This window comes from Perissodus microlepis, chromosome 22 (assembly GCF_051167445.1).
Source record: "Perissodus microlepis isolate ML-2025 ecotype Zambia chromosome 22, ASM5116744v1, whole genome shotgun sequence".
NCBI lineage: Eukaryota > Metazoa > Chordata > Actinopteri > Cichliformes > Cichlidae > Perissodus > Perissodus microlepis.
This window is the reverse complement of record NC_140481.1, coordinates 19001682-19073770: the sequence shown is the minus strand read 5'-3', so window position 1 is coordinate 19073770 and position 72089 is coordinate 19001682. Positions and strand designations below refer to the sequence as shown.

The 72089-nt window shown below is 41.0% G+C and overlaps 1 protein-coding gene and 1 long non-coding RNA gene across 3 annotated transcripts; one reads left to right on the top strand and one right to left on the bottom strand.

Annotated features, from left to right (window-relative positions):
• Positions 1-22023: 22023 nt before the first annotated feature.
• LOC146362950 (uncharacterized) lies at positions 22024-33439 on the bottom strand. The gene is made up of 2 exons (XR_014799195.1): positions 32973-33439; positions 22024-31422 (listed from the first exon to the last, which is right to left on the bottom strand). It is a non-coding gene; the product is annotated as an uncharacterized LOC146362950 (long non-coding RNA).
• Positions 33440-33885: 446 nt separating this feature from the next.
• On the top strand, positions 33886-64916 carry LOC146362949 (teashirt homolog 1-like). Of its 2 annotated transcripts, none has more exons than XM_084918873.1 (3): positions 33886-34113; positions 34612-35219; positions 60336-64916. In XM_084918873.1, exons 2-3 carry the CDS (start codon positions 35180-35182, stop codon positions 63683-63685), a joined length of 3390 nt encoding a protein of 1129 aa, XP_084774999.1. In that variant the 5' UTR covers positions 33886-34113; positions 34612-35179; the 3' UTR covers positions 63686-64916. The 2 variants fall into 2 exon arrangements, with proteins under 2 accessions (XP_084774999.1, XP_084774998.1); XM_084918872.1 differs by having other exon boundaries at positions 33886-34442.
• The last annotated feature ends 7173 nt before the right edge of the window (positions 64917-72089 follow it).

Below are 72089 nucleotides of genomic sequence, written 5' to 3'. Positions count from 1 at the left end.
TTCACAGAGTTGCGCGTCCACATTGAAACAGCCGAAACGCTTACGTTCCAGTCCTGTGAATGTGTGAAACGCAAGAAGATTTGATCTGCCTCATTTCTGTTTGCCGCTTATTTACTTTCCGGCTCTTTGAAACGTTGCGGCAAAATGTTGAGGAAAAGGACCGAGTTTTATAAATGGACTAACAATGAGTTGTTGTTGCGAGTAACACAAAAGTACAAAGTTGCAAAAGCGAGTGAGAATTAAAGAATTTGAAGAAAAGCTATCTGGAGCATGTACTGATATTAATCTTTAATATGGCTGTCAAAATTCAAAGCTAACTAAACAACTGCTGTATAATGACCTCGCTATCTTAGTTTAATTGGTCACATGACTGCATCATATGACTAACATGCATCATCGTTTTAGAAAGTCTCCGTTTTCGCTGTCCACACTGCGACGCGAATGCACCATTTTGAAATGTATGCGTTTTCAAGAGCGTTTCCAAAACGCTGCGTTTTCCTTCAGCGAAAACGCCGTCTCAGTGTGGATGGGAGGCCAACACGGAGAGAAAACGATGCATTTTCAAATAAAAACGCATTAGTGTGCACGTAGTCTGAGTCTAAACTTTAACTGTATCCTGCTGCTGTAATGAATCAGTAAATGCCCAAATGTTAGACGTCTGTGTGAAGTACCATACATTGACCTGTGAACAAACAATTTCTTCCTTTTTTTGTTTATTAAGCTACCAACTCCAAGGACACACTTTATTTAAGCATGTGTTAAGTTAAACTGTAGCTAGATTTAATGCTGCAATCTGATATTCTTAAAGGAAACAGTGGAAACGCACACAACATGGTATAATTAAATGCAGAGGACGTCACCATTAAATATAATGTTGATAATAGTCATGATAAATGCATGTAGGCCATTTGTGCATATAAGTTTGATAAATTAATTCCCTGGCAAGAGCCAAAGCCTGTGCCACACCACGACACCGACACCTCTTGCAACGTCCCCCTTCCCAAGCTGCTCGATTGTTGTTATAACTTTGGGTATAAGGTAAAAAGAAATCTACACCAATGCCTTACTTCATAACACAGAATAGTGAAAAAATGAAAAAGAAAACTTAATGGAATTAAAAAAGAAGAGGTGACAGAAGACACTGGGCCCAAACTGCAGTCTGCTGTCTAGCCTTTGAGCAGCAATGGTGACGTGCATGTACATCCCATCCCAGAAACCCAGCTGGATGTTTCTGGGATCTCTGACGTCAAGTTTAGTCAAATCTTGGGCAATGCGGTTAAAAGAAATATCCACACCAAAAGAAGAAAAAGGTGCCTTACTTCACAACAGAATACTTTTTTTTAAAGAGAGATAAAAGAGAAAGTGAGGGCAGGTGTGCACAAGTCTACACAAAGGGGATGCAAGAAAATACTAAAAGTTGAGAAAACAGAGGAAGCTCTAAGCAATCGAAGAGGACACAAACAATAGATTCCTGCAAAAGAACATAAGGAACCCCGCTTTGAAGTAACATCTGAAATCTATCCCATAAACCCATCCACTCCAAACAATGATATTCAGCTCTTGTTGACACAGAAAGCTGCAGTAAACTGAGAGCAGTTAAAGTTTTAGACAATTAAATTACATAATATAATTTTACAATCACACTGCTGGTCGTCTCATGGCTTGAGTGACTCTGCAGGAAGAAAACTAAATTAATGAATGAAATTAAATATTCGAACTAGTACAGAATACTTAATAGAGAAAGCAATGTGTAAATGGATAATTGAGATGTTCACCATTAACATGTGACAAAGCCTTAAACAGACAAGTGCATCTACAAGCATGAAAAATAAAGTAGCTAAAGATGTCATTTAAAATTGGTTATCTGCTGAATTGTCTTTTATCTGTAGACACAACACTGGTTCATCCGATGAGTTTATGCTTGAATAATGTCTGTGGTTTAACAAAAATAAGTAAATTCTTTGTAAATGGTCAGGTATAAGAATAGGACTAAAAAAAATCCAAAGAAAAACATTTTTTAAGACCTTCAGAAAACTTGGAGAACTTTTGCTCAAGCGTTCTCTGGACCGATTGCTGCCATTGCTACACCTCAGCAACTAGATGTACCTAGGGGATAAATTTGAAAATCCTTACTTCCTTCTTAAGTTATTAAAGTCACAAGATGTTTATAGACAGGGGTGCACATAAGTGGTCCGCAGGTGCGCATTCGCTGTCAAAATAAAAGACGCGCACCAGATAAGAAGTTGCAACGCGCGTTTGCGTACATATAAAAGGCACTGTTTTTGTCCGCTAGAGTGGGATTTTCACGGCATATTCTGCACCACATCTCTGTGCGTTCATCATTTGTTTGAAGCCAGCTCACCTCCTGCAACCACTTTTCCGAGAATACGCGCTTCTTTTGCGGTTCGGACTCCTCTGACAATTCTTTGGAGGTGGAGGAACACCAAAGTAATTGCTTAAAGGAGCTTGCTTCTTCGACATCTTTAAGAGTTCTAAACAAATGTCTGTCCTCCTGAAAATCTTATGTACGCAAACGCGCGTTGCAACTTCTTATCTGATGCGCGTCTTTTATTTTGACAGCGAATGCGCACCTGCGGACCACTTATGTGCACCCCTTTTCATAGAGCTTCACATCAAGAGTTCTCCAGTTATCATGTTCATAAAATCAGGTGTCCACACCACTCACCCAGCCAGGCTTCCAACTCCTTGGAAGCACAATATAAAGAAATCTGGGGTGACTAGATTAGATTAGTACTGGACTTCTTGTTTTTGTTTACTTGCACTCAGAAATGAAGTGATTAGAATATAGGGGTTAAAGACTTTGTAAAGCAGCTGTTTGTGGCCATAACTCAAGACAAAATTTACACAGGTCTGATGGCATTTTAAGTCTAGACCCGGCTGTGTTTGGGCCATCATTTTATTTGGTCTATTTTAGCGACTTTCACACAGCTGCAAGCTTCATTTGGCCCATTCCAAACAGGCACATTTTGATCAGGCACTGCAGCAGTTTGTTCCCCTCTAATGAGGGAGTCTGAACATCAAACAGGCAATATGTGAAGGTTTCATCTGATCACAACCTGATGATCCATCACTCAAAACAGGATTCATCCCAAGAATCGTGCAAAGAGTAGTGAGAGTGCTGCACAAGAAAACCAGAGCAGATCAGGAGCAAAAAACCCTCAAATCACCCTCAGTGGGAACTAAACAGTACACTTGGCACATAAACCATGGAAACTGTTTTCTGTGCTTATTGTTATTATTAGCACAGGTTATAGGCATAATAAATTAAATGCTAAATCTAGTTATTTTTAACACATTCATGGCAAGAAGTGGAAAAGTCAGAAGATGCCAAATATGAATACCAGCAACAGATAACAACATGCTAGGAGAGTATATACAGTATCTGTGATTTAAAAAATTAAGTCTAAGTTCAGGTGTTACATAAAAAATATGATCCTTGTAATTCTCCAGCATCTGACCACATGTTCGCAGTGTCACTGTCAGATTAATTCTAAAGTGTAAAGTAAAACCATGTGTAGATGATGTCAAGTGCTCCTCAGTCTTGGTTCAATATACTGCACACTGTCAGTTCACCATAAATGAGGCCATTTGATGAGCTAAGTTTGGACACAAGGGCGTAATGGCTGCATTAAAGAGGAGACTTGGGAGAATGGATGGCCAGACATCAGTCACTTTAATCACCTTTTTCATTATTCAGTGGATGGGTGCCACCTGGTCATACATGAAGGGTGTCAATGGAATCTGGAGTCTGAAGAAGGGTGAGACATACCTAACAGGGAGCCGTGGAGAGTCGGGTACACTGAAACCTTTTTATTTTCAGCAGAAGCAGGAATATGTTTGTTTTGCTGGGCGACTATGTGTGCCTTTTTTAAAAAAAAAAAAAAAAAAAAAAAAAAAAAAAGATAATAAATACAAGAAAAGCATTGCATCTGTGTCAGTATAACATCATTATAATCAAAATCCAAAGAGCCTGAAGTAGAAATCTGTACCTTCAGTTTCTTTGCTTTGTGTTTTGTTGACCGGGGTCAACCGTGCAAATTTAAGCCCTAGTTTCTGCAGAAGAGATCTAAATACCCTGGATTTTGTTAAAAATGACCAGCTATGATGTTAAGAGATCATCTGCTTTGTTTTTTTGAAAGGCAGCGCAAGTAAAACTCACTTACGCCCCAGTTTAAACATTTGAATTCTGGCTAAATGTCAGTATGCAAGAAAGGTAAGTCATGCCTACAGGATGATCCACACCCTCACATTTCAATGCAGTCCTACCGTCCACTTTTCACAGACACACACCGCAGAGGAGATAAGAGAGAGAATAAGCTGTCAGCAGGCCGAGTTCACCAGTCCCCTCTATATTCTTCACATTACTACAGAGGGAACAATGTGTCTGCGGTGGCAGGTGGCCATAGTTCATAATGTGCTGATGCTGACCAAGTGTCAGTTTGATCCATGGGATCGGTGAGTGGGACGGGGCTGTGGCTCCTGAATCCTTAAGCAAGCAACTGTGTGGTACTCCTATGGGGACGGTCGGAGACATGATACAGATGAGACCGGCAACTATCTGCCTAATGGCAGACAGATACAAGGCGGAGAGAGAGGGAAGGAGGGATGAAGAAGGAGGAAGACAGCATGCAGGACAGATGAAAGGTTGAGTATCACATTTGAAAAAGGCACAAAGGCAGATACTGCACTTGTCGTTCTGTGTTATTTGTCTTCATAGGCTAGTAACCCTTAAACTAATGTACTGTATCCGTCCCACGAACAGCAAATGTCTGCAGACCATTCTGTTTAAGAACAGCCGTAGCAGTTGATGTATGTTCGAGTGCACGGTTGAGGCTGATGCTTTACCTCAATTACCTGCAAGTAATTTTTTGCAAAATCCGGCACACCAACATAAGCTAGCAATGGATGGCTAATTTTTCTTAGAACACTTTACATCATGTCAACTTTGAGGATGTTACTACACACAGGTTGCTAGTTTCCAAAAAGGAAAATAAATGAATGTTTTTAGTGATTCTGAATGGTCTAGTGGTTTAAAATGTTGACCATGCACCCCACGCCTGTCATATAGCACACAACCACAGATCGTTGCTAAGTCCGCTACTTAGTAGCTACCTGTGCTATCAGACTAATAATACTTAAATTTCTTTCACAAAAACTGAAGCACAAACCTCTTGGGTTGTCTGTACCACACAACAAATCACATTATTTGTCAGATAATTCAATTAAAAGACTCCAAAAGGAACCAGCAAGCACAGTCGAGAGATTCATTTTAGTTGCTTGAATTTCAGGAGGCGGGGCCTAGCAGACAGCTATCAGCTACAACTCCTTGGTTCAGCATATCAGGCCTGAACATTACCCAAATATATGAGTCATAATACATCTACACATATACCAGTTCTGAGAGGGAGGGGTGTGGACTTATCCCTAGAGAGACAAAGAAACATTTTGTTGCTGTTAAATTCAAAATGTGAATATGTGTGAAGTGGTTTGCTTTTAATGTGAGTTTCAAGTTGAAACTCTAGCATGGAGCATTTTTGCTGGCTTAATTTTTTGCCCCAGAGGTTGCTGCTAGGTTAAAGCATTGAGTCCAATCTTAAACCATTAAAAGTGATGCAAACAGCTCACACTAGTGCTGAGCAGTGAAAATGAGATCGCTGTTCCCTGGCGGCAAAATATTAATGCCACAAGATTAACACAGTTCATATCAATGAGATAAATGATTGCTTTGTTTGTTTGTTTTTTGTATGCAATTCTTAATGGTCATGTTCAAAGAGCTATAATTTGGATAATAACAATTTATCAACTGGCAATTTGAAGGCAACAAATGACAGTATTGCCACCAGAATATGTGGTTCCCCCGTGACTCACTGACAGAAATGTACTCAGTTTCAACTCATTGCTTAGCTGTCCATCCTGCACCTTTAGTGTTTTCTGAAGACTTAGCATAGACAACAGAAATTGGCTAAAATATATTTAATATCTATAAATAAGTAAACTAACTATAAAGTCATCAGTCAGTCATCAGCTTTATTTGCCACATGCAGGTTGCCCTGCAGTGGAATGGACCCGCTACTGCTAACTGCTTGTTTCCCATACCAGCCATAGCCAAGATCCGAATGAATGGTTGAGTCAGGAAGGGAATCCTGTGTAAAATCTTTGCCAAATATAATATTATCAACAAAGAGATTTCCATACCAGACCAATCGGGGCCCAGGTTCTGGGCCTCGATTGATCCGGTTTGAGTGGAAACTGAAGCAGCAGAAAAAGAAGCTATAACAACATGAATTAAATTCATTTATTTTAATTAAGGTCTGTTGACTGGGCAGTTTGACTGATTAGTGTCTGCAAAAATGACATACATCATAATACATTTTTTTAATACGTTTGTATTCTTTTGAATCTACGTGCACAAATCAAATGATATACATGAACACTGTGTCACAGTCTTGTAGAGACCGCAGCAGGTTAGGTAGGGAGATGTACTTTTTAGCGCTGACACAAATAAACTGAACTTGGAAGGGGGGAGAGGACGTAGTTAGGACACAGTTGTTTACACAAGCACACACACCTTAAGGCAACGTCTGCTGTGAGCAATGAGCTGAGTGAGCATGATCAAAGCAACAAAGTACAGCAGAAGAGACACACACATCCACATATCTTGAGCAAAAAAAAAAGTGTAACTCACACACACATTGACAGAGCTACTTTATCAGTCCCAGGATCTGACTCAACAGCATTTACATATTCAACAAACTGTCACATCCACAAATGCACACAGGAGCCCTGGGCATTTATTTGAAATAGATTAATATATTAAGTGATGCATGAAGTATGTGCAGAGTGACAATAAATTCATCGTTGAGATGATTCATTGTCATCTAAACAACGCACGTGATAAGCTGTGTTTGACTGTGGATCTTATAAAATATGCATGTAAAGCTTGCTTGTGTGATTTATTTATTTATTTTTCATTCCAATCTCAATTGCTGGTCAATGAACCGGTAATGAACATCAGTGTCTTTAGTTAGTCAGCGCCGGGAAGGTCAGACGATGACGTTGATGGCGATAGATAACGGGAAAGGAGGAGGAAAATCCCACAAACATTTAATTTTTAAAGAATGTCTCTGTACTGTTGCTGTTTACCCTCCGCAACATCCCTGACCCAGCTCATCGCCTCTCATTGTCGCCACCCTCCACACCCCTCCCGCGCTCTTCTTTCATTTCCAAATGCGCTCTCCCTCGCTCTCCCTCTTTTGGTCCCGCCATGCGATTTATTGCGCAGGGCAGGCAGACAGCAGAGAAACCTCCCTGTATGGAACGATCTGTCATCTCAACATTATCAGCCAAACACACCGCCTTCCATATTGTGCTACAAGGGCTTGGGCAAATTGCTATTTTTATGGGACATGATAAAGGAAATGCTACCTTATGTTCACATTTTTTACTGCCCCGATGTTAGAGCAGGACATGCAATGATTCACTATATTGGAAAGTAGTTTGTGTACTTTGTAAGGTGTGTGTGTGTCGCTGCGTTGGTGGATTGGTGGGTGGGTAGAAAGAGAGAAAATGAGCATTAATATGGCTGTAAAATTGTCAGCCATTAGGCAGTTCTATAGTTTGATTGTCGTGTCAGTCATAACAGCAAAGAGGCGCACGAGTCTTGCACGGCTGGTTTTAATTAAAGGAAAAATCAAGAGTGATAGATTAATCTCATTTACAAATGGCAGCACTACTGTATTCGGATTGTTTAATCTCAGTTTCAAATAGATCACACGTTTGTATGTGTTTCTTTTTTTTGTCTCATCTATTTTGGTAAAGTCCTGGTTGTCGTATATCAGCAAGTCCAAAAGTCAGGATAGGCAAGATAAAGAGAGGGGAAAAAGCAAATCTGAAGGCAACAAGCAAACCTATTACCATGTTCTGTGGGCAAGATGAGTGCATGTTGACTTCATCTGTCTGCTCTTTTTCTCCTCTCTCTTCTCCTTCCCTGTCTTTTCCTCTCCTTCAATCCTTCTCTCCCCGAGCCCTCGGCATGCCTGACAGCCAGCGCTGCACCAAACTGACAGGCCCTCAAACCGTGGCCAAGAAAGCGAGCGTTAATTAAGTCATTGCCGGACTGTAATTTCCTTGAAGTAAAAAAATTTCTTCACACGCGAAAAGGTTACCAAGACCTTTTCTGTGTCAAAATTACCATGCGTCATGAATATTAATGTGCTTAATGAAGACAACCTTTGGTTCATCAAGAATGTTCCAGTAGCAGGTGCCAAGCTGATAAACTCACTTGGTGAAGGCTGCCCCCCCCACATCTTTTTCACTTTTTTTTCCATTGCTTTCTTCTTTTTGCAGTTTTATGTCAGATCCTTAGAGAGTCAGTTATTTAAATCAACATCTTCCTATCAGAATTTTCTGGCTCACATGAAAACACATACACATTAACACACATATCTTTCTTTTTATTCACTTTCAGGTGTCCTTGGGCTCGTCTCTCTGGCCTGCTGACTTTGGTTGTCAGATTTCCAATACAAAGATCGGTCTCAAAATGTTTATTTCTCAGTCTCAGTTGATTTCACACATCCTCTTCTTTAGTCAAATGTCTGAGAGTTCAAATAAATTTGATGTTTTCTTTAGCTGCTCAAGTTCAGTCGGGCCTTGTAGCAAGATAATTATACTCCGTCCTTGACATGTTTCAGACTGGCTTTTGCTTTCATCACTAAAGAATGTTAAAATAGTTTAAAACACAAATGAAAATTATTATGAACCCAAATTTCAGTGTAATAAAGGTTCTGTTTTTAGTTTTGCGGATTTTTTAAGATTGAGTCAGACAAGCTCATGGACGCTTCTTGTCATTAGTATTTTGCTGATGTTCAGTTGTGATCTTACTAAATATTAGATACAAAAAGTAGTTAATACTCAAAACTGATGGGACTATAACACACTTGCTTTGGTAAAAAAAGAAATAGATGTATACACTGAGCTAAGCCAAAACGCTAAAAAAACATTAAAAACCTATTATTATTTATTAATCCTTTATTTATCCAGGTAAAAAATCTCATTGAGATTAAAAATCTCATTTCCAAGAGAGACCTGGCATCATGGCAACAACATTACTAAGCAACTTAGCATTAACTTAGCATATGCTAATGGACCAAGTTACAGACTCGCCAAACAAATATTTTTTTGCGTTTTTAAAGAGTTATATAAAACTGTTAAACGTGTTACCTGCTGAAATGTGCGGTACTTTGTATCATGAGTAACACTGCAAACATGCTGACGTCACATTAGCTTAGATTCTGGCTAACCTTAGCAGTGCTAGCAACAGCAGCCGTTGTAGAACGTGATTTCATCTAGCTTTGGTATAAAAATTCAGTTTATTCTGACACTATATACAAAAATGTTACCATACACTTTAATAGGACCAGGAGGTTTTTGGGGGGTTTTTTGCAACCACAGCTATTGCCATCTGGCGGCCTTTACAGAAAGACTGCAGGTTTAAGGCTCTTCTGCTTTGACTTTATTCTTTCTGACCTACTAAAAGATGTCAATGTTTTATTTGTCTGTGGTCCAGACCTTAACCCCTCTGAGCATCTTTAGGATGTGCTGGAGAAGCAGTCCAAAATGAACACTGGGAGACTTTGGCGAAACTTAAAGTTTGTGACGCTGCATAAGCTTATCAAAATGATGCCACAGCAAATGCATGGCATCACCACAGCTAAATTGACTCTAATGAAATGTTACCTGTGTGTGATGTTTTTCCCCATCCAGATATATACACATATGAAAAAAGAAACAGTTTATGTGTTATTTTACTCATGTGTGCTACTAATGAAACTTTAAGGCTATTTGCCAACCAAATTTAAAGTTTAAAAAGAAAAAAAGTAACTTCTAAAAGGTAAAACAAGCTATTGCAAGCAGCTTTCGAGAGTAGTTTGTGGGCTGTGATCAAATAGTCTACACTCAGTGTAAAACTACATTTTTGCTATACTTACCATTACCGCCTCATGTTCTGATTTAAAATGGTTATTTGACTCAAATACAGTGATTTGCATGGGTTGTTGATTTTTATTCAAGATACATTCAAGATACATCTTAACACATAACCAGACACATGCACTAGCTCATGGACAGTGACTTATCACTGGCTTTCAGCATCTGTCATTGCCCACTTTATCACTGAGTTGTGCCTAGTCGCTGTATCAACACACATTTATTCTCTGTGATTTTAAAAATACCAGTGATTTATAAATAGTAATGGCCATGTTGCATCTTACTAAGCAAGAGGAAGTCACCAAGTGTCATCAACAGAGCGTTTGATCTCTCAGCTCTGTGGATGAGCTGCCCCTGCACTCCTCCTCCTCCTTAGCCACGCCGCTGCCTATTATTTCAGTTGTGTAATTGAGATGCAGAAACATTGACAGAACTCATTTACTGCGATGGAGAACTGTGTAATGTGGAAAGGAACACAGATTATTACATCAACCCGCACACACACAACAGCAGACAGATACACATGGTTGTAAAAGTGAATGTAATTTGGCACCACGTTTGAAGAGCTTCTTAAATTGTTCTGCGAGGATGTGAACTTGTAGTCGTACGTGTAGCCGTGGAGGCAGAAGTGACCAAAGGTGCCAACGTGCTGGGCCACTCCTTCCATGCACAGTTTGAACTTGTACACAGGTGTTTATTATGAGACTCCCACATCAGTATGTGTGTTAGCGAGCGGCTATTGAAACGGGATTACATGTTTATCCATCTGGAAATATCATCAGCATCTTTTGAATCTTCTTTTTGTCTCTCTTGAACATCCTCTCTCCCCTCTTTCTCTATCAGGATGACAAAGACGGTGGTTCATCCTCTTGAGACAAAGGACCTCAGTCACACACATGTGGACACACACAGACACACACATACACCAGAGCACCGAGGTCTGCTGTCATACACCTCTCATTAATTCCTACCTGTCAGCCAGCTCCCCCTACCGTATCGGCCCCCCGAAAGGTGACAGCTTTCCAATGACTGACAAAGGCTCTTTAGGTGATACAGAAGATCCCTAGCAACCGCTGGCTTCTGTAAAGTGCCCCTCAAATGTCACTTTTGCTGCTTGGAGACGTGCACACTCACACACCCACACACAGTATTTTTAAAAAAGAGGCCTGCTCTCAAGTCTTCAACCATCTTTGACATCCCGAGGCTATGGATGTCACAGAGGCCTCAGCTCTTAAAGCTTTTAACATCCGAGAGAGATGGCGTTGTTTGACAGCGCTATTGGTGGATGCCATTGTTGCGTGTCGTTTTCTCCCCAAGTGCATGGGATTTGCTTGTTTTTTCTGTTGTAAGAGGCAGATAAGGAAGAGCAAGAAACAGAACCAAACTTTCCCTCTGTGTCCATTCAGCTGTCATGAGTTGAGTGGCAACAGCGAGCAATATTGGTGTCGGCTCACACTAGCTGGTAAGGGGTCAAGTACAGAGAAATGCTGGCTTCTCGTATTGACGTCATTCAGCTGTCGAGGCTGATTCCATAGAGCAGCAGTGCCTGTTTCCAGCATTGTCTGTATTGCAGAGCTGATGATAGTAGGCTGAGGCATTTAAAATATACGACTATTGTAAAACTTCACACCTGAGACACTCGGAGGTGGGTGAGAATAACTAGCTTTCTCAATGCCCAGCGAGTGAAAACGTGTCATTGTGACAAACAGGGATTACTTATTTGTCCAACATAATATTCAAAACAGTTTTTGCCTGTTATAGTGATTGTAGTTGAATGGAGATTAATGTACAATACACATGAATGGCTTGTTATGGCTTTCAGAGCGGACAGTGTGTGCAGACTTTCTCTGTGGTCGAGCTTTCTGAAATAAATGTTCTTCTGTAAGACGCTCGAGTAAACCTGGACCCATAAGATTTCCATTATGATTACAGTCTTGTCCATACAGTCATATCTGATATTTGATACCTTAGCAAGTTTTAGGTGATCAGTAGCCGGTGTTCTTGCAGTTCTTCCATGGAAGCATCAAATGCTGCCATTTTCTCTGTCATCACAGAGCTGCACACAGGGTGTCCTTTGGAAAAGGTGTCTTCATGAACTAGCTGCTGCAATATTTAGTGATGAGAGGCACCAGTTCTCTGTGAAAGAGCAACTAAGTCTGTGAAGAACATGGAATTCTGAAAGGAAATGGCATTAATGGTAAGAAACCGTTCTTCTTTTTCCAGTTTGTCCCAACCATTCAGTCCTAAGTCCATTTTGGATGGTGCTTTTGATGTTGAGAAACAGAATTGTATAAGTAACATAAAAGCTCTTTTTGTGAATAAAATATTTCCTTTACTATAAAATAAAGGGAATTTGCCACAGTCACATTTTCCCCCTGATTTTTCCAGGTTAGTAGCTTTGTTAAAACTAATGGCTAAAATAACATAGTAAAAATAGCATTTTTGCATTGAGCGAACAATTGCAAATAGTTGCCCTGAGGTTGATCATGCAACACTCTCTTTGTGAGTACACAGGTTGCCTGGTGGGAGGCAACCCGTCTCCAAACAAACAGATTCAACGAATCATCCCATATGGAAAAGATATATATAAATCTTAGAAAGTTTGTATCTGTCTTGTGTGAAACTTGTATGAAAAGCATACAAGAGTGAAAACAGATATAAGATCCTTGAAAAGTTATATAAATGAAACTTGTATGTTTTGAATACTTTACTAAAACAATATATGAAAGTAATGAGAAAGTGGCCACTTCCATGAGTAAATCATATAAGCCTTATATGATTCACTATATGAAGTAGGCCACATCTTATGCAAGTCTTTGATAAGTTTTTACTATTTCTTTTCCATATGGGACGATCCAATTAAGACTGACTGCAGTCATGTTGTCTTTCTCCATTGCCAACATTTTGCAATCACTTTGAGTCAGCATGCGCCAATAAGCTGAACTTGTCTAGGACACCTCTTTCCAAAAGGGGACTGAACTCAACTGGTTGTATTGTGGTTATTTTCCTATATAAATGTAAGGTTGCTGAGCTCTTATTGCAGTTTACTGTCCTGTAGCAACTGTGTCATTATTTTTGGAAGAATTTTGTAGACCTGGTCTCCATCTTTAAAGCAGTGAATTCAATGCACAGGGTCACAATAATTTTGGTTATTCCGATGTCTCCAACCACTTCTCTAGTGTGACTTTAGCACAACACACCCTCCTTTAAAATTTACCCGAAGAGTCACCTTTCAAAAGTATGTTTCATGCTAAGCCTTTGAGAATCTCCTTAATCTCCTTTTTTTTTTATAATCAGTTACTTAGTAAGCAGAATCAATCTGTTTCTAAAATCTACTCAGGAAAGGGATTTGGAAATGACCGTTGCAACAAAGCAATGGAAAGAATCTTTGGAAGCTTCTCACGTTTTCCAACAGTAAAGTCTCTAAAAGGTGAAGATCCAGTGTGTGATACATACAAACTGACTCCAGCCTCATTCTTTCCGACATTGCCCTGATTTGCCAGTTTTACTGGGATTCAGTATAACCGTCAACTAACTTCTTACAACACCTACCTCATGATAAGGATCACCGTGTATGTATGCATGTATATCTATAGGTATGTTGTCTCCTCCAGGCAGTCAGTCTGCATGAAACTGTGCATGAACGTCATCATCCATCCAGCAATTATTAGCATCTTTTTAAAAAGAATTTAAATCCTAGTTCTTTTGATTTTTTTAAACGTTTTTTACGGTTTCCATTTCCATTGTATCACACTTAATGTATGTCACCCATACATCACTTAACAGTCACTGCAACAGAATTTTGTTTGACTCCTCACTAAATACAGAAAGAATAATTTGGAAAAATAAACAAAATTATAACATCACTGGAATTAAGCTGAAAATAACACATTTTTAGCGCAGGGATTGAGTCTCCTAAATTGGCAGATCTCACCATGTTGGACTCGAGTGGTCGAGGGAGTTGATGAGACATCTTAAATTTAAGAAATGAAGATTCACTGTTTGTGGGTCCTCTGATAAATTTGAGAAATCCTGACTATATAAAAATCAAACTTTAATGACAACTATCCCGTTTATATGTAAAAGCAAGCTTTTTTGTGACAACACTTTAAGCCTGCCTCTTTGCAAAATCAAAAGTTGCTGTGTTTGTGCAACCTGACTGTATAGAAGGCAGCCTGCAACAGTTCTCCTGTGGACTGATGGTTACTTAAAGATGGTTTTTTGGAGCTTGTGCAGGTGGTTTGTTCCCAGGACCAATGACAGAGTGTATGAATTTGCTTTGATTTGCTACTATGACAGGTGTCTCGGGCATATAGAAGTGCCTGCAGAGGCTCATGGGTATAGCAGTATGTAGAACAGTTTGTCACAACAGCTGGCAATAAAAAGTATGAGAAATTTAAAAAAAAAGAAAAAAGAAATAAGGGTGCAATAATTAAAAGCAATGACCTGGACATGAACCTACAGTGCTGTTACATGATCAAGTGGACCAGGAGTTTAGAGAAAGTATTTTGGAACCAGTGGTTAAGAGTCAAAGAGTGAAAGGCCTGAAAAATACCTGCGTCTCATTTTAGCAATATGGTTCCTTAAAGCAAACAACCCAAAACATGTGAACTTTACTTTTAAATTGCACTTTTGAATTATACTGATCAATTTAAAAATGGCAAGATTAAAAAAGTCGAACACAAGCAGTCACAAAACAGCTGGATCTAAAAGAATTTACTAATGATGTAGATAAGACAAGCATCAGTGTGGCATTCATTGATGAAGTTTAAAACGGGAAATATATGCGAGAGAGTGATTGAGGGAGCGAGCGTGAGCTTATCAAATTAACCAATCTGCCACACTGTGACTCAAATGAAAATCACAACAGGATGCCGGTGCTTAGAGCACCAAAGCCTCGGTCTGTACGCTGTTCAGCGAAACTAAACTGGACGCTTTTGTGTGATTCTGTGTGGAAACCATGATGGTTACGAACTGTGAGAATGGTATTGTTTGGAATATGCAAGTAACAAGTATACTGGACCAAAGCGTTGACTTATTATTGTGATTTTTTTCAGGTTGAAGTTCTTGAATAAATTACTTTGCTCTCATAAAAGTCTTTGCTGGTCTAAAGCAATTTCTCATCTGCTGCGAACCTCAAATTGAACCGATATAAAACTGATTACTTAGGCTTTCCTAGTTCAGTGAAATTTAGCCAATAAAAGGTCGTATTTATGGCCTTTGTTGCACTGTGCGTTTGGCCACATCATCAAAGGCTTTTTCTGAGTGTATATATTATAGTCGCGCCAAACTAATCTAGAACGATAGTCATATTCAGCATTTCATATGTTAACTGATATTTAGAGCTTGTTAAACACCTCGCATGGCTCTTAAAGCCTGACATTGTCATTCCTCAAGTGGAAATCTTAGCGAGGAATAAATGAGTAAAAGCAGGTGCTGCTAATGAGAAAAAGTGCACCACAAAGCAATTATCACGAGAAATGAAGCAAAATGATTTCAGCGGATGTCACGAAGGTGGAAATTTACCCCATCAGTAAACCAGATGATTGCATTAGTACAACCGCACAACCACAAAGTGACAAGCGCTCAGAGCCAACAGTCACCTTCTGCACCGACTGAGGTGGATTCATCATGTGGTTGTACGGTTTACAACTGAGTACATTTGTAAGGATGGTGAGTGTAACTTCATGATGTTTATGTATGCGTTAAAAATCTCTCATGGTGAAAGCTCTTGATATGAAAAGAAATGACAACTTTAGCACCATTTGTTTTTCACAGCGTCTTTAAATACTTTATCGTAAACTTATTCATCTTATATCTGTTCTTTTATCTTTTTCTGTGGTAATTCTCTGCATAGGAGTCAGCAAAACTGAACTTTGAACCTCGTTACACGACGACCACGTTGATTCTCCCAGTTTTACAGTATCCCCCGCCTGTGGCAGCATCACCCTTTAAGCATAAGGGGAAAAAAATGTTGAAATATATGGCTCAAGCTTTCCTGCAGAAATTAATTATGTAACCTATTGTAGCATACCTCCAAAGTTCACGGTGCATGAAAAACTTAATATGCATGGCCTTCACCTTTACAGGCTCATAAAACTGTAGAGTTGTGCTTAATTTTTTTTTTTTTACTTATTTTACAGTGTGACAGAAATAATTTATTAAGACCGGCATATGATAATAACACTCTGCTTGGGAGAGATGTTAAAAAGTTGGGTTTGATGTCCACTCGCACAGCCACAGAAAGGTCAATAATATTTTTTAATACGCCTCTAATGATATTCATGTTCTTAGTCATCACCTTTAAATTAGATTTTGTGAGGAGCAATGGAATTAATTCCACCGTCTAAAAAAAATCTGAAGTTATGTGCGTCTGTGTAAAATATGTTGCCATTATCAAGATATAACTGTCTGAGTAGACATATATATATATATATATAGATATAGATATATATAGATGGATAGATAGATAAAGGCTTATGGGTTAAAAAATACTGCATGCACTTTTGTGTTAGAGAGAGTTTGATTTCGCTCAGCCCTGCAGTTTTTTTTCTTAGTTGGAGTGAAATGTAGCAAAAACAGTATAACACAATCTGTAAAGGCAAAACTCTTTATTTATCAAGTGGCTCTCTGGCACATCAAGTATTGTATTTAATACTCTGTAGTACTTTACTGTCACTCTGGATGTGTATGCTGTTGCTGTTTGACCTACATCTCAGCTGTGATGTTTGTGTGAAAATGAAAAAAGGTAAAAATGCCACTTTTAAATGCTCCCTCACGCATGTATCACAGACTGGACTCATCAAGTCAGGGTTGTGCGTGTTCTCCGACCAGGGCAGGTCTGGCGGCCCTGCCTACTACTTGATTAGGCCACTCTGACAACCCAGCAGCCTGGTAAGGTCAAGCCCTACAGAGTGTCAGAGAGGTGGGATGATGATGCATCTCTCTGATGTCTCCGTTTTTACCCTCTTGACTTTGTTGTTTTTCTCTTTACTCTTTTTGCCCATCTGTTGGGGACGCGTCTCCCATCAGAGCTGGACATCTAGAATGTTAACCGTCTGCGTGCCTGCAACAGAGCATTGCTTTGTATCGTCTGCAAGTAACAAACCGAAAAGAGACTTGGTGGATTCTCCGCCTGCTTCACCCTACTACACCTGTTGGTTTGTCTGACACACAATAGTTCTTGTAGCATTTTTTTTTTCATATGTTTCAGAGGCTAGTTGTGCAAAAACAAAGTAGTCACTTAACTGTTGCTATGTGGTTAATGTCTTACTAGATGTCTCACGTGTTTCGTGTGAAAATAGAGATATGATTTTTCATATTTCTTGGACAGACTTTTCTTTGCATATTGTCAAAAAATGTTTTAGCAAAATGTTAAAATAACCTAATTGCATTTTTTCTAACATGTAACATCCTTTGTATTAGTTTTCTACCGGAGAAAACTTGGTCTACACATGGTAATGAAAGGCTGTTTGGGATGCTAGCCCAGTGGTTGGGCTTGCACAGGTATTTTGTCTCTTTTCATTCACGTTATTTATTCACTGAATTAGAAACAGACTGCGTTTTTAGAATTTAAACAATAGAATTATATGAATATATACATGTAGGTCTATAATTTAATGGTCAAGGATACAGTTCAAATCTCACTCACCTCCACACAGCAGACCAAATACTGTGTCACGTAGGCGTTAGTGTTGGATTGCTGCTTACCCCCAAATGACAGATGTGTAATCCACAATCGGAAAGGGATTTTTTTGATTTTCAAAGGGTAGAGAATTATAGTTTTGATTGCTATATTTAATTTTTTATTGAATAGACTGGATACTGAATAGACTGAATATAGCAGCGCAAAGATTTTTGTCTTTTAATGCCAGGTTTGGAGCTAGGTGTGTGGTTATATTTTATCCATTATGCCAGACCTTCCCAAAGTGTGGGGCCCGCCCACTTTGGGGGGGGGGGGCACAGAGCCATTGCAGGGGGAGGGGAGGAGGGGGGGCGCGGTATGAAAAGGGGGAAAAAAAAAAAAAAACAACGCTTGGACACTGCTAGCATAATGGACAGGTTTTTGACGGGGCGCCCACACAAACGCAAAGCATGAGATGAAGCATCGCTGAATATGTTTCCAAACCAACTTCATTCTAAGCCAAAGACTAAAAAATATGGTGAAGCATATCTTCCCTTTGGCTTCACCTGCACAAGTGCCAAGGTAGGTCTCCCCTGCAGAATTGGCTTTCCCTTTGTCGGGAGCAGCGCTGGGCTCTCCAAATCACTGACAAACAGTATCCCACATTCTTGATTTTTAGTTCACAAACACGTCTTGTAATGACTAACTACTCCTGACATTTTGGAGATGTTAGCTCTTTATACAGTAAAGTTACAGTGGGATACAAATAATATCAGTCTGATCCTGCCACGATTTGTTCCCTCGGTTCAAATCCCGGACAAACAGTATCCCACAGTTTTTTATGTTTTTGAACCCATTTTGCACAGAGAGGCATTTTTTGAAAAATGTATTGATAGCAATGTTGAATATTATTACACAGGAAAAAAAACAACTACACGTAAAATAATCACACCGTGACTTCTCTGCCTTTCTAAATAGTAACTGAGTGCGTGTAAAACTTGAAGATAGAGACAAAATACTGTCACTGTTAATCTGAATATCTGCCATTCTGCAATTCATCTCATGTAAACAATAATGTGGCGCACAGCGTGACGTACCTTTGACGTTGCGTACGTTTACGTGCGGACGAAACAGCTGCGTTTTCAAAAACACCCGTGTAGGTGCGGACATAGCGTAAAAGAGTTAGTAGTTTATTTTCTTACTACCTGTAATTTATTGCAGATTACTTCTATTTAGTTATTTACTTAATTGTTTACTAAATGTTTGAGGTGTGAAATAAACCGCAGTGGAGCAAAATATGGGTGTGTGTGGTTGGAGGATGTGTTTGTGCGTGCGTGGGGGGGGCGAACATTTTTCTTGTAAAACAAAGGGGGGCATAGCAAAAAAAGTTTGGGAACCACTGCATTATGCCATGCACAGGCTTAGTAGTTTACATGCCCACAGGATGCTCACACCGTGTATTTATGAACTTACATGAACTGCATTTTATCCCCAAAACAAAGAGGTGTTCTTTTCTCCCGGGTGACTGCAAGCGGTTTGTAGGTGACAACAGCTGCTGTGATCCAGATGTTTCGCCCTAAGCCATTCATCCTACACGCTGCTTCTTCTGTAGGAGCATCTCTTCCTGTTAGAATGTAAGCGGGCGTTTCACCTGCTAATTTTGCTGATGGCGCTAGTTGAGCAAGTGGTCGGGGGATTGGCTATTGTCAGTGTGACCGCAGCAATAGTTTCCATCACGTCTGAAAGCAAATGGGTGTAAATCACTAAATAAGAATTCAAACTGCATCTTAACATATCCACGCCTCAAATATTCAGTGGGTAAGGATACAAAAGGATGCCGCTGTGCCAGATTTCTCTTGTTTCCCCTCTTGGTTTTGGTTTGCGCCTTTGCGTCAGCGTCTCCATATGAACAGTGAGAGAGGGTAGAAGTTTGTGCTGTGTGTGTGTGTCGCAGCAGGTGTATATGTGGGGAGCCGTGCATGGGTGTGTGTGACTGTGCTCAGGTGGCAGATACCCTCGGTAAATCATTTCAAATCCATTTATTCAGAAGCCTGTGTGCAGACGACACCTGCACAACGCTGCCAAAGATGTGCCACAATGTCAGCCACTCCGTTTGCAGCTCTGACCCCACCGGCTGGCGTGTGCATGAATGTGCACGTGTTTGTGTATATGCATGCTATGTGCTGTGTCTAGTAGTATTCAGTGTTTGTCTATTTATGTTAGGGTAGGTGACTCTGTCAAATGTGTCTTATTCTAAAAGAGAGAGAGAGAAAGGAAAAGCAGCAGGGGAAGACTTTCTGAGTGGCTGTGTTATTGCTGTGTTGCTTTCAATGACTGCCGCCTTATATCTAGCATCAATCCCGAGGATAAGTAGTTAATTTAATTACTTTAATGAACAAACTGATGCTAAAAAGGAGGAAGCTTTGGTTCCTAAATAGCAAATTAATTTTTAAAAACCGCCAGAGATCAAATTAATGTTATTTTTAGCTCGGATTTAAACATTTTTTTTTTTTTGATATGACAGCTGTCTTAATCTGTGTTCAAAATGAGTTCGTTTGCGTGTGTCGTTTGCACGGTGACAGTCAGTTGTGACAGTTGTAAAGTGTTCTTGAAAAAGCGCCCGACGTGGACACTCAAGGCAGCCAGACGAAAGATTTGCAGGCTGTGATGTCTGTGTGTCAAATTACTTATCTCGCTAAGCATATGCTGGCACTTCAGAATCATATACTTCAAACCGGGATCCTTCAAAAGCATCAAAACGGACTGTCTTATTCAACACATCAGTCATGTAGCCAACAGCAACATGAGCGAGATGTCATTTGCACTCAACAAAAAAAAGAAAAAGAAAGCTTCCGGAGACATTTTAAAGACGCTCTCGATGACTGTTTCAATTTGGAAAGAGCGGTAATGATATCGTCTCAGCTGCCTTTTGTGCTTTTTTTTTTTTTTTCTGAAGATACAAGTCCACGACAAAGACTACTTAGATGTGCACTTCAGCTAAAGCTTTGCCAATTATTAATCTGAGTCCGGAAGACAATTAGTAAATCACTGCAGCACCCATTATCCAGCTGTTGCCCTAGATTTCAGGATTTTGTTGGGGTTTTTTTTGAAGAGTGAGGCAATCTCAGGGTCAATTTAGCCTGCCGCTAATGACAAAACACAAAATAATGATCCACGCTTTCAAACTTTGCACGCGCTTTGTGCCAATAACAAAGTTGTCTTTTGTTTTGAAAGTCTGAAATAAAATTATACAAACAATAATGACCCTCCTGCTAGATTGTAAAAAGAAAAACAACAAAAATGTCTTTGCCAAATGCTACTGTAGCGATCCCCCTCCTTACACCTCAGCTCTCACAGCGCACCGGTCCTTGAGCTCGGTGCAAATATCTCACTTGGTTTGTACTGTTCCAAGTGTTGCAGAGGGCTAAACTATTTCATACTGCGTTAATTGGCCAGTGTCATTCCTGACGTTTGAATAAACAGAGAAAAAGAGGGAAAGCTGAGACAAATGGTGGCTAATTAAAGTGGTGTGTGTGTGTGTGTGTGTGTGTGAGAGAGAGAGAGAGAGTATTACAGAGTGAGAAACCAGCTGACAAAAAAAAAGGAGTGACGAAACACCCCGTCTGACAAAAGCAACTACTTTTTTTTGTGATGGAAACTTAAGATGAATAGAGTAAAAAAAAGAAATCATTCTGCTTTCTTTGAAATCCTCTGCCTCTCTAATTGGGTTTTATTTAACGCTGACTGAGGGAGAAAGGGATTTGCCACATATTAAGAACAGGTGATTTTTAAGCCTTTGGCTGGAAGTATTTTTGAGAATTGTCATTAAAGAAAACAAAAAAACGTGTATAGTAGAGCCATCTCTCTTCTCCTGACCCTCACCGCTGCAAGCAATCTGATAAAACTACCAGGAAAACTAATCTTAAAGAAGAGAGAAGAAAAATAAAGAGAAAGTAGGTAGAGAAATGTTTGAACTCCCACCCAAGGGGGGACTCTTGTTTTTAGAGGTAGTGGGTTGGTCCGCCACATCATCCCCTGGGGGAATTCTCCTCCTCACCATTTCTCTGCTACTCTACAGTAGCCTCACCTTATGTTACAGTCCCTCTCCATCTCTCCTTGTCTGTGTGTGTGTGTCTGAAAGACTCACGTGTGTAGGTGCGCACACATATACAAACCCTCAAACACTCGCCCAGCCCCCCCATCTCGCTTTTCTCACATTTGACCACTTGTCAGTTGATGTTTATGGGCCATTGTTTGCAGTGCTGATGATCATTGTCACCGGTTGATTCCATTACACGTAGCTCTCTGATGGATGGGGCCTACCCTGGCGTCCACTGATATGGGTGTCCTTGACCACCGGGGCAGACGCAATGAAGAAAGTAGGCATAGAAGAGGAGACTTGATCCTTTATTTTATTTTTTTATTCACTAGGAAGTGTATCTCACCATCTGATTTTATGAGTGATTTCCAGGTGGGAGAAAACAATTCTATAAACCTGTTTTATTAAATGATTTCAAAAACTGTGGGCAAAACACAAAACGTGACAAAGTTCAACGCTTTAATGGCTGATTGGTAAACATACCAAAGAGGAAATGGTTGAAAACACACAGAAAATACAGAACAAATCACACATCAAAGCATTTTCTGATCTGATGACAGCCCTTTTCCTTTGGCAGTGCAGTAGCTGACGTTTGGTTTACAGTTTGTACACAAAAACAACCTGGAATTTGGGGTTTGGGTAAAAAAAACAAAAAGAGCATGCAGTGAAACTGGAAAAGCGCTGTTTTGGATTAGCATGAGTACTTCAGTAAGCATTCACAGACATTGTTATTTTAATCAGAAACACAAATGCTAATGGTAGCAAGCAAAGCCTTTGATTGTATTTGCAGTTTTTACAGTTTTAGGAAAAGATGGTGAAATGGATTGCCGCACACCTTTTCTATAACATAAACCAGGTTTATGCTTTGCTCAGAAAAGGAATATATTAATGTATATATTTAATAAAGTTTGGGCCCATGCCAACATCACAGGATCCTGCTATTTGTCTTGGGAGACCTGCATACTGCATGCATGAAGTGCCAGTGCCAGCACGTATGACGTCACACCACACGAGCACATGTGAAACCAGTATACAGTATACTCCAGCACACAATGAGTCAAAGCACCAGCCAGTCAAGATCTTAGAACAGCGGTCCCCAACCCCCAGGCCACGGACCGGTACTGATCTGTGATTCGTTTGGTACCGGGCCGCGAGAGTTGAGGCTCGGGTGTGAAATTTATGGTTTTCAGGATTTTTATCAGTTTTTATCTTTATTTATTTATTGTTTTTATCACTAACTCAGTTTCCCTGGATCTTTTCCCGTTTTATGAATAAATCTTCTTTTTTTTGGTACCGGTACTGGTTTTATTTTTTTGTATTTATCCGCAACACCTTAAATGCCGTGAAAATATTGTCGGACATAAACCGGTCCGTGGCGCAAAAAAGCTTGGGGACCGCTGTCTTAGAAATCTGAAATTTGACCAAAAAAAGGTATTTGTAAATGCAAACAAAGCTTGTTATATATTAATTTCTCAAAATGTTTGTTTTAAGTGAAAAAAATACCACCATGGCATCTAGAGCAGGGCGATATGACCAAAAATATTTATCACGATATACATTTGAAAATTTGCGATAACAATATAACTGATGATATAATTGACACTAGACAAAATACTTTACAACTCCACAACTTTATTAGTGCAAAAAAAACCCCCATCAATGTATTTTCACTTAAACAAGCGGCTGTTTTTTATGTTCATTAAAGTTATATAAAAATTTAACAGTGCAAATTCCTTGCTGACAGTTTAACCAAAAGGTATTTCCAGTGGAAATCGGCCAACATATCCTCAGCGTAACCATGTATAATATCCACAAAAAAAGAGGTTAATACACACACAATACGGTAATATTATGTTGAAGCACAGTACGTATCACTCCGCGAGGCTCCTGCCTACGATAGCCGTAATGCTCCGACAATCCATCAAGCGGTGCGGGTTCGTAGCTTCCCATATGGAAAAGATATATATAAATCTTAGAAAGTTTGTATCTGTCTTGTGTGAAACTTGTATGAAAAGCGTACAAGAGTGAAAACAGATATAAGATCCCTTGAAAAATTATATAATGAAACTTGTATGTTTTGGATACTTACTAAAACAATATATGAAAGTAATGAGAAAGTGGCCACTTTCATGAGTAAATCATATAAGTTTTTACTGTTTCTTTTCCATATGGGTTAGCAAAGTCGTACTAAAACATTTGACAGATTTTTGAGCGCCGTGTACCACATAAAATCGTTTCGAGGTCAGTAAACACAACCAGAATTCATACATAAGCAACACGGGATTATAAGCAGGGGTGCACATAAGTGGTCCGCAGGTGCGCATTCGCTGTCAAAATAAGACGCGCACCAGAAAAGAAGTTGAAACGCACGTTTCCGTACATATAAAAGGCACTGTTGTTGTCCGCTAGAGTGGGATTTTCACGGCATATTCTGCACCACATCTCTGAGCGTTCATCATTGGTTTGAAGCCAGCTCACCTCCTGCAACCACTTTTCCGAGAATACGCGCTTCTTTCGCGGTTCGGACTCCTTCTGACATTTCTTTGGAGGTGGAGGAAAACCAAAGTAATTGCTTAAAGGAGCTTGCTTCTTCGACATCTTTAAGAGTTCTAAACAAATGTCTGTCCTCCTCCAGAAAATCTTATGTATGCAAACGCGCATTGCACCTTCTTATCTGGTGCGCATCTTTTTTTTTGACAGCGAATGCGCACCTGCAGACCACTTATGTGCACCCCTGATTATAAGGGGCACTGTTGATTTTCATAAAAATCAAAGGATTGATTTTAAGTGTGCCGTATTTTCCAAAAAACACGGTAATAACGACGGCCCGGTAGCATGCTCTACCAAAAATAGTGCTTTATTGTGTATCATACGGACGATAGCTAAACCAGTTCCACACCACTGAAGTTGCAGCATTTTTACAAACCAATTCTGGTTCAGCCGTTTCATTCAACGATCCGCTTTCGCCCTTCTCATTCTCCATCGCCACCATGCTTTTTCCGCCATGTGCGTATGAAAACATAGGCACTGCGCATGCGTGTTTTACCCATATTCTATCGCGATATTTCATTTTCATACCGTTGCCCAACATTATATCGGTATTACCGTGAACGGTATGATATGGCCCAGCTCTAATGGCATCTCTGTTTGGGGCTTTCTGCTTGAGTGGAAGACACATGAACTGCATGGACATGAACAGCATTAAGGTTTTGCCTGCAGAAAAATTGTATTCAATCATTTAATTGTATAAAAGACACATTGTATTTGTTTTCTTGGTGTGCATTTGTGGCATTTCCATTCTTTTAGGGTTAAATGCACATTAGAGAGCTGGGTGTGCTTAATGATACCCACCTGGTTGTGCCTACAGTAGCTGCAGTTTTAAACAAGCAGTATATTTACACATATATCAGTGACTAATGCACGGCCACTGTACGTCACTGCAGAACAATATGGCTAGTCTGTGAATTGTCAGATTGCTAAGCTCAAGAAGCAAAATGTTGGCTCTTTCCTCAAGAATCCTTGCATCGCTTTAAACAAACTGCTTTCCTTGGCTTAATAAAGACTTAAACTGACATGAGTGATGGAAGAGACTGACATGCAATCGAGCTCTCTTAATTGAGTTTGATGCTCCCTGATTATGACTTTAATTCATATAATTAAAAAAAAGTTCACATGGTAGTTGTAGTAATTTGTGTTGCTTTACTCTGGTCTTAATTACATTATCGAAGTGAGTGTAAACAAACTGTCTGTGGTCTGGCCTCTTGCGGTGCTCCAGTGTCACAAAATTATTAGAAAATTTCTCCGCCACCTCGCTGAATTAGCGCTCGCAACTCACTGAAACCAATGAGCCAGAAGCGACGCGATCGCTCAGGAGCCACACATCACCGGCTGACGACTGCAATCACTGATGGGAGAAGACGGGCTTGGATTCAACCAGGCTGCCGCCAGGATGTAGTGTCAGTGAGGGATTGGCCATGAAGGAGTGTTGATAGCTAAAACATTTACCGTGAATCCAGCTATAGTCATTTTTCACACGGGCGAGGCATCATTGATCAGGACGATATCTCACGCAGGGGAAAGTGTAGTTAAAGGCACATGTTTAACAAGCTTCACCGCCATTTTCCAAAAACGGTCACAGAAAGACTTACCATTAATATTCCGAGCAAAGACAGAGCCCCTTTCCATTTCTCAGATCTGTCTTTTGTCAGAGCGTTTTTCTTATAAAACACCTTCCTCGTATCGGACGACGTTATCATGCGAGATTCTGCTCTTTGATGTAGAAATTAGCTCCGCTTTGAGTCCTAATGATTCTTATCTTTTACTATCATCCTGCCCGTGTCCCTTTAAGACAATGCCACTGTGCAATAAGAAGGAAAGCCCAAGCCTCCAATAACACTACCACTAATGGAATTGCAATATGCAAAGCTATGCTAATTTTATGCATACTGTCAACCTACATAGTGGCCGTTCTTCATCCGTTTCAAAAGATGCGACTGCAATTAGACGACAGCTGATTGAAATCATTTGCCTTTTTATGATTCCGTTACTTTTGAGAGCTGACAGTGTGTTGTACAATTCACTGACAGTATGTTTTTACCGCACGCACAGATTAACTGCTAATATTGACCCTGACGCAAACCAACGGGTTGTACATTTCAAACGAGATGCTCGCTATCGTGCCGGTTTGCGTGCGGTGTGTCATTTACCGTAGTCCCTGATTACCTGATGATTTATGCTTTATATAAGGCTCAGGGAGCTTTCAAAGACACACGTGTACCATACCTTTACAGTGACTTAACATGTCTGAGACAGAGGAATTGAAATGATAGTTTAAGGGCTGCAGGGAAAAGAGAAGACTTATCAGTTAAGACTTGCTTTGTATGTAGGATATTTTTCCCCTTCTCTCCTTGGAAGGCAGGGTGCAGTTGATGAATTCTTAAGCAGATCTTGCTGATAATTGTATTTCATAACTGTCATGTGGAGAGGGACTGTCCGCTGAGAAGCTATTTGTGTCACTGCATCTCTCTCTCGCTCTGTCTCTCCCCCTCTCTCTCTCTCTGCAGCCTCTTCAATAAAACTCAAATCACGACAGAGATTGTTAAGTCTACCTCCAAGATTATTAAATCCAAATGGAGAATTTATGGGTGACACTTCATAACAATTAATCTGAGATGCTTGATTAATAAAGTTCGCCCACCCCAGCCCCCCCTCTCATTCTCTTCTTCTTCTACTTCTTCTTTCTCGCCCTCCCCATCACTAAAGTTGTCCTGTTTGAGTGGGATGGAGGAGGAGGGGAAGAGACGTACGGGTGGCAGGATGGTTGTCACGGACGACATGAGTGTCATTCTTTTTGATTAATGGAGCATTGTGACCCCGCCCCTAACCCCCCACCACCACCAACACGCACACACTCACACACGCCTCTTTCCCGAGCATGCCCACTCTCACCTCTGCTAGGGCCCCCCACACATCCGCCTTCAATAACAGGTAAAAATAGATGTGGGCCAAGTTATGCTCTCCCATTTACTCCTTTACTAGACATGATTTGATGGGGGGGGCAGAGATAGGAAGGACAGAAAGAGACAAAAACTACACAAAGGGCAGGAAGATGGAAAGAAGGATAGAAGTGAAAAGGACAAAAAAAATTTAAAAAGATGGACCTGTTTAAAAAAATCTGAGAGAAGGGGTGAAATGGTTAATAAATAAGGCTAAAAAGGAAAAAAGCAACAGAGGAGACAGAAAGACAGGATTTTTTGGAGAATGTCACCTACCTAACCTTGTCACCATGTTAAGTCAGCTGTGATTAATTAGTTGAATGAGACTGAGCAATTAGGTCAGGAGTTTGGGTGTGTATGAGTATGCGTGTGTGTGTGTGTTCATGCATAACTTTTATTTATTTATTTATATCAAGACCATTTTATTGCCAAACGACAGAATCTGGGAACAGAAACACTTTTTCTCCTTTATTTGCCTCCCTGACAGCCTGTTTCCACTGCTCACATGCTCCGCTTGAATCGCAGACACGTTTAAGTAGCGAAAGCCCATGTACAATTTCAGGCACTTTCAAAAACACAACGTAGATGTTTTTGCATTAATAATCTTTGAGATTTGTACGTCTCCACGTGCAGGTTTGCCGAGATTTCAGGTTTTGCTGTAGATTTATTTACAGCTGGTGCTTTGTTTGCGATACATAAAACCGAGGCAAACATCTCGATGCGCAAAGGCTCTGTGACGTATTACGGCTAAACTGTGGCCCTAGATTCGTTTAAACGAATGTGAGGATAAGAAAACCCTGGGACAAATCCTTGAACCAGTAAAGGCTTACAAAAGATCATATTTAACAATGATGGCTATATATTTTCCTTTTTGCAATTAAAGAGTCCCTCTGTGTAATTTAATGCTTCTTTTCAAGTGTCGGCTCCCCTGAGACTTGGCCTGTAGCTATGCCATCGCTCTTGGTGATTATCATTAATGAATGTCGGCGAGGACCATCCCTCAATGTGACTAGGGAGGAAACACAAGCCCTAATTAAAGGTTCCTATTCATAAATATATGCCTCAAACTACACAGATCGACCGGCGCTATGCACACAAGTCATGTTAATGTCAGAAAAGCACCTTTTTAAGAGCATTTTCTCCCTTAATGTACGACACACCAGCTGCGGTGACAGATTTTAGCAGCCGAAAGCCCCGCAGCGAGGGATGTGTGCAATATGAGATTCGCAGATTTAAATTCAAGAGTAAAAGGAAAAGATTAGGACGCCCTAATTTGACACACGAGAGGACCTGATGACAAAAAGGCTCGATTTCTATCTGTCTATCTATCGTCTTACTGCCCGAGTTAGCATTAAGATGTAGTTCTTGCAGACTGCTTTAGGTTTTACCGCACGCGGTTGAAAGGAGCTCATTGTGCTCAGAAGTCAAAATGTAAAAAAATTCATAAAACAAAATGTTATACAGGTTTACATGACGTCACTGGAGATGAAAGTAATCCCGATTGCTTGTGTACTCTCGCTGAAAATCATTTTAAATTGCTCTAAATGTGGACTGACGACTGCTCTCGTAAACCCAATTGGTTGCGTTGTCACACCAGTTTCCCAGACAAAGCTACTGGTAATTGTTATGTGAAGAAGATAATGTTAACACTGAGGATAATATTCCACATTCTGTCTGAATGTTCTTTTTTCTCCCCCCTCCCTCACTGACATTCGAAAACTCTTGTCGGAAAAAGAGCTGGGAGAGACAAACATTTGGCTGCTTCTCTTTCCTCCTTAATGGCTGAAAAATGCTAATTGGCGCGCACGTGTCAAGGAAAACAAAAGGCAAGGGAGGAGGAGAGGGAAGGAATGTGCGTGTCAGAGAGGCTGGTATTTTGAAATGTGAAATATGTCACTTTCTTCAGCCAAGTTGGGACGGATTTTTAGCAAGGTTGTTTGAGGAAGCGGGAAATCTCGTCGTTTACACCGTTTGCCTGAGTAGCGTTTGACCCGTGGTGGTGTGTAGCGTTTAAATAGTTGTTGTTTTTTCTTTTTTTTGGGGGGGGGGGGGGAATCTACCACATTGCATCCTGATGCTCTGCATTTACTTTGCTCATACTTTGTTTCCGCCACAGCTAATGTAAACAAGCTGAAGCGGCTCAGTTCAGGTTCTGCGTGCTGTAAAATAACACCTCGAATCCCTCCGAGACTCCAATCCTTTAATAAACTTGCATCTGTCACCGCTGCACCGCACTTCATCACGTTCTTCGTCCAAACTGACAGAATCAAAAAAAAAAAGCCCAGGTGGGGATTACAAACCTTTAATTGCATTGTCAAAACTACAGCAGCACATTTTTTTAAACTCTTCACTTTAAACAAGTCATGGAAAAAGTAAATCTCTATATCAAAAATATAAAAAAAAAAAAAAACCCTCTCCTTCACTCCATACTCACACTTGGCATTTTAATTATGCAGTCTTATCTGATAGATGTGGAGATATATCTCGTGTCAAAGTTGGAGCCTGTTCTTTATTAATTTTTTATTATATATTCTTATATTCGGGCTGTCAATGATTGTCGGGAATCTGATAGGACCCTTCATTGATTGAAGATTATTCAAGATTATGAGGAGAGGTATTATCATAAGCCGTGAGCTTTCAACATTCGAAATCTTAACTTATTTGAACGATTCTAAAAGCAAAGATTACACCCTATTTCGGTCCACTATGAATGCGTTTATGAGTCCAGCAGTGTGCCCTGCAGACGGTAACAACACCCCCAATAGCAAATCTGCAGTGCACTTATCATACTTGTATGCCAGCAGAGCCCAAACCTTTTGACATCAGAGGTCTTTGGCTGCAAAAAGCTTGAACGGTTAGCCACAGGCCAAAAATATGCAACGCCGCATTAATTATTTATAAATATTAAGAGGAAGGCATTAAATTCATGCTTTTTTCCAGCAGGATTTTTTTTTTCCAATAATCTTCGCCATTAGCATGATTACATAAAATAGATCCTTAAACTGAAATGATAAGCATAGATTTTTCAGAATAAAAGCACAAATGAATGCCTAAGGGTAACAGATATGTTTCTAAAATGTGAATAAAGCAATCCTGCAGATTATGTTAGTCTCAAAACCTTTTTAGTATTAATAATTTATCCGCTGATATACATTTATAGTTCTGGTGTGTTAACTATCATTTAGCTTATTATTAAACTAACTGTTGGTGTGGTCCATTGTGTAATTCATCAAATGGGAAAAAATTCCAACAATTCCTTGTTAAAGTACTAAAGACATTTACATTTTTTTTTATCTCTCAGATATATAAAAGTTATACATTTTGTATAAAAGTTTCCCATTTAAAACAAAAGTCAAACAAACTGTAAATTAAAGTGGCAGAATTTACAGAAGGTCACAGTTTGCGTAGCCTCAATACAAACTGACACTGCCCACCCTCCCCAAAGTAAAATGTAAACAAACCGTGTGTGGCCTAAACACATATTTTTATTTATTTATTTTATTTCGATTTTTTTTCCCCCAACAATGCTTTCTAAGATGCTGACTACGATGACAAAGATGATAACAAATGGAGCACAAGAGTTGAAATAGTACTGAAGGAAAAGATAAAAGAGGAAGAAACTAAAAGAGGATAAGTGGAAGACAATGGATGGATGAATGGATGTTTACTGTGTTGTGTGTTTGAGTGCCAAGTACGAGGGTACTGTGCACAAATTTGATCAAAATGTGAAAGCACAAACCTCGAGGCATAAGTGGATTTATTCACTTTTTTAACAACTTTAGATTCTACAAAAATTTATTAGACGGCGTCCAAAACTAGGTCTAAATAGTAACAGAGCCCTGCTGTTGAGCTCTCTTATCATTAGTATAAACTGAATTTAAAAATGATCATTACACTGCCTGGAAACAGTAAACAAATACACATATAATTTCCTACTTTTTCCTCAGTGTTCTTTATGTATACGCCAGTCCGGCATATAATTCACAGATTACTTATGACTGCAGCTAGAGCAACAACACAGTCGTTATTAAAAGTAACAGCATTCGCTCGGCAAAATAATTGCGTTTGGCATTATTTGGTCATCTGAGACTATCAGTGTTTTCAAAGTGCCTCACCTGATTTGACAACCCGCAGGACTTGTTTGCATTGTGATCCGCTAGACTGTATAAACAGCTTTGCTTTGCATCATCATGTCAGACCTAGAAAGAGGAAAAGGAAGGAGACAAAAGGAAGAAAAAACTATAACGTATGTAGATATACACAGAGGCTGCATGGATGTTCTCACAGCTCTGAGAGGCTATCTCCATGCAGAAAACGCGTGACATGTCATCGTGCTGTCAGTGAGCTGTAGTTAAGTGGAGGAAGGTGCTTTGTGTGTACAAGTTGGGGGTGGGAGGCAGGAAACAACCGTTTCTGTGTTTGGCAATTCTCGTTCGCACACATGGACACGAGTGGCTGAATCACAGTTAGAGGATCTACTATAGCGAGCAGTTTGGATCACAATCTCCAAATCGCAAGACACCGACTTTCACTTGTACACCTAACACCCTATATGTTAGGTGAGAGGTTACACGGAGAGGGGCATTTATTAAAACGTGTGTGTGTGTGTTTCAACAGGCTGTTGAAATTCAGCTCCAAGGTCACTAACGTATACGCGTCCTCTAACAAGATGAGGGAATAAGAGAAAAAGATGGGATAAGACACAATACTGCAGCGTCTCATGTGCATGTGCAGGGATGTTTTAAGTGCTGAGATGGCTCTCTGCCCTTTTCCCTGAACCACACGTCCCCACCCCGGCCTCAGATCAGCTCTTGCACGGCCGTCTCCTCTCTAAGCCTTTTGCTGCCCCTCTGCAAAATTCTTACAGATGCAAAAGATCAAAAGTTAATGTCACTTAATCTATAAAAAAAATTTTTTTAAACAACTATTACATTCTTTCTATTTCATATTTCATCATTATTGACTCAATTCAGATTAGATTAACGTGACCTCTTTGTAGCATTTTAAAGTTCAGCATATATCTGAAAATGTAAAACTAATCAAACTTTTTTTTTCATTATACTGGTATTGATGCTTATTACTGTTTTTTAGCAGTGGATTAGTTTGTGGCGGTGGCTATTACTGCATTAATAACTTCATCACAAAACACAGCAATGCAGCATAAACATATATACGAATAAGCAAAGGTAAGATGTTTACTAGTTAGTTAATGGCAACAATCAGAATTATTATAATGAGGATAACATATACTACAAAACAATAGATATTAAATCGTTACATTTGTTTTCCAGTAAATGTGTGTTCACGTTCAAAAATGTAGGAAATGAAACCTACTAATCAGTCTAAATAAACAGAAATGTGTGTGTGTGTGTGTGTGTGTGTATTTATATTCCACAGCTGTGTTAGCTTTATATGAAAAGCACCATAAGATGGAGAAACGCAGCTCTCCTGTCTGTCCGCAGACTCTGAGATGGAAATATTAGTGACGTAAGTCTGTTCCATCAATCAGCAGCCAGGCAGGGACAGACAGATGTTGGGGCGGTACTTGGTATTTCTTTTACCATATAATAAGCCACCTCAGACGTGTTCCCTGCGCAGATTAGGAGTTCTGCAGACAGATAGGAGGCTTGCTCCAAAATAAACTCGTCAGTCGAGAAGCAGAAAACTTCTCTGCTGTTCGTGATCCATACTTACTACCCGGTCACTGTGAAAACGCCAAATTACCTGAAGGATAAATTAGGAAACTCACCCGGAATTAGTCAAAGCGGGAGTGGAACGGCTGGGAGATTTGTTTTGGGGTTTTTTTTTAATCCAGTTTCTTCCTTGATCCGGTCCAAAGCCTCTGCTTTACAGCCTGAACTGAAGCCGGTGTAGCTGGATGAATAATAAGTCCGACGCCTGGCTGCAGACGGAGCGCACACAGTCTGTGCCAGATTTCATGGCATCCAAGTTATGCTGTGATTATCACCGCACCCTCTATCGGGCTCAGTGTAAAGCAAATTTCAGACTTTTCCTCCTCTCCTTCACCGTGCTCCTCGGCGCTTGCCGCATCAGTCGGCTATACCATGATGCCTCATTAGAAATAACACTAGCCGAGATTGTGTGCTCTTTATAAACACTTTATGGTGGATAATAGTTAGGATGGAGTGTAGGCTATTAATGGAGCCTCTTGCGGATTCAGAGCCCCTCCCCTTCCCTCACCAGAAGCCCCACTTAAAAAAGGTGTAACGAATCGATCTTCAGCCTTCTTTGTCCCCCTAAAGAGGTCACCAAAAATATCCACATATTTTGGTTTTGTTTTTGCAAAACTTTGAGACCAAAAACTGACAAAGGAAATGCTGCAGCAGCATCTTATCTAGCTGAAAACTCAAGTGCAAACATTATTTTTTTCCTGTTCTCCAAGTAAAACGTTGAAAGAAATTTATATTCTTATACATTATTAGAAAAAAACCCTCCAGATTCCAAGCTGCATGTAGTTGAATTATTGTGTGTTTGATGCTTGAAGTTGCAAATCTAACAGTTAGCCTGGCCTGAATGAGCTGTTCTCCTGGCAAATATCTTCTTTATTATGTAGGATCAATAACATCTGCCTGGTGCTTCAAAAAAGAATCTACAAATGTATTTTCTGTAGGTAAAAGATATGCCCCGAGTCCTCATTTCACTTAAAACTTTATTTGGCTGTAAGTTTGTGTGACTGTTACATCAAATATCTCTCTCACACAAACATACACACACACACTTTTCCAGGCACCTCTCATTTCTATTGTCTGGGAACAAGGTTGCACATCGCCTCCTCCTGTGTCCAGGAACAGGACGCACCTTTCTTGGGGACAGCAGGGCGTTGAAATGAAAGCCGTCCCAGTGAACAATTAACAGCCGCAGATTGACAGGTGGGCTCTGACTGTCAGGGTGACGCTTGTGGAGGGGTGGAGTAAAGGAGAGGCCGGAAAGGCAGCTGGATGTGTCTGTCTATCAGTGGGAGCTGTCGGAACGCACCACGCATCACCAATGTGCGCACATTTCACTGCGGAGAAATATCCGGGGACGCTCCTCCTTGCGCCTTTAAAATAAATAATAACAATAAATAAAAATCAGGGAATAATAACAGCTGAGACCCGGAATCTGCTCGCTTTTTTCCCTCTTTCTATCTTTTTTTTCTGTGATGACTTTGTGACAAATTCGTCAAGTGTCCGTGTTGACAGTCGGGCGGTAAGCGTATGTGAGTAGCCTGTTTCTTTATCCAGTGGGTGCTTTCAGGGAGATGGGATGTGAGTTGATTGCTCCGGGGTTTCCACACGCTCACACTTGACTGATTGACATACACCCAGCCCGCCTAACGTGTCACTCTTTCCTCTCCTTTTTTCTCCCCTCCTGATTTCCTCCTATAGCTGGAGGAGACCGGAGCTGTGGCACCTGGACGGAGGGAGAGATCGCAGTTTTGGACTCATCTTCACCGCGGAGTGTGAGTTAATACGCACGAGCCGGATCTCCGTTTTCTTCACTCTTGCTGTTTACGGGGGGGTGAAATTGTTCAGCCAGCGGGGCTGACGTATTTTTGATGGAAACGAGGCGACTGGCTTCAGGCAGCTCTCCCATATAATCCCTGCCCGACAGACTGAGATCCGCACGGAGCTTTCTGCTAGTTTTCAGCACGCCAGCCTGCGATGAGTTCTTCTGGCAGAAGTTAAAGGACGAGCCCCCATTTTTTCCTTTTGATTTTCTTTCTTTTTTCTTTTTTCTTCTCTAAACGATCCGCATCGTTTTCCTCGCCGGACAGCCCGATAATAACAACGATCAAAATAAATCTCAGAAACATTTCTTCAGCATCGTCCCCAGCCGAAGAGCCCAATGAACCGCTGCTGGCTCTGATTTCGTCGCCTTGCGCCGGTTTCCTCTCCAGCTCGTCCGCTATTTTGATCTCTGCATGAAAAGTCCAGCGGAAAGTCTCGCAGCAGCATGCCGAGGAGAAAGCAGCAAGCACCGCGGCGGTCAGCAGGTAAGCCCCGGCTCTGCAACCGAACACTCCCACCCCCCACATCAGAAAGGCTCCAGCACGCACACTTCGCTCCCTCCCCGGGTAGGATACAAAGCCAGGGATCGGCACAGATGTGTCTACCCCGGACAAGTTCACGCAGTAGCTCCAAAGGCCTGATGCAAGACACGATATAAGCGCTCAAAGACCAGACGTCCGTGGCTTATCGGTGAATTGTAGCTCAGAGTGAAGCAAAACAAATGTGAAGTTTAATCTGCGCAGTTTTCAACACTCAACCCAAAATAAAGTTTATTTAAATAACCTAGAGCGTAATCTCCGATCTCTAGTGGGAACGGTAGCGTGTCCTTAGTTTAAGCAGCCATTATTCAGTGCCAACTTTTCCCGTTAGAAGCAAATGCGCTGAGCTGCACTTTAGTTTCAAGCTTTAAATCTGATCCTCCACTAGGTTGCCAGCATCCAAGTTCTCCAAACAAAAGCTCATCTTATCTCATTTTTACAGGCTTACGTGCTTGATGCGTTAGTGTCAGAAAAAAAAATCAAGAAAGAAAAGAAAAAGAAAGAAAGAGGGGGGAAAGGGAAAGTAGCGTATTTTCAGCTTGTGTTCCGCTCTGGGATTGCCATCCTTGATTTGATGCTTGATTGATCGCCTGTCATGCGACTGCCTTTGATCTATTCATTCCTGATAAACATCAGTAAATCATTCACCATAGAGACACGCATGCGCCCGGCAGCTGGACTCCCTCAAAGGATAACTTTTTGGCCCCCGCAGAGGAGCAAAGAAAAGACAAATTGAAAGAAAAGTTCTCAAGCGGGATAAATACTTTGCGTTTAATACCCCAAGGGGGAGGGAACAAGGGAGGAGGGGTGCTGGGGCGTAGCAAGATCACAGGGTGAACTCCTATGGTCACTTCAGACCTGACCTCTGTGTTCATCCTGCAGAAACAGGAAATGCTGTTTAACTCGAGTGCATCTGATATTAAGCATGGATAGAAAAGTGAGGAGAAGTTGTTCTGGAAGTCATTAGAGGAATCTGATTGATTCAGTGTGGTATAAAAATGCAAGTTTAGTATAATCAAACTAACAATTGCTAATTAACTTTTCCAGTTTTGTCGAGGCTGTTTATTAGCTTCCTAAATATGAGATGGAAAACTGTAATCGCACTCTATAAACATAGCTTAATGTGATTTAGAGGAAGGTGTACTGTGAAGTGCCAAAAGTCCTGTTTTCATTTGAGAAAAGGGAAAGATGAAGATGAAGTAAATTCCACTTTAACAGCCTGACTTTTGACAGTCCGGCCTACGTGTTGTCATTAAGTTGACCAGACGTGAGCTGCTCTGCGAGAGAGTCGCATGTTTGCCTGATTCCATTTGATGTCCCTGCGAGAGACGGCTGTGATTGACATGCATTTCCAAATGACGGGGGAAAGAGGAGCCTTTGAAGTTCATGCAGTAATGACCAAAGCCGAATAAAACAGCTGTAGAATGTTAAGCAGGCAGTGGAAATGTGAGGTTAAGCAGACTTAATCAAGGTTGTGACGGGAAGACTTTGAACTCGGTGGGGCTGTAATTTCTAATTGACGCGAGGCTTTACTGATGATAGAGAGAAATGTGTTTGAAGAACAAGCTTGCATGGTGAAAATGAATAGGGGCGGTTTATATACCTCTGCCACAGCTTTGCTAGCGAAAACCCCCCATAGGAGAGCAGAAAACATGGGGGGTGTATGTTTTGTTTTTTCCAGACTCTCCTGGTCATTTGGCTGAGCTCTGAAGTGGCCCCATTCCTGCTCAGCTTTTGAATATTGATTCGATTGTCTGCTTTTTCTGACAGACACATACATCACAGGCAGTAATGGTCAATCCTAACTTGGCAGGCTTTGTCTCGACATTATTTCCAGTACTTGACATACGGTCAATCCAAAAACTTTTAACACCTCCGCTGATGTGCGTGTGCCTGCGTGAGACTGTTTCCTCAGTAAAACGGTGTACACACCTATAAACACAGGCTATTTTTATAATGCATTACCAGATATTTCCACAACCCAGATTTGTCACTTTGGAGTTGCACTGAAACAAAATGTTGCATATGCTCCTCAGAGAGAGAGAGAGCGGGAGACAGGGTTTCAATAGCTCTTTGTATGCCATTTCAAATGGGCTCTGTTTCATCAGTCACAGTGATGATTTTAGACCCTGTAATGGCGCTGTACCCTATCTAGTTTATGACCAGTGACAATACATCAGTGTTCTTTCATTTGGAACCGCATTACTGCATCTGTTAGTTTTGGCAGTTGAGTTCAGTGCAGAGCAATTTGAGCAGTAGAGACTTTTGCTGCAGTCATTTGTCGTCATTTTCATTCTTTCTTTCTTTCTTTTTCCCTTTTCTTTTTTCCGTCTCCCTTCACCAAAGTGCAGCTATGTACATGCATTCCTCGAGTAATTAATGGAAGCTAAACAATGCAGCGATGTAAAGTAACAATAATCAAAGATGAGAATAAACAAGTGTGGTGAGAGATTGATTTGTAAAAATAAACCACACTAAAAGAGCAACCTGTGTGGGTTTTTTTTAATCTTTATACGAACAGTTTGCTGACTGAGCCCATGCTAGCTTAAGGTAAAACAGCTGCAAAGAGTGCATGTGTTGCCATTGTGCCAGTGTTGCTTTAATTTAAGTGCAATTAAAGTCGGGCCTGAAACCATTACCCAACAATTTAAACGTCACCAGCGAGTTTAGTTGCTTATCAAACAATAAAAATATCCAACACTGACCAGATCTTGACTCTTGTTTATCACAGGAAATCCAACATCTTTGGGTTTTGCCTCGTTTGGTCGCATTTTCCTTTGTATTTTTGGACATTTTGCAGATTAACCGATGAGTCGAGATGGTTAGCTAAACCATAAAAGCAGACATTAACTTAAGCTCGTGCCACTTTTTAAAGAAAAGGACCTCTTAGACTGTTCAGTAGCAAGGTTGTCTTCAAAAATGACAGCACGTTCTATATACTAGACCAAGATAACCAGCGTTTAGTTTAATTAGCAGATAGGCGATACTTTATATAACATTTACAGAGAAGCCATAACTCCAGATTTGCCTCGATGCAGAGGTCACAGGTTTGATTGCTGCTTGAAAATTAATGGTATTGCCGCATGTCTCATCCTGCTTCTAGTTTGCCAACCGCGATATCTTAAATCAAACACTGTCACTCTAAGTAATGAATCTGTCAACTAATCATTCAACACGTGAGCGTGATTACAGTGTGACACCGTGTTAAATGTATTCCTCGGGATTTAAAAAGGTCTAGCTTCAAAAAAAGAAAAAAATAAGGACGAAAGGATCGTCTTGATTACGTACCCCGCACCACACTCACTTTTACTGGCTGAAGTAAAAGAGAAAGAGGAAGAGGGAGCACACTGTGAAGTGACCAATCCACTGTGAGCTGAGCAGGATGCAGCTCCATAAATGTCTATATACTCACGCGTGCCCTGTTTTCAGTTCCTGTTCGCTGTTAAAAGCCCAAGTTTCGAAATATTTGATCCTGATCCTGATCCTCATCTCCTCTGACAGCCAAGCGATCAGTTCCTGTGCTGACAGAATTAGTGCAGGTCACGATGAGAGAGAAAGATGCTGCTACGCTGTTAAACATGGCTGCGTGGCCCTTTCAGAAGACAGTAATTGGTTTTCCTTTCCTGCTCTCCTGATAAATTTGTAAGGTAACTGAGTAGGTTTGACTGTGTAGCTAATTAGAAGTTTAGCACTCTAAACATAAATCACTCAGGTTATAATCACAGACTGTGGATGCTGTTCTTTTTTTTCTTTCCTTTTTTTAAATATGCATCATTCGACGTGCGCTGTAAACTAACTTCACTGCTACATTTTAATGATTTCTTTGTAGCTTAGCTCTACACATGTTTAATTAAAGCACCGTGCAGCATTCGGCTACACCGAAGCCACAACAAGCCAGGATGCACACACATTGCCTAGCCCGGTGAGCGTCTTCACTGACATCAGCGGCTGCCTTCTTCTCTCCTAAATAGATTGCCCTATGCTGCCACTATCTCTGCCTCAAAAGGAGTCTCTTAATTATGACTCGGGGGGTGGGGCTTCCCTTCTCCTTGACGGCATCGTTAGCTGTGGTCCCTAATTATCCAGGTAGCTGACAGATCAGTGACAGGTCCACCGATTACTGCTGACAAATTCAGCAAGGTGTCAAGTCTGCAAGCTGCCTTGATAAAAATCAACTCGGTATCACCCGCTTCTCATGTGCCCACCTCAGTTGTTCAAGTGTAAACTCAACAACAGCTGAGGTGGCTCCGAGTTTGCCTGCAGCATCACGTGACAATCAAAAACGCGCCGGTGACAAAGAAGCCGTTGCTCTGATCGTGGGTGACTCGACTCAAGTAGCCATGCGGTAGGCGTTAGAGGCCTTTTAATAGTTTAATGTGAATGCGGCTTTCCGCGAGTGTGAGAAGATTTTCTTAATGCTCTGCCTTTCCCTCTGATCTTTCTGCTAACAGCTTTTTGGTTTGTTTGACAGAGCAGGAACAAAGTTCCTAGCCGAGCAGCATTAATACATTTTGTTGTTGCTACTTGGCATTGTATTCCTCTGCAGGAATTTAGCTCGCGGCGTCTGTCAGCTGAGAAACAAGCACAAAATGATGACTGTTAGAACCTTATGTTAGTTTTATCGGGATGCTTCTGATAATGGATTTAATGACATTTGTCAGGGTTTGAAGCAGTGCTGAGAGGGGAAAAAAACACATGTGGAGTGAAAAGTGTGTTTCTTGCTGTGAATGTGTGTGTGAACCAATCTGCATCACTGGGCAAGATGAGGAGTTTGCTCAGCCCTGTGTGTGTGTGTGTGCGTGTGTGTGTGCGGGTGTGTGTGTGAAATATTCAGATCCTGTGATAATGCAGTGTAGGTAAAGTGTCATTAACAGGTGACATTGACTGAAGGAGTCGGTGGATATATTTGCTATCCCGCACTCTAGTTTCATTTGCATGTGGTGTCAGGAAATCAAAGACACACACTAATACGCACACTCACACAACTCCACTCTCTGTCCTCATCTTCGTGGAGGTTAAGTGACAAATGAAGATCGATGACTGCTCTTATGGAAAAGAGGGTTGAATTGAAAATATGCGGGAATTAGACTCGCCAACCGAGTGAAGACGTAAAGGCATTCAGAGCCGCGGGCGCGAGGTAAAACTATCCCCGAGCTTAATGAGGTTCAGAGGAAGCAGGAAAACCTGGGTTCTCGCTCAAGCGCAAACACGAGGAGCCGTGACAAAGAAATAAAAGGAAAACAAGGTCGTCTTTACAAGAATGAAACCCCCTCTGCCTCGCCGAAACACATCCTGCGCTTATTTGTTGTTTCGGCGCCTGTTTTGGATTCGTAAAGATACCTTGGCTACGATTCAAAACAGCTGCAAAACAAAAAGCCACAATTTACAGTGGGGATATAAAACATTAGGAAGAGGAATAATAAGAAGGAATCCGTTCACATGACTGGACCCGAGGGGGTTTTAGGGCACCGGTTGCTAATTATTGTGAAGCATACATATGAAGGAAGCGTTTTCCTGCTAACTGAGAAAAAGGGAAAAAAGCTGAGTGAGTGGACAAGCAGCGATAACGTCTGTGTATATCCTCAGAAGCAACCAGTGAATCCAAAAACAGCTGATGCAAGATGGGAGTCCTGGAGGCACAGATCAAACATATGACTTTCACACAAGAGAATAGGTGTGACTATTAATATTTTTCTTCCTTTGGTCGTTTGGTTTAGGAAATCAAACCTATCCAGATGAATCTAGCCTTTTACCAAGTTAACCCAAGATTCTCTGTCTTGTTTATCAGGGTGTCATTCCCATCCCGTCTATACATGATTGGCTGCTAAATATTACAGCGATGACACCGCCATCTTTCAGTTCGGAGACTTCACGGACGCTTTTTCAAACCATCGCAAGAAATCTCCAGGCCGTTCAAAACCTCTGCTTCACTGTGACAATCAGGATTTATGGACAGAGCTGCAACTTACTTGAATTGCTCTTATTGCCCACTATTTTCTTTCCCCTGTTACTAATTTTCTCTCAGAAAATAGTCAGTATAATTTCAAGATTACATCTTCTGGTACATTTATTCAATCAGCAATGCAGAACATTCAGTGAACTCTCGTGTATCAGAAAGAAAACCCACCACCAGCGACTGAAAACAACTCTTTTTTTTTTGCATTTGTTTGAAATTAAAATCATTCCCTAATTTATTCATTTGACACAATCGGTTCTTTTATTTGCACATTTTCTTTAAGAACCTAGAAGATCCAGTTAGTAAATGTAACTGAGGCCAACTGAAAATAACCACAGCAAAGCACTGAAGAACTGGTGGGTTGTCAAACCCCCAGAGAGAGGCCAGCTGCACTTACTTTGTTCTACACAAACACCAAACTCAGTTGTGCTCTGTCACTACCTCCGATAACGCTGATAATTAAAGAAGCAGGCAAAAAAAATTATTAGGCCGAGCGTAGACGACGCAAAATGGATGCGAAACAAAAAAACTGAAAGAAAAATGGCCAGTCGTGACTAAATACAGGACGATGGGAGGTCCAGGGTACACTCAGAGGTCAGTGTGTACTCTGGGGAGCACCTGTCTGCCTCCACTATAGTATACACATTGTGATTTGTGTGCTTTGTGTGTCTGTTTCTCTGTTTCCTCATATTTTCTAGCTCACAGCAGAACTGCTTTAGCATGAACGCATGTTGCATCAGTGATTGATTGATAATGCTTGCTGGAACACTGGAGTGACGAGGCTTTATAGATCTGATTCGTCTTTTGCATTTTGCTACGGCGATCTTGGAAATTGCTTTGCAACAACGTTTTCCTTTCATCTCTCCTTAATATACTGGAAATTGCCACGATGGCGGTGCCTGTTGCTGTAATTAGGCGATCGCGCGAGAGATAAAACTGGAGATACATGACCGCAGTGAAAACTATTCTTAGTACTCAGTCAGCTGTGGTAAGAGTGAAAAACTGATGTGATCCTGAGATCTTATAAGAGAATTTGACAATAGCACAGTACAAGGTGTTTTGGGGGTGATTCTATGCAGGCAGTTTTATGTCTCTGTAACCACTAAAATGAAAGGTCATCAAAATAACTGTCCCAAAGAGTTTCAATATGGCTGCCAAGGCTAGCTTCTATAAGGGCTTTGTCTGAGTCGCAACATTCAAAAAAAACAACAGTGTTTAGGTGAGAGAGCGACCACCGGACGGCTGTGCTGTGTGGCCTTGAAGTAGAGTCGCTTCTGTTAAGCAGCCTTGAACATCTGGGTTTAAGAGGGGCGGGTGGGAGAGGGGAAGAAGACAACAGAGGGTCTGAAGAAAAGGTATTAAAAGTGACAGATGAACAAGACTTGGGGAGACGCTCTCCTGCAGCAGCAGCTGTGACTGCTGCCATCGCTCTGACAGGTGTCAATTAAGAATTACTGCAGAGGCCCTGTAGTCATTTTTTTTCCTGCCCTGCTGTCCGTCTGTGCGCCTTTTTGAGAAATAGCGCTTTACCCTTGTCACTGCGTTAGCGCTTAGCCACAGTCGCCCCAGAAAATGAATGCATTGGCTGGCACTCTAATCAATACCCAGTGTATTAGCAATTATTTTGCCCATTGATTTATGTTGGGGCAGCGACTCCCAATGTGTTGTTATTAGCTGCTGATTATATGTGCCTCCACTATACTGCAAGACATGCATGTCAGCACATACGCGTTCTCTGCTGCTGTTAGGCAGATGCATTTTAACCTTAGAGGCAAGTACGCGTTTAAGAATAAAATAGACAAACGAATGCTTTTAATCCTTTCACGTATTTCAAGATATTTAGCAGGTCAATATAACTGTGCTTGCATTGCCTTCTTATGGATGGGCAATAAGCACGGTTTTGGTTTGTGGCTGATAGAGCGATGACACCATCGGCACTTTGGTTGGTTGCTCATCAGTCTCAATGTCTTTCACTGCATATGAAACAACTTGGGGGCTTGACTCTACAGCTAAAACAGGAAAAAGAGTCTCTTTGGCAGGGAAGCGACGGAGGTGAAAAGGGACAGGGACAATAAGCAGAAGCTAAAAAACACAGAAAAGACTGAACCTCAGACGGGCATTTACTAACTAAAGAGAGCTCTGGGACATGAGAAGGTTCAAAAGCAACATTCAGTTGGAAATAACAAAATATATCAATTTATTAGCGTAATGCAAGTGGCAGTCCTGCCTTTGCAATAGTTGCATGAAGTTGGCTGCATGGCTTTTCCATCATTCTAGCTCAGTTTGGAAAGAAAGCACATGAATAAAACCTTACTGCAAACATAATTCACTGTTCTTTTCATAAAAATGACTTTCTCTCTGGTGAAGCTGTTTTTAGTCTAAAAGTATTTCAAGAGTCCTAATATGAGAATGATAGAAAACTGCTTTGTTCTCAGATACCCCAGGGTGTAGTAAAAATACTAAACATATCCTGCTCCAGCACAGTGGGAGCACTTGTGCCTCCGCTCTTTGATATATAACTGTAAAGTAAATACATTGTGGTATTTACAGACATTTGAAGCCAACAAAATAATAATAGTGAGTTATATTTCCATCTTGCTGTTTAACTTTGCCACACAGCAGTGTGCTGCTGTTTCAGAGGGTGCTGTTAGCACCGGCTATATCAGTATGTTTCAAGGTGTTAGCCATTCCAGGAAAGGCAAAGAAAACTCCATGTGAGTCTGTAAAGCAAAAATGCAACCACAGCTGCAAAGCGTAGTGGAATCAGTTCTTCAAAGCGAACAATAAAGGCCGGCAGAAGATTGGTCAGGAGTGGGAGCATAATCAGACCCCCCTGTAAAAATCACTACATCAAATAAACACATGCGCACAAGCTTGTGGTTAGGTTTCTCGTTTCCTCTGTCAGGTAGAGTAAAGCTGGCAAGACCCAGTGCTGTATATCACCAGAAGGCAGGTTACTTGTTTTTATAGCAGTTGATAAACGCTGGCCTCAGCATGTCCAAGCGGCAGCCAGTGCAAGTGGACAACAGTCAGGGGGCGGAAATTTCTATCCCCCCAAGGAGAGTTTATGTAACTGATAACGTGGGTTGAGAAGCAATGAATATGATTTTTTTGGACACTAGTTTACTGCAGATAAGCCATCTGGGTAAGGATACAGTTAACAGATGACACTTTGTCCTTGAGAGCGGGCGCTGAGGAAGGTCACACCGTAGCCTTGTGTGGTGTCACTGCCATCCCTCTTTCCTCCCCTTTACCTCTTCATCTTTATCTCAGCTACTCCCTCAGTGTTTCCGTCTATCTGCTGTGTGGGACTTTTTTTGGGGTTTTTTTGGGGGGGGGAAGGGGGGGGGGTTACTGGCCCTCTTCTCTCTCTCCCTATAAGCCGTTTCTCATCTTCCTATCTGTCATCAATCTCTATCTTACCGACTCAATTCTCCTCTACCCCGCTCATATTTTCTTTCATCTTCCTCCCTGTCTCTCACCCTCATCTATCGCTCTCTCTCACCGGATGCTCAAGAGTCAGTGAACTGGTTACAAGAACATGAACTCGACATCTGAAAAGGAGAGTGTAATACTTTCCTCTTTCAGGCCCGCTGGCCTTGTTCTCATATTTCAAGAGGCTGTTTTTTTTTTATACGTCTTCTTCTCAATATTCTAATTTCAGCAACATCCTGCAGTCACACTTGTGAGTTACAAAAATCCAAAAGTCACAGGGCAGTGAAGACTTGTGTCATGTTCTTTGAAGTCTAAACACATGACTATCACATATTTTCCAAGAGCAGTTCCTATTAAGCAGACAGTCTTTCCATAAAGCATGTTGTTCAGGGAAGAAGGGGAAAAAAAAAACAAAGCGTATTTTGTTGGTTTGGTACGATTCGTTTTTATCTGCTCCTTTCATTTAAAAGGATCCCAGTGACCACAAATTGCTTGGGGTCACTCAAAGTAATCGCTTAACAGTCATCAGCTTCAGCGCAACACTTGACGGGCAGTTGAAAGGGGATATAATGTTTCAGTATCCCGGTCGATTCAACAACACCACATGTTACCTCCAGAAAATTCCTCCCAAATCTTCCCAGAGCCGCTGTGCTGTCTCAGACGGTGACAGTCGCAGGGGGTATAAGCTGTCCCTCTAAGTCGTCTGTCTCAAAAAGAACAGCGGGAGGCCTCTCGCACAGCCTCCCGTGTCACTGTGTCTCTTTCGTCAGTCACTCCCTCACGCGCCAGACCGACTGTCTGTCTAGCTCACTGGCTGGATGTCCACCCGAGCATCTGTTTCTGATCACCCGTCTCCGCGCGCCTGCTCGAGCGATGATCCCAGCGTTGACCTGTTTACCTGTCTGTCTCTGGTCCATCTGCCTCTCGTCTCTCTCGTCACGATGGTGCACGATGACAGGACTTGCCGCTATGTCAGAGTAACAAGCCAGAGAACATGTTGACATTGAGCAACGCTAGTGTGGTGCGTCTGCACCAACACTGAACTTTGGCATAAACACAGAAAAATGACCAACGTGCTGTCTGCTGGAGTCGCTTCTGAAACTTATTTATGAAGTACTAACCCGAGGCGCCGAACATGAGGATTATATAATGTTACTTTATTGAATGTTATGGGAAGATGTTTCCATTTTTTTATCAGGTACGCCAGGCTGACTTCCCCTTTACCCCATTTTGTTGTTGTTTTTTAATATATATATATATATATATATAAATATATGTTTTCTTGACTGGGGAATAAATAAATCTCACACCAGGAGTGCATAAATATAAAAACTGTGAATTTTATGAGAAAATAAAAAATAACAGAGACTATTGGATTCCATCAACAAAAATTTCAATAAATTTTTTTTTTTGCCTCTTAAATTTTTGCATGACTCTGATTTTACTCTTATTTTAATATCATTGCTGTTATTTTTGCTTCCACTGTTACATGCTGTGTATTCCTTCTGTAAAGCTCCTTCTGGCATTAACCTGTAAATCGTGTCATCTAAATAAATATTGCGTGTTTATTTGCTAGTGCGTTTGTTGCAGACACACAGACTGAATTATAAGTGAGGTTAGTTTTGTTCCCAATTTTTAAAATAAGTCAAAGTCTTTCTCTCAACCACAAAATGTCCCCTCACACACATTTGGACTAACTCTTCAGAACTTTCAGGCTGGGACGATGTCGCGACTAACTTTTTTTTTTTTTTTTACCCTCGAGTAACACATCTGGTTAGCTGTGTGTGTGTGGTAAACTGATGTGCATGCTGGATGTTTTTTCCTCAGTGTTTTGTGGGTTAACTGATGTGTTACAAAGTTACCTGTGAGTACAGAGGGGGGCTAACTTAATGTTTGAACATAACATTTTAGCTAATATCCATAAGCCTGGGTGCAAACTCAAAACTCCTGGATGTCTGCACATTATTCACCTTGTAACTGACTGCAAGTTTTTTATTTGCTGGAATTTGGTAACATAATAAATTTATCTGGGATTTTTCCTGAGTATTTCAAATTTTCATAAAAGCATATTTAGCCTTTTTGGACGTAGTAGCTGCTTACACAAGTGTAATATGTTTGCCACATGGCAATTTAAAGTTTGTTCTTTGCCTTTTAATTGATATCTGTCTAAGTTAATTTGATATAACAGAATCAAATCCTGTCTTCCGTCTTACCGTATGATTTGGCTGCTGCCTGCTGTTTCACCTTTGTGAAGGTCTGTGTAATATAGCTGTCATCTTCCTGGATAATTACAGTATTTTTGGCGCTCGAATCCAAAAGTCCAAGAATGGCCACATTCCCAGTTTTATAGTGTCTGTGAGTGTGAGTCATTTCTAGGTAAATGTGACACACTTTTTTCCTCTCCATCTTCTAAGTCTATCACTCCATTCCTCATATTTTGCACCTTCCATTTTTTTCTGAACTGAGCTGAAAATAGACCGAGCGCTGTAAGAAAATACCGTCGTATTAACTGGGATCAAAGTCCCAACAATAAGACATCTGAGTGGATGGCAGCCATCAGCTTAAATATACTTCACAAACCAGAATACTTGATTGCTGAAAATGTAGCACATTGTAAATCGAATACTAGAAGCTAAATTGAATTTGGGTTGAGAAATGGAAAATTTGGATTCAGTACGCTGCACACTCAGATTTTCAGTATTGATTAATTTGGCCTCTAGTTTCTTTGTCAGTCGGCGCACAAATGTCCTTTCCAAGTCCAAAAAGGAAAAAGGGATGAATTTTTAAAATCTCTTATCACTGCATGAAAAGCACTAAAAACAGCAATGCTGGAGCAAATGTGTGCTTCTTTTGGTTGTATGAGTCTGAAATAAGTTACTCAAGACTGCAAAGGTGAAATGACCACAGTGCAGTTGGTGTAAAACTTAAACATTAGATCCTTTTTTTTGTGCCAGTCGAGAGAATAGAAACATCTCTTCTTAGTAGAGTGCGGTACTGTGCGTGTCCGGGATGTTTAATTAAACTTCCTCAAACTAAACAGGATCATGGAGCAGAATGGCCTGAGCTGATTAACATCACGTACATCAAGGTCAGTCAATTACCCCGTTACCTCATTAGACTCTCCCCTCCCCTCAGTATTTATATAGTCAGCCAGCCAGCCAGACAGACGTGATTAGCTGGCTGTTGGGGAAACCACTGAATTTCAGTTAAGGAGATTTGTACTTGGATACTGACTCCCTGTTTTTTTTAAAAGAGAAAATAGTGCATTTGTGAAACCCATTTTCACTGATCTTCAGTGAGCTCAGACTTTTACTGAGCAACACACCAGTCTCTGCTGATTTCATAAAAACAAAATAAAAAGGTGCAAGTCATGTCGAGGTAGCATGTGTCCATGTCTATTTCGGAGTGAAATCTACTGTTAAAACATCACAGCAGTTGCAGGAGCGCATTTAATGCTAAAATGCATGACGTGATGCTCGTGCTGGTTATCGTATGTCTAAACTTTCACTTTGAGAGGGAAGCCTGTCTTTGGAGAAGTTAGCTTAAAACGATATTTGTATTCATGCTTTAAACTGTGCTTTAAAAAGATAGCATTAGCTTTACAATGCCACACAGTAGACCTACTTTTGAAGCACTTCTGATGGCACAATCCTGAGCGGGTGGAAATGTGCACCCCTCCTCTGGATATTTGGGATCTATTATGTATGGAGGAGCTGAGTGTCTACAAGACCATGGCCAGAGAGCTAGACAGGACAGAGCGAGGCACTATTGTGCATGTGCTTGTGTGTCTGTGTGTGTGTGTGTGAGGGGAAAGGGAGGGGGGACAGAAAAAGAAGCAATAGCAGGAGGGGCATAAAGGGGTGAAAAAAAGAGGAGAAAAGGAGACTGACAGTAGACAAAAAAGAACCAGAGAGGAAAGAGGGGGGAGGGATATGAGGGAGTGGAAAAAGAGGAGGCAAAGCAACAGAGGAGTGAAAGAGAAATGACTTGAGGGGTTGAGGGATGGAGAGAGGTGAATAAAGCGAGAGAGAAAAGTATCAAGGCAATGAAGAAAAAAAAACAGAGACGGAGAGACAGTGAAAGCAGTTGGGTAGCGGAGGGGAGAGAAAGAGGGGAGGATGTCACCCATGGCTGCCACTCATCACTCACTGCTTAATGACGCAGTTTTTTTTCTCTTCTCCTTCTTCTTCTTCTCCCGCTTCTTTTCTGTGGGAGAGAGGGGGAGGACAGAGTTTGGCCCACACCCTATCAAACAGGGTCATACAGAGTTCACAACCTCCAGGTGGGACCGTCCTCCTCCTCCTCCTCCAGGGAAATGTTTGCGCGCCTGTGTGACCGCCTAGTGCGTAGTTTCGAAGATTATCTCTGGATCCGAAGACATTTTGAGGATAAAATCTAGACGGACGGGGAATTACAGTGAAAGTTAAGGATGCTTTACATTAAAAACCGAGAACTGGAGTGAAATTCCGATTTTTTGCTTGCCCGACAGTCGCAAATGCCTTGTGCAAAGTTTGTCTTCGTGTGTTTATATGTGTGTATATGGGCATGTTTGTTTGCACCAGAAGCCTCTCTTGACTGTCTGCCGCTTCCTGCTGGGACCGGCTTGAGTTTTGATTCAGTTTGTGTGTTGGGTGTGTGTGTGTATGTGCGCTTAGCTCCACTTGTCCTCTCACTCATTCCCGTTTCTGGGAAGCATCAGCCGTTTAAAACTCAAATGGCAGGATTTTTTTCCCCCTCTCCCCTCGCTCTCCTCCTCACACCAAATTTGGGGAACAGCTGGGGCGGCCATGCCGATGATTTGTCTCCTTCTACCCGTCCTCCTGACAGGTTGAGAGCATGCACACACTATTAGGCGCGCACACACACACATACAATTAAACATGCTTTCAGTATCACAGACAGACAGGCACAAACACACATAAACACACTCGCACAGACACAAAAGTAGACTCAGTATAAGAGGCCGTGTTCTCAGGGTGCTGCCAAAACACTCTGATTTCCTTTAGCCTAAGCGGCCATACATCAGCTTGGGGCCTCCCAGCCCGGATGGCAGGGGCTGACAGAATGACATGTGTCATTTATCAAACGAGGGGCGCCAGACCTCAGGAAAAGAACAGACCGCCTCATGACAAAGCCCCCCCAAGAGCTCTCCTCCACTCGCAACGAGGGGAGTGTGTCATGGGGTAGACACTGACAAATCTACGGAGATAGAACACACATGGATGCATGCTGACACCAACACGCAAGAGGAGGAAACGCACACTGAGAGGCACTTCCAGCTCAGATGCAAACCCACTGATCGCATATTATACTCAAGCTGCTTTGTGGATTTTAAACACATTGTTTGGTCGTGTTTAAAGAACGACAAGACTTTGAAAACACAAGTAAAAGAGGCGGGGGAAAAAATCTATATTTTATAGCGTGTTTGGAAGCGAATGTACAAACACACATACCCACACATACACCCACATATATGTTTTCCTCGCAGCCAAAGAAGCCCCAGCCAAAGCTTCTCCTGTTGCCAGCAGCAGACCCGTTCTTCTTAATGAACGCTCATTGGCTGCCGAAAGGAACTCTCTTAGCTGGCAATGCAGCTTCATCTCCTTCCTTTCATATCTGTGCCACCGCATACACACAATAACCCATTTTTTCTCCTTCATTATGTCTCCCTCTCCACTCCTTCCCTTTTCCCTTCCCTCTCTCTCTCTCTCTCTATCTGTCCTGATCCCCCCTCCACCTCCTTTTACTCTTTCCATAGCCTGTTCATTTGTCTTCATAAGCCTAATTTATTTTCTCTGCCAGATGCAAGCTGACAGCCATCAGTCACTCTCCCACACATACTGACGCACACACCTGACCTCCTGACACGCAGACAAATACACTATGCGCAAATGCACAGCTCTTTTCTCACTTTTTTTTCATTTGCCCTGTCTCTATTACACACACACACACACACATACAGACACACAAACACAGGCCATATTACCTCACGCTGCTCTGAGGTAAGCTCTGCAGTCACATACCCTCTGTTTTACCCCTGTCCTCCACCCCCTCCAACCCCCAAAACCCTCCCATTAACATTACTGAAGATGGATGCGTCTTCATAGCGGAGATTGATTGCGGATATAGAGTTATGGTGCCATTTATGTGTGTGTGTATGAGTGTGTTAGTGTTAGATGGAGGGCACTTTGGGAGGCGGCGCTGGGAGCTGAAATGCGAGGGAGGCAGGCTTTTCTCTCCTTTCCAGAACCTTCCAGCCGTTCGTTGTCTGTCCGCAGTCTGATATTGTGCTCTGTTGAAGGATTGCTTCCTCTCTTCCTGCTTCTCTCTCTCTCTGACTGTGAAGCCGTTCATAACCATTGTACACACACAGACACACACACACAGACACACACACATGCATGCATGCATACTCGCACAGGCACAATTAGGGTGAGATGGCTACTAATACTAGTCCACTTTGAAAGCCCACTACATAATTTACTGACTTTCTCCAGGGACCCTTTCTCTACCCCTAATGCCCCCCCCCATATCATTTTGTCTTCTGTCGCTTTATTGCTATGGTCATCAGGAAGTGGGGGGCAGTCCACACATACACCCTGTAAACTGCTGTGTGCTTCAGCTTTTTCTTTTGTTATATATTTTTTGTTACACGTCTATGCTATTCATCATGCTTAAGTCCTAAACTAGTGTTGAAATGAAACAGTGGAACTTTGTTTAATGGAGCGCCAGACTTCAGCACTAACTCGTCACTCGAGCAGACAGAACGAAGAAAAAAATGTGGCGATGCATAAAGGATAACGGTTTTGATGGTGCACAATTGCTGGAATTTCCCTGGTGACACATGCAGTTAAAAGCACTAAAATGTTTGGGGACATTTGGCTGTCCTGAGCAGCCTCCTGCCCTGAGGGTTTGCCGTCCTAATTAAATTCCCTAAAGTGACTTTAGGGGTTTTTAAAGTTATAATTTCTTTGTCTGTCTGTTCGCATGTTGGGAAGGGATATGTAAGTCAGGTCTCTGAGGTCTGGTTCTTACAAAGCCCTCTGCATTATTGTGTTCTGAGCGCATTGCAGAGACGTAGACAAGGGCAGAAAAGAGCTGATGAAATATTGTGATGCAGGCAGACAAAATAAAATCTGTGTGAGTCGCCTCACTGTCTTATACTAGACTGTTAAAAAGTTTCAAGATCAGCTCACACAGCACTATAAAAGACAAACTGAGTTATTTTCAATATATTGGTCACAATTAGGGGGGTTTGCTTTCTACTATTTCTGTGTCCAATTTTACTTTATGCATCAAACACAATAAGAATTTTAGATTTTAGAGATTCAATTTTTTCTGAATTGCCATTATTGATTTTTGCTCAACTAGATTTTCTTTCTCAGATATAAACAGCATACACAATCAAAAATCAACTAAATTAATAAACTTTACAAATCGCCCTAAACTACAATAAGGTGCAGGATCTCCTGTTAGGGAAACTGGGGAAAAAAAGCTGCTGGAAAGAGGTACAGATGATTAACTGAAAATTAGTCGCTGTGCGCCACCTTTATCTGACACATTTCACCTTATCAAACAAAAGCAGGTGCAACACATTTATAGAACAAAACCCATGTCAAACAGTTGAGCATGCATGAATCAGACCAGCTCATAATCGGACATATGAAAGGTTATCACCGGTCCTGGCTGAGAAGTCACTGACCAATCAAGTGGTGCATCTTTAAATGCATTCATTTGGCATTCAAATAATGCTAAAAAGTTCCCAATTGGGAAATTTCATGTGAATTCTCTGTTAAGTCTTGTAGTAAAACAAATAAAAATTTGGTGCATGACTTGCTAGGATATCACTTATAAATTACAAGCTTTAGATTAATGGTGCAAATTCACATACAGCACGTGCGTTCTTTTGCTAACATTTAATTTCTAATCAATTCTAATCTACCGGCCTTAGCTTAGCCCCTTTTCTGCTGTTCACGCACCTTTACATAGATTATACAAAATAGGTTTGTTTATCATGTACCTATTATAGCTTTTATGTGTTGATCCTCTTTCTTGAATCCATAACATCCCAACTCAGAACCATCCAAAGAGTAAATGAATGCACTGTTAGACACCCGTCAATGGTACAGGTACTTTATATTTCAAATAAACTGCTTGGGCATTTTGTCTCTTTAGCAAGAGTGTCTTGTTTTAATGAAATTGCGAACATTTTAGCGAATAAAATGCAAGGGATGCAGTAAAGTAGCCCAGTACAGAGGCTAGAGTAATTGTGAAATAAGTGCTAGCATGTTAGCAGTGTGCTACCTGTGTAAGGTTAGCTTATTAGCTACATTAAATCACCAACTACCCCTGCAGGTTTGTCACTTCCCCACATATCTTTGAGAACATGTTTTTGTGTTACTGAGCCATTAGGGTGCTTCTTCTCCTTTATTCTCTGCAGAGACTGAAAGATCAGATTCATGGAAGTGTGTGTGCATTTTTTTCCTCTGTGTTTCTGTTCCTTCTTCGTGTTTTGTTTCTTAGCAGTGTACAAAGTGGATGGCCTCTGTAAATTGAGGGGAGGGCTGACAGCACAGCGAAGGTTGATTGATGGCATATTGTGCAACCGGACTCAGCTAGACCAAACTGGTTAGGTGGTGACCCTGTTTTGGCCCTGTGCCCTTTTGGTTTCTTTCATTTTTTTTTAAAATTCTAGCTGTTTTTCTCCCTCTCCCTGTGCCTCACTGTCTACCTCTGTCACTTGCACACACTCAGATATACAGAATACATAAATAAAGACTTCCTCCTCTTGCTTCTTCTCCTCGAGCTCCCCTCATCTTCATTGTTGCACTTAAACTCGCCGTTGCTATCATTCTTTGTCCGCTGTTTCCTTTCTTCCTTCCTCAGCCCACTTTGTTTGTCAGCGCTCTTTCAGGACAGGTTTTGTCCCGTGAGTCATATCGTCAGGGTTCATTTTACAGCCCTTATTCATATATTCTCTGTCAAAAAAAAAACTTTTAAGAAGCACACCGGAGCCAGTGCTGCCTCTGATTTGGTGAAACTTCCCAGTCGCCAACCAGTTCTTGCCCGCAGAAGAGCTCATCAACAACCTTGTTTGACAAATTTAGGAGAGTTAACCTAAACACCGGGCACACTACTTTAAACTGTGTTTCATCCTGTTTTTTTCCTGCAGTGATTTTCTGCCTCTGTTCTCCACACAACCATAGTGATTTATGGTAATTATCCATCTTTGGGGTCATCCATCAACTGGTTGTTGCTAGGCAATGGTAGCAGCTGTTGTTTAGTCGGGGGAAGCTTTGCTGTCAGGGGCAATGCAGGTGAATTCAAAAGACGGCATCTATGAGGAAAAGACGGAGCTCTGTTATTTCACGAGCCTGTTGGTTTTGTGCTTCATTCCTTCGTTTTAGATTTAAACAGAACACCTCTTTGTCAAAGCAGCGGCCACCCCCGATTAAACAAAAATTGAACAACTGCAGGAGATTAAAGATATTGCGCGTTCCCCAGAGGTGTGCACTGCAACAGAAGATTAAGACAATACAGGTATTTTCATTTTCACGAGGTTACAATTTAAAATGAAGCTTGTTTATGTGAAGAGAATAAAAATGGCAGAGGGGAAAAAAACGGTAGAGGAATTGATAATGTTTTCTCAAAAAGAGTCTGTTTAGCAAACGGCATCTGTCTGATACAGCCTACATTAAAACAGTTCTTGGCATACGTGGAGTAAATCTCACTCACATCATCTTTAATTAGCATTAGTAATGCTTTATCCGTACTTTGCCTGAAAACAAACCAGATGGTTTGAAATGTGTATGTAGCACCGGCGCAGTGTTCGATGGTTAGGTGTGTGTAGGGTTTGGAGGGAGGGGGTTGGCAGAAAACTTGAGCACAGAGGGCTTTAATCTGTGGCGGCAATGATATAATGGCTGTTGTTTCCTCTTAGAACAAGCAGGCACTGACAGTCCGAGGAAAAGGTGATTTATAGACCACAGTCGGTGTCGCGGCGCGTCAAAAAACTGGCTCTCGGAAGAGCTGAACAAATAAGGAGCACAAAATGAAAACAAAGACGGGTGTAGAAATTCAAGAAAACTGGCAATGTTGTTCTTCACATTTGTTTCTTTTCTTTTTTTCTTTTAATCCATCACTGATCTATTGTGTCAAATGAGTAAAACTCTAGTTAAAAGGCACTGGCTATGATTTAAAAAGGCTTTTAGCATCGTGAGTAACTGCAAACTGTTTGGAAAGGGTTAGGTTCATCATGCAGGGTCAGGGAGCCGTCTTATCAGTCGACTAGTCATGCTGCAGAAGTGGCGACCCCCCAAAAACATCCATAACTGCAAGAAGAGCACAGACACCTGCAACAGATGGTCTGGCCCCTGTAGAAGCTGATCTCAACATCACTGTGTTGGTCTCAGATTACATTAAGAGAAACAGAAGACAGAAGCTCGCCTGTATCTACAGAAGCAAAGTGGCAAGTTCTTTGAGATCCTGGGTTCAGCATACCCTGAAAACCAAGCACTGATTTAATTTAGTTATTACCTTTTTTGGGAAAGTTAGTAGCCAAGAAAAATACGCGGGGCATCATTTTTGAAAGCATCCATTCAGGCTTAAATCTTTTTAGACATGTGAAAGCCAAGCCAGAAGTGTTCATTTATTTTTTTAGGACTGTAGCTCATCTGATATTGCTGTGGCTGACAACAACAACAATTGCCGTTTGCCCATACGGCCATCAGCGTGAAGAGCAGACCGGATGGGTTGCTTTGTTTTCCCCAACCAGCGGAGCTGTGGAAGCTGAGAAGGTGGATTTGTAAAACACATGAGCTATTAGAAGCCCCTGAGCTATTGTGCCATATGGTGGACTATTCTATGTGGGTTAGGGGAGGGTGGAACCGAGGGGGTGCTGTTAGGTAAGCTTTTTACGTGCCTGGCCGAGGAAGCTGTGGATTATATTACGGCTCGCGCCTGGACCTGGTGTCACGAACTGGCTGTAATGTCAAACATGCCCTTGAGTTTAACCCGGGGAAGTTTCCTTTATCACATGTACAAAGGAGATATAATCATCAGAGAGAAACAGGGTACTACGCAGAAAGTTAATGTAGTGACGATCAACTCGTTTTTGGGTTCCACCTTTTTGTGAAAATTGTATAAAGAAATTTAAGTACGTTGACAGAAACCAAGTTGAGCTGAGAGAGACTTTTGGTCTGTGCGAGTTTACCACAATATTGTCCGCAGGCTAGTCCACAGAGAGTGTCAGGTCCTATGAAACCACAGCGGCAGCTACCCCAGACAGAAAAAAAATCTCAGGAATGAACAAGGATGGGAGAGAGCCGAGAGAGAGACAGAGATTGCCTGACATACTAAGCATTACCATAATTGGCTTTTCTACATGATAGGACAGAGGAAATAATAATGTCATTTTATTTACAGCCTTCTCTCTGCTGAAATACGCACACACTCATGCACACCGTACAGGTCAATGACACACACTGATCAGGCCTGTCCAAAGCCATCAGAGGTGAGTGGCAGGGAATGGAGGGGCCGGTGACAAAGCGAAACGGGAGAGAGAAATAAGACTGCCACGCCAGAGCTCCTGTTTTGAAGGGCCGCTAGACGCTGTGAGGGAGCCTCGGCGGCCGCCCTGCTGCGGGTGCAGCACTCCGCCACGTAGGGTAAATCAGGAGGCTGAAAGCTGGCGGAATTGGACATTAGCACTGCAAATGAGAGCCGGGATTGCCCTCTTCTCTGAGACAACATGAATAAATGAAGAAGGTTTAAAGGGAAAGTGTGTGTAGCGTGTGTTGTGTGTATGTACAAGTGACTGAGGAGGGAAAGAAGAGCTACGCTGGCTGTGGCAGTGTTGTGTCGCACTCAAGTTACTTAACAGCCGGTTAGAGAGTTAGTTTTATTATAGATTGATAAAAAGATTTTTTTTAAACTATGAGGTTAAGTTAAAGAAGAGTAAAAAGTAAGACTACGTTAAGTTTAATATCAAAATTGTTTAACTTTTAGCATGAAGCTTCTTTAGCCATAGCTGTAATGCTTATGTGTGCACAGTCTTGGATTTTAGATATATTTGAGTGATGTATCCAAACATGGCAACGATCACCAAAACTATACTTTAGTGTTTATTCAGCCTTGTTATAACTTTGTGTTTCAAACTTGCATTAAAAATATAAGGTTTTTCAATTGTGGACCTCACACGAGCTTATTGGCTTTAGGCAGGCATGTAGTTTTGGCAGAGTAGTGCAGGTTTGCATTGTGTGTGTGTGTGTTTGTGAGACTGGGGGATGTCCTACTGTGGTGTCACCTGTCTACAGCAGGAAATCCTGGACTTCGGGCACAACAATAGTGACAGGCTCCTCTCCAGACACAGATGGCTTCGCTTTCCCCCCACTAGCCACATTGCATCTCTGCTTGCACCTGACACACTGTGACACTTGTGACACACACAAACACGCACGCACACATAAAACTGATCAGCCACACCTAGCTTAGGCAAACACGCACACGCAATGACAGAAATGGCAGAAGCTGATTTCTCACACCTCTCTCACCTATCTGCTTTGCTGTTAACTTGTTTCGCTGTCATTTTTTTCCCCCTGTCAGATATGCACACGCATAAATGCACGTACACACACACACACACAAACACACACCTCTTGTTCGCTGGCCTAAACACATCTTTTTTTTTTCTCCTCTCTTTTCAAAACTTCCCCTCTTTTCCCTATCCTCCCTGACAGCACAAAGTGGGCTTACGTTTTTGACTGACAACCACAACAGACACTCTTCCCCCCCCCCCGTTTTAATCCCCTCCCTATCCCTCTCTCCCTCCCTCCCCGTTTCCTCTTTTGTTCTGAGTGACGCTCGAAAGCCGCCATGTCAGCATCTTTTCCATCTCTGATTGCCTTATTAGCCGGCGGTGGCACCCGCAGCTTTACTGACACAGATGGTGAAGGAGCAGGCTTGAGCAAAAGGGGGGGGGGGAGAAAAAAAATGGCTGACTTGTGTTTGTTGTTGTTACTTTCCCCTCCCACCTCTTCTCAGGCTTGTTTGTGTGGACACTGACACCTCAGGCTGACACTGACACACTCCTGACACTGATGCCTGGCAAGGCAACATACGGAGGATAGCAGGGAAAGGGAAGAATTTAGTGGTGGTGTGCCTTCTGTGTGTGTGTGTGTGTGTGTGTGTGTGTGTGTGTGTACTGCTGTCAGGTTTCTCTCACTTGGTCTGCTGATTTGTCTTTAACTACTTTCACAACTTTGAATGGGTTCACTTTTCCATTTATTTCAATGCAGCAGGCTGCAGCTTGTTAGGGAGAAAAGGAAGAGTTCAAAGAAGTCCGTGCAGCTGCTTTGGGAAAATGTTTAATTCTTCCTTTAGTGATTAAATGAAAAAAATACTTCAGTATATCCTGTGGACAATTAAGAGCACACAGGTGGGAGCAAGAGGAAGAATGTATTTTGATCATGCACTGTTTCGCTCTCTCACACACACTCACACACACACACACACACACACACACACACACACACACACACACACACACACACACCGGGCAGCTGTAGGACCTCCAGCTTTTCCCAGGCAGCAGTAACTGGCACCTCACAAACATCAGGTATTATGTCCATTCCGATTATGGGATAGAGAGCTACACGCTGTTTGAAGCTGACAGCACATCTGCCTCCTCACTGGAGACTGATTCTGGCATCTCAGACAAGCATCTTACGAGGGATGGATTGGAAAAGGTGCCTTAGCATATTTAACCCTAGATTCTTCCCTGCCTCGGTGTAATGTTCCCCTTTTAATCTACCTCCCTGTTCACATTTAAACCTTTTTTTCCTTATTATTTTTTTTAGACAAAGACAATAAAAAGTGAATTTTAATTCACACATCACTTTTTTTTCCCCTCCAAGCTGAGTTATGGGCAGTTATTTGGCGGGAGAAGGCAGCCATTTCCATTGATACTATAATTTTTTCTTTCCTCTTTTAAAATGGCACACTTGATGCTGTGAGTACTCAGGGAGCACAGGCAGTAACAACACGGCTTGTCATGTCCACTGGCCGTTTCCTAGCATCACGCTGTGAGGACTTCCACAGCTGATGCCAAGTTGACTTCAGCCAACCATGGCTTGGCAAGGCTGATGCAGCTGGCATTTTACTCCACTATCTCTTACTTGTGAATCCATAGTATGTGCGGCATGTTGGAAGAACTGAACAAATTAAAGTCAGGAATAGATCTGTGGTTGCTGAACAGCAACAAAATAGACAATGAAGACTATGTTGCTGTGGGCTTTGTGCTGTTTGGCATCTAAATTAAGTGGATAAGCTGTAATGTTTGCACGAATGCTGTAATGTTTCTTAAAAAGAACTTCTAAATGAACATTCACTAAAAAGTCATTTATCTATCTTAGTTTATTTTCCCTGTTTTGTTTTGTTTTAAACTTGAATATGTCAGACTCTCTCCATTCATTGAATTACTGTGGTTTTGTAATTATGGAAATAGATCATTTCCATAATTCATTGTCATTGTAGCAAATAAATGATGGACCAGGTTGTTCCCCTACTCCTCTCAAACGGAGAGGTTTACTGGAAAAGGATCAAAAATAATTTGTTGTGGACTTTTATAAATAAAAATCAGATCAAACATTGGAAATACTGGAATTTCTGATTGTTCTTGATTGCATCGTTGCTTGGCTGTTTTTATGCACAGTCAAAATTCTCCGCCTCTTTGCTCAGTTTTTCCCTCACATATTTTCTTTTAACCATGCTAGACTGACTTTGGTGCGCACCCTGTTTTGATTCGCTCTCTAAAATAAGTGATATTGGCTCCTTTCCCCACCCTCTTTAAGGAAGCTTTCTTATTATTGGCTGCCACTCACAAACAGAAGTATATATATGTATTTATATAGTGCCAAATCACAAGAGTCACCTCAAGGTTCTATGTTACTATGACTCAGTACTATTACTCAAAATCAACTGTGTGGCTGAGATGACCTTATTAGGGATACACCCCCTTTTTGATGTCATACAGAGCTAGGAGTATAAAAGCTGTCTGCAGCAGAGCATTTAAAGCCCTCTGAAGCTTCAGCTCTCAGGTTTTACTTCTTATTATATGCACCTCGTCACTGTAGACTTTGTTCATGTTTGGTATGATTAGCCACCATTGTACCAGTGTGTGTTTATGTGAGACATATAATAAAGAAAAGAACAGAATACTTTAAATCTTAAACTGTGAGGCCTTGCACACTTTTTCCTTTCGTTTGTTATATGATTAGCAAAAGCGTGTCTTTTCCATTGTGGAGTACTACCACAGAATATATATAATCTTCTCTGCCTAATTCAATTTCTTTTCTATGTTTTTGCTATTTTTAAACTTGGTGGATAAATTTCTTGAGTCATGTCTACTCCTTACCTAAGATAAGTTGTAGTGTTCAACAGTTCCATTTGGCAGTGCAGTGAAGAGGACTATCTGTCCTTGTCAAGACATGGATGTTTGCCACTTTATTATATCTTTGTCCTCTACAGGGACTATTGACAAAAATCTCTTAAGGATTATTGCATTCACCACCTGCATATAGGGAGGGCCAGAGGTGTATTCTTGTGTTCAAGTGTATTGATTTGCTAAGACATTTGTATCTAATCTCGGTTTTCCTCCTTGCTTTGTTTTCCAGCGTATGGACCTGAAGATGAATTCAAGGGTGGCAAAGCTGATGAAGAGGAACATCTTCTGGATGATGGCCTTTCCCTGGATGGTCAAGATGCAGACTATTTTTTCAATGATGAGGAAGACGCAAGAGATCGTTATAGCTGCCAGAACTCTCCACTCAGCAATGGCACTAACCCAGATGCTGGGTATGCTTCTCCCCTCAGCACTACCAGTGATCAGCTGGTGGACCTTAAGACTACCCCCTCCTTAAGTGATCCGGACAGGGTGGAGGAGAAGCTGGGGGAAGGTAGTGAATCCATCAATGGCCTTTCACTACAGGACAGTCTGGAAAAAATGAAAGCCGTCTATGCAAACCTGATCTCGGATGCCTCTTGGTCCAATGTTGCTCTGGACATGCTTAAAAATAAACAAGGAAACAATATTTCAGCAAGCAATGGCAGTGGGAGCAATCACAAAGGGAGCAATGGGTTCCTGAACAGTCATAGCCCGGGAAATGTCCATGTAAAGAACAGATGTAGCAGTAACAACACTTCAGTCACAACAAATATTACCACCAGCAGTACCAGTGCAAGAACAGTGTCGAGTAACGGCAACAGTGGCATCAGTGTAAGCTCTGGCAGTACAGGAGTAGCATATGATTGGCATCAAGCAGCCTTGGCTAAAACTTTGCAGTATAATCCGTATCAACTCCTTCCTGAGCCCAGCCTTTTCAGCACCGTGCAGCTTTATAGGCAAAACAACAAGCTGTATGGCCCAGTGTTTACTGGAGCTAGCAAGTTTAGGTGTAAGGACTGTAGTGCTGCCTATGATACTTTGGTAGGCCTAACTATACATATGAACGAGACTGGCCACTACCGAGATGACAACAAAGATGCAGAGGATGATCGAAGCAAGAAGTGGTCCAAGCCACGAAAACGTTCCTTGCTGGAGATGGAAGGCAAAGAAGATGCCCAGAAAGTTCTGAAATGCATGTACTGTGGCCACTCTTTTGAATCACTGCAAGACCTTAGTGTTCACATGATCAAAACAAAACACTATCAAAAAGTGCCTCTAAAAGAACCAATGCCAGCCCTCACCTCAAAACTGGTCCCCCCAACCAAAAAAAGAGCGTTTCAAGACTTGATGTCGCCGAGCTCACCAGAGTCCGTCTCATCTGGCATACACCTGGGAGAATCTCCAAAAGACCAAAAACTGGCCAATCCTTATGTCACTCCTAATAATCGATACGGTTACCAAAATGGTGCTAGTTATACTTGGCAGTTTGAGGCACGAAAGGCACAAATTCTCAAATGCATGGAATGTGGCAGTTCGCATGACACCTTGCAACAACTGACAGCCCACATGATGGTCACGGGACACTTTCTTAAAGTCACAAATACAGCATCTAAAAAGGGGAAGCAGCTAGTTTTTGATCCTGTGATTGAAGAGAAAATACAGTCGATTCCCTTGCCTCCCACTACCATACGGCTCCCGCCGCCCAATGGTAAGCCACACCCTGACTCCCCATTGCAGCCCTCCAGCCCTGAGGAGAAACACGAAGAAAAGAAAGATGAAGATACAGAGGACGAGAAAACTGAAGTTAGGGAACCAGAGAGACAAATAAAAGAAGAAAAAGAAGACTTCCCTGAAAAAACAGACAAACCTGAAAGGGCCAGGTCATACCAGTACCTTACAGAAGAAGATTTAGAAGAAACACCTAAAGGTGGGCTGGACATCCTGAAGTCTTTAGAGAACACAGTTTCAAGTGCTATCAGTAAGGCCCAAACAGGAACACCAACCTGGGGTGGATACCCCAGCATTCACGCTGCCTATCAGCTCCATGGATCTCTGAAGCCTTTGCCCTCATGTGCACAGGTTCAACCTTTGTTCAGTAGCACTAGTTTGAAGGTAATGTCCTCTGAGTTAGGCTCTCTGATCCATTCCCCAAATAGCCCCTCTCCACCCCCAAGTCACAAGAGCAATGTGCTGGCCATGGAAGAGCTAGTGGAAAAAGTTACAGGGAAAAGCTTAGTGAAGAATGAGAAAGAGGAAAAACCCGTAGAGAATAAGTGTAGATCTGCAAAGTCACCAGTGCTAAATCCTAAGGACAAACAGGCTTCACCGTATCCTGAAAACCTCTCAAAGGTACTGAAGGACAGTGAATTGGAGGATCGGAATGAGCTAAAGGGCAGAGAAAGAGAGCAAACAGAGAGTAAAATAAATATAAAAATAAAAACTGAAGCAGATTCGCCCAAAAAGACAGTAAGCAATGGTTGCAGTAACCTGAGCATCATCACTGATCATTCACCAGAACAATCCCTTGTTAACCCTCTTAGTGCTTTGCAGTCCGTCATGAACAACCACTTGGGGAAAGCGGCAAAAGTGTCCACACCCTTTGTAGACCCATTTGCAATGCTTTATAAGATCAACAACTCTGCCCAGATTAAGCAAACAGATCCTATGAGTCACTACCACAATGATGACGACGTCAATGATGATCAGCCCATCGACTTGACAAAATCCAAAAACAGCAATGGAAGCACAGCTAAGGGGACTCTTGCAACACCAAACAGCAATGTAAACAACACCAAGCCGGTCTTCAAAGATTTCTCTCAGACATCATCGCCACCTCTAAGAGAGAATGCTTTGATGGACATTTCAGACATGGTGAAAAATCTGACGGGTCGTTTAACACCAAAGTCTACAACCCCATCTTCCATCTCAGAGAAATCCGATATCGATGGCTGTACTTTGGAGGATGGCATGGAAGAGCTATCTCCCATTCAAAGACGGAAAGGCAGACAGTCAAACTGGAATCCCCAACACCTCCTGATTCTTCAGGCCCAGTTTGCCTCCAGTCTGAGAGAAACCCCGGAAGGAAAGTTTGTAATTAGTGACTTAGGACCCCAGGAACGGGTCCACATCTGTAAATTCACTGGTCTCTCAATGACTACTATCTCACATTGGCTGGCCAATGTAAAATACCAGTTAAAGCGGACAGGGGGAACAAAGTTCCTAAAAAACATGGACTCTGGCCAGCCTCTGTTTTTGTGCAGTGACTGTGCTTCCCAATTCAGGACTCCTTCATCCTATATTCACCATTTGGAGTCCCACCTTGGTTTTACCCTAAAAGACCTTTCGAAGCTCTCCATAGACTTAATAGAGCAGCAGGCCGTCAGCAGAATAGAGGACAAGACTTTTGGTTCACCTGGACTCACAGAAGAGGACACTGGCTCAATATATCAGTGCAAACTTTGCAATCGGACATTTGTGAGCAAACATGCAATCAAATTGCATCTTTGCAAAACACACGGAAAATCACCAGAGGCTCATCTCATCTTCGTGAAAGAGCTGGAAAAGTTCGATAAACAATGAAGTCAAATAAAGCCGATAGCATGACAGATAACTGTTGCACTATGACTCTAAGCTACAATCTGTCGTAACAGATAGTGCCAAAGCTGTATTTTTACAACACATGAAAATTGCAGGAGCTTTAATACCGTACACGGTAATTTTTCAGCTAATAAAACATGGCAGGAGCCTGCACTACAGAGGCTCTAGGCCATACAGTAAACAGTGAATTTTTGGGGTGACAAATTAAAGTAGCCATGGCACTACATAGTCACTGACAGATTGTTGCTTTCCTAATGCACTGCATCTTATCTGAGCCTTTAAAAATGGTCCACCTGTTGTTTTACAACTAAACCATGCTCTTATTTCGATCACTGTTTCAGAATCATTTTCTAAGATAAATATATTTCAACACGACTTGCATATTATTTATGAGACAGTTTGTGCATGTTTTCATGTAAACCAGTGAGTGTATTATGTCTTATGAAAATTTCAGTCATGACAACAAAACTGAAATACCCGTTTAGCAAATTTCGGATACAGCTGTTTATGTAAAGGTATATTGGGAAAGAATAAGAGTGTTTTAAAATGTTAAGGTGATTTCAGCACTTTAAGTGTCAACAGATGAAGAAATGTACGAGTAAAAAGGACAACACATTACCCTTTTTAGTTTTTATGCCCTCGACAAACATTTTGGGGAGCTGATCATAAAATTGTTTGGTTTGCCATCAAATCACAGTAAGTTTTGCAAAATATTTAGGATATTTGTTTATCTAGTAAAATATCATTTCCTGGTTGTTTCAATGTGTACAGTATTTGCTTTTGAAGGCTACCAATTTTATCATTGTGAAGCTACAGTTGTAAAGTTAATGAAGTTTAAAACTTACTGTATAAATAATCAGCAAGTATGTATACATGTATGTCAGCATATCTTGCTCTTTAAAGTTCTGCATTATTTGTACTGTGTGCATTTTTACAATGTTATTTTCTACACAAATGTGAGGCAGGGAGGCTGTATAAAGCTACAGGATCGTGTAGGACCACGACGTTCTTTTTTCAGTAACCAGTAGGTCCCTAGATGTGGTCTACATAACGTGACAGAACTTACTGGCATCTGTTCTGATGCTTGGAACTGTATATAACATTTAAAAAACATTCTTCAGTGACTAATTTTCAGGTTTTGTCATCAACCCAGTTATTCAGAATGGCATTCTTTTATTCTCAGTTGTAAAATAAATTCCATGTCCTGGAATAAGATGCAGTGTTGTCTGAGTGATTTTCAGAAGAGTATAACACAGATAAACATGACTCTACAAACATTTTTTCACTATTTTTGCTGAACTTATATATTGAAGTTCCATCAATTTAATTTTTTAAACCTAAAATGCTCATCAAAATTATCATTGCTTCAGTTTTCTATACAAAAATATCTCTACCCACCTATTAAACTATAGTTTACACTATAGTAGTGTTTGGGTTACAGTAAATACTAACGTGGTAAAATACTTTTCATTCCCCTGAAGGGAATTTTCGAGCAGGACAAAATCCAAATAAGACCTTTGATATGGCTTCAAAATAATAGCTCTTTGAGGAGAGAGGTTGAAAGTTGGCTTTTGTAACAGACTTGCAACCAAACATAGCCAGGAACAAAATACTAACCGCGGTGTCTAAAAGTAGTACGACTGGTGTTATGGCTTACATATTCTCACCAACCAATACGAATGCAGCAAAGCAGCTCAAAAACAGCAATTGTTTAAAATCAAAATAGATGGATAGATGGAAATTAAAAAAATATTGGCGATTCCAACAAAATTGAAAATCTAGTTGTGGTGAGTTAGCAGAAGCTAAAGTAAGCTAACCAAGGCTAAAGCTGTACAGAGCTCAGAGCCAGATGTTTGGAATGAGCCACTGATCAAACCAGTTGTTTTGTTATATAAATATTTTCCATCTGGTTTTTGTTTGTAAGGGTAAAATATGTCACCTATAGTAAAGGTGGGTGTACAGCAACTCATTTTCATTTAATTATTTATACTTCTTTCAAGTAGCACAAAATTGCATTTTCATTTTTTTTCAGTGAAAGAAGCTCCTGTAGTGTCCTGTAGTTTGGTTCATTTCTTTTATTGAAAAAACTAATAAAAACCCACCATTTTTTTCACATTGACACTTAAACGTGATCCCCGGGGAATGAAAATGAGAATTGAAAAAAGTGGAATTTATAATAAATCTGTTTTATACATGCACTGTCACACATACACGGATCATTAGCATCTATATGTCTATACGTTTTATTCAGATTGGCTCTCCTGTTAAGGAGGAGATAAGTTAGACATGTTTATTAGGGCTGTGTCGCACAGTGTGGCTTTCAATAAACTTGTAAGACTTCTGAAATCTTGCTCCAGCTCTCTTCAACAGGTTTCAAGGATGCAGTGTTATCAATCATGTTGCAGGGTCAATATTTTTTTATGCTCAGTTCCTGATTTTTAAAGATGGCGCCAGACTGAATTGGATAAGCAGTGTAGGTTTTGTCCGCCGCTGATTCAAACTGAAGAAAGTGAGCCACATTTTTTTTTCAGTGATACAGTTTTTGACAAATCTTCAAAAGTTTGTTTAAGTTAGTTTTTTGTAACCTTTGGACATTGTTTCGGTTAACTTAGAACTACTATAACAACAAAAAAGCAGGTTTCTAACATTCTGTGTCAATAATTACCAAACTTCTCCTTTAACATAACTTTCCATATTCTTGTTGAGCCCATCCATTACAGTATATACAAGCAGCTGTTCAGAGAATTAAACCAAATGTAAATGAAAATCTTGTTTGTCACCGAAGAAAAATATATTGTTTACCACTTTACACACTGTTGGTCCAAAAAGCCACTGAATAAAAACTTGCATACAAATTTAATACATACCTTGTTACGATGGTATACTTCATATAGGATTAAATTGATGTAAGGTTTTTCAATTCAAGTCAGTAAATGTCTATGAGCAATTTCAAACAGAATAATCCTTTTCACAAGCAAGTGAATAAAACATTGTCATAGAAAACAGGATTTAACTTAATGGTTTAACACAGAGCCGAGCTTTATAGTTCAGCTAGTGAGACACCTGATAAAAGAGGCCATGTCTTCACTGAAGGTATTTAAGTCGACACGCTCCCACCCTGCGCTGCTCTTGAACACTAGCCCGAGGCATTTCTCCCAAGAAACAATAGCGTTCCAGTGCCTTGCAGCGTGTTCTGTGTGGCGGCGAAACATAAGACGCAGCAGTGATAAATACGGAGCAAAGTCACAAGCAATAAAGTCTCACGTAACAGCAATGTGCTGAAGTACAATTCTCAAAAGATCAGCTAATGTGTGTAGATACGACTGACTCGACAGAAATGTGCAGGAAACTTTATGCACTGAAGTTTCCTCTGGGTTAAAAAAAAGTAAATATTTCGAAAAAGAGAAAAAATTACTTGTTAAATATTTCACTGTTACTATTTGACAAATCCCGCAATGCAAGAAACAATCCCATGTGTCATTTGTTGCAGCTTATATCAAATAATAGCTTAATGTTTAATTGTAACATGAACTGTTACCAGTGACAAAGATGTCTTCTGTTTGTAGTGACGACATTTAAAGCAAAAAAGTCTACATAACAGTGAATTTATGCTTCTGCGTTCAATCTGTGCCATAGTTGCATCATAAACACAAACACTCTGAAATGCTCTTACCTGACATGTCCTACCCTTGAAATGTCATTACAGCTTGCACAGGTTTAAATGCCGGCAACAGTGTCGACCACTTGCATAAGCTACATTGTGAACTCTAGATTCAACAGGGAAGTCTAAATTAAGTTTAAGAAGGGGAGGAGGTTGGGGTGGATGGATGAGTCAATCAAACACTGCATTTTTTTAAAGGGAGATCACCGTGTCAGAATGATTAGTTATGAGATGATATCTATATCTGTATATCTGTACATAATACATTTGATAGTTTACAACAGATGGACCTACAGAGAGCTGATGTGATGCCTGATGAACTTCAGTCACAAAAATTGTATTATTGAACGCTACAGAATAATTATAATAAATAAAAGTAGATGAATAGGTGTAAAAAAAAAATCTGTCTCTTCTTTTATGTAACTCAGAGAATGAAATCCTTTTAAAGCTACATATGCATATATAACTCATTAAGAGATTTGTGAAATGATTGTTACATTGTATAATTATAAATAAAATACACACTATGCTTCCATAATTTTAATCTAAACTTCCTTAGGAGATCAGTAGTAGAGCAACTTGTGAAAACTGTCCTCTCCAGCATCACTCACTCAGTACATTCATTATTATGTTGTCAACATACAGCTCTGACATGTCGCTTCGTACATGTCCTCACACAAACCGTCTTTCTCTTGTCACAACTTATACAAAAGCTCCACGTATGACTTTGTCAGGCAGTCAGTGTTCTGTTTGTTCTTGCATGACTCTTGTTTGCTTAAAAAAAAAAAAAGACACAAAATAAATTGGCTCCGTGTCATCACCATTATCAGACGAACAGAGGCTCACAAGACAGCAGCGCAAATCTGATGTTAAACAAAAGGCTGTTTATGACAACAGGCGTCATGATGCAGGCTGTTATCCATTTATAATAATCGAAACAGAACGCTTCAAGTCGCAGTAAGCTGTTCTGGTACTGAGTAGCAACATCTGTACATCCATGAAGAATTACATGTCAGGGAGCGACGGCGCGGGCGGCCTTTGAATCCTTGTGACACGCATACATGTGTACTCGTGCCGACAGCGAGGGTTTGGCGAATTAACCTCGTCCTCTTCCATCCCCTCTCGGTGCTCCCTGAGCAACCTGTACAGCAGCACCTCGCTTTCAAAACGCATGCTCGCTATAATGAAACATAGGTGGGAAAATCTCTCTGCTACAGCACCGTGGAAAAGCGGACAATGTGCTTTCATGTAAGCAGTTTCTGCTGTCAGACTACAGTTAGTAAAACCACATGATTATTTATTCTTTAATTTTAGGATTATAAACAGCAGTAGTTTTGTTTTATTTCATATATATATATATACACATATATATATTCATTCATTACATATATATATAACAACTTATAATATCTTAATTAAAAGCACACAAAGAGGAGAGAAAATCCATCAAGTTTATTCTGCCTGTGCTCCTAAATGCTGTAAGAATTATAATAATTAAAGGAGACCTATACTAGCATGTCCCATTTTTAGATAACATTTGAAGGTGACCGTGTTTAAAGAGGTTTTAATGAGAAGTTGAAACGGTTTATATAACTTTTTATAATTCATTACTAATATATTTATTAAATACAGAAAACAATTTGGTTACCTTGCAGCTAAGTATGTTTTTTTCTTATAGTTTTTCCTTCTCGTTGGTAAAAATGATAAATATTGGTAATGGATCAATAAGTATTTGATCATTCCTGTCAATCCAGCCCCTAAAAAACTGTACTCATAAATACACACTGAGGCACCCTTTAAATTGCAGAGTGTCCCTTAAAAATATTGTTTGTTAAAGTCGTTTCAGGTGTTGCACTCTATCTTAGTAGCCTAAAAATGTATTACTTACAGCCTAAGCGATGAACCAAACTCAACTTGAAAGTTGTAAGATGTCAATCAAAACCAAACTATTTTTCTCAAGTAACAAATACATACACCTGAGGTGTCAGACTTATTTCTTTCCGCCGCAGCTATCCTGACAGCAGAACAATATAGCACCTTAAATTTTTGTAAAAACATTAAGTCTCGATGCCAAATTTGAAGTGAAGCTGAAGGTTTAAAATCACCAGAGACATCTCATCATGGACAGAGAGTTGAATCTTGATTGCTTGTTGACAAGTTTGTCCCCGCTGAGATCTGCAGGCAGTCAGAAGCATCTTGTAAAGTGTTGTGTACCTGTCAGGAATGAGCCTTGTTTTGGAAGATACAGACGACATAATTCATCAGGCCGAGCGAGAGGCTCTTGAAGAATGGAGAAGTGACAAAGTCGATTCTTTTGAGAATAATGACGGCTGCCAGCGTTCTGAATGGATGGAGTGTCTTTTAGGATCTATCAAAGCTTTTTTTCCAGTGATGTAAAGCCCACAGGTGTGATGCACCGCACCATCGCTAAAGATATTTATATATAGGTGTGTCACTAAGGGGGAATCCTATCATTTCTCCACTCCATAGTTTAATTTTTGAGCGAGTGCTCCACAGGAACTTTCCAGTTTTCGAGATGTCTTTGTGACCAGAGATAGTGCGCGTCTACCTGCTTTATATTTATTACAGTGTCATTTTTTTCAGCATATTAAAAATTACTTTATATTATGAAATTAAAGACCTGAGTCTGTGCCAACGTATGTGAATAAAGGGTGAATCTGTGTAAGTGTTTTTCTCAGAGAAATCTCGAGGCAGCAGATTGTGCGCGTGTTTGTGCTGGAATTTAAATATGTGCCATTTAGCACCTCAGAAAAAGTAAATAGGTTACACTCGCGGTGCTGTGGTTGCTCTCACAAATTCCTCATTATTTTGAACTATTCCTGGGTTGGGTTGCCAGGTTTGAATGTCAAATGTCGTATTTATTTCATCTTGAGTTGAGCGGGAAACCACTGTCATGCGGTTGGGTTTAGACCCTTGGACAGTGTGACGAGTCTCATTCACATTCTGTCCAAACCTGACATCATTTGCATGAGAATAAGAGCAAACTCTGAAAACGTGACATGTCCCAGACAAGGGATCACAACTTGGCTGTCATATTAGGCCGGTAAATTCAGGTGACACGGATCCTGTGTCCTCATCTGGGCCAACCTGACAGTGGTTCATGTTCCCTGCTGTCTTTTTCTGAGGAGCTTTGTGAGGGGGGGGTTGCTTTTAATCAGCATGACGAACCCTGCCACCCCCTGTGCGCACGCACACTCAAACACACAAGTGAGAGTGGGCATATGCTGAGGGGCAGTGGGCTGGCCGTTGTGCCATCATTAGTCCAAGCGTACACGGTAAGCTTCTGACACATGTCGAAGGAGCTTCATTCGACCTACAGACGATGCATCCACATTATGCAAAGGCAGCAGTGTCTATATGTGCAGCGCTACTGTCAGAGGCTTGAAGAACTGAGGGAGGAAGTGCAGGAAACTGGGGGAAGAGAGAGGGGAGGCGCAGATCTGGGGAGAGAGAAGCCACAAATCAATAAGAAAAGTGCAAGAATCAGCTTCAAGTAATGATTATGAGCTACAAAGTCATCTTTCTCAGACTAAAAAAGATAATCTTTCATGTTTTGCATGCAAATTAAATATTCTTTTTGCATAAAATTACAAAGCGAAGGATATTTGTGTTTCGGGAATGTTCAAAAACATACATGTTAATGAAAAAGAGGTTCCCTTGCTTTAAGTAAGTAAGATTATGATTCGACTGCAGCCTTTTTTTGTCATCATGTGAGATTTGTTTGAGCATTTTTATCAAAAATAACAGTGTTTTTTTCACCTGTGCCCTCTGGCATTTTAATGACTCACTCTGAGCTGGACTGCTTTCAAGTTAGAGACACAGTAGGGCGTGTGTCAGCACTGATCACGTTCTGGAGTGCTGGAGTGCTATTGTCACTGACTCAGTGACGCCTGCCCTGCTCAGTCACTGGAAAACCTCGAAGTTGTTGTTATTGGTATATTTGGGGGAGTTAGTTTGATGTATCTACAATCGTTTTATGTGTCAGAACATAAGAAGAAAAATCATCCAGTCCATGCCAGGTCTTAAAATGATGTAAATATAAGATCAGATAAACAAAAGTACTGGACACGTTATACCATGACACTATTTAATTAACAAAAATTAAGTCAAAATGCAGAAGTAATTTGTGAAAAATTAGGATAGTAGCAAGGTCCTGCTATCAAATGCACTTGAAGAGTGTGCACCTCTATAAAAGTAGATTATTTTATCTGTATTATATCTTTTAACACAATGCCAAGGAGAAAAGAACTTCTCAGTGATTGCAGAAAAGCAATTGCTACTATCCATCTATCTGGGAGTCATTATTTACAAACAATTTAAAGTCCATCATTCATCACTGCAAGCATCACTGACGGCTGTCAATTATCCCAGTAGCTGCCCAGCAAAGTCACCTCAGGGTCAGAATGTGCAATGCTCAGAAAAACTGCAAAAAACCCAAGACATACATCTCAGACTCTACAGGCCTCAGTTAGCATGTCAGCTGTTAAAGTTCATGAAAGTACAATTAGAAAGAGACTGAACAAGCAGAGCTTCTTTTGAAAGGTTGTTAAGAGAAAGCCTCTTCTCTCTAAAAAGAAAATGGCAGCACAGTTTGGGTTTGCAAAGCTTCATCGATATAAACTACAAGACTTCAGGAACAAGGTCCTTTGGACGGATGGGACCAAAGTGGGGATGTTTGGTGATAATGCACACGGCAACGTCTGC

Coding starts and splice junctions, on each gene's coding strand:
- LOC146362949 (XM_084918873.1), top strand. CDS start 35,180: ATGCCGAGGAGAAAGCAGCAAGCACCGCGGCGGTCAGCAG. Junction 35,220..60,335: donor AGCACCGCGGCGGTCAGCAG/GTAAGCCCCGGC, acceptor TTTGTTTTCCAG/CGTATGGACCTGAAGATGAA.